The sequence below is a fragment of the Panthera pardus genome, unplaced genomic scaffold, assembly GCF_024362965.1.
Source record: "Panthera pardus isolate Hobbes unplaced genomic scaffold, ASM2436296v1 HiC_scaffold_13, whole genome shotgun sequence".
Classification (NCBI taxonomy): Eukaryota; Metazoa; Chordata; class Mammalia; order Carnivora; family Felidae; genus Panthera; species Panthera pardus.
The window spans coordinates 25986740-26058828 of NW_026526688.1; the positions used below are offsets into that span (position 1 = coordinate 25986740).

At 40.1% G+C, this 72089-nt stretch overlaps 1 protein-coding gene across 1 annotated transcript; it reads left to right on the top strand.

The window, feature by feature from the left end:
- Positions 1-14396: 14396 nt before the first annotated feature.
- Positions 14397-52096, top strand: LONRF1 (LON peptidase N-terminal domain and ring finger 1). The gene is made up of 12 exons (XM_019466785.2): positions 14397-15219; positions 25002-25120; positions 26133-26255; positions 36978-37127; positions 37623-37863; positions 37960-38056; positions 39928-40042; positions 42972-43093; positions 45327-45485; positions 45596-45758; positions 48333-48485; positions 50776-52096. Exons 1-12 carry the CDS (start codon positions 14505-14507, stop codon positions 50932-50934), a joined length of 2316 nt encoding a protein of 771 aa, XP_019322330.1. The 5' UTR covers positions 14397-14504; the 3' UTR covers positions 50935-52096.
- The last annotated feature ends 19993 nt before the right edge of the window (positions 52097-72089 follow it).

Genomic DNA, 72089 nt, shown 5'->3' on the forward strand with positions numbered 1-72089 from the left:
CCCCTCCAGGGGGCGCTGTGAAGGAGCTCTCTCGCAAACATGAGCAGAGGAAGCCCCTCAGCCACAGCGCTGCCTTTGGTAGGTCCAAGGCCGCTTCCCCGTTCTTGCTGGCCTCACCTCCCAGGCCATCCTTTTTTTTTTTTTTTTTTTTTTAAAGTTTATTTATTTATTTTGAGAGAGACAGAGAGGGAGGGGGGAAGGGCAGAGAGAGAGGGAGAGAGAGAATCCCAAGCAGGCTCCACACTGTCAGCACAGAGCCCGACATAGGACTTGAGCCTACAAACCATAAGATCATGACCCGAGCCAAGATCAAGAGTTGGACGCTTAACCAACGGAGCCACCCAGGCGCCCCAGGCCATTCTTCATATAACATAAGCCTGAGTGGACCTTCATTGCTTTGCCACCAGTCACTTACAGGTGGAAACCATCCCTGGGCAGAAATCAAGAAGAGCCCCTGTGCCCCTACTGGGCATGTGCAGCTGGGTCAGAGCACTGACTCAATGACACACACCCCCTCTTCCCTTCTTTCCCACTCACACCTTCTTCTGGAGCCCTGATGTCTGCTGTGCTGCCCGCCCCTTGAGAGCTTAGCTCTTATGTGTGGTTAAGTAAGCAACAGCTGTGAATCATACTCCTAACCTACACATAAATTTGGGGAGGCTTGTTTCTTGTATTTGCTTAGCTTGCTTCCTGAGAAGTGATGTCTCCCTCCTTTATCCCATATTGACTAATTTCTGGGCTGGCTGTGGCCGTGATAACCTGTGGCCCTTGCAGACACTGTATAATTGGCCAGTTCTGTTCTTACTGCCGATCTATCACAAGGACAGTCTATGATGAAAAGAAAGTATCCAAGTTGGTCACTTTTTTTGACCTTGGTCTTGTTGTTGGTGAAAAAAGACTTGAGTTCCAATGCCTTCTAAAATTACTCCCAGGCATATTTTATTTAGACGTATAGAGGTTTGTTTTGTTTTAACAAAGATCCTAGTCAGTGAATGAGCCATGTTTTAATCTACCTCCTACGCCCTAGGGTTATAGGGATGGCCAAACACAGGACATGGGTACTGGGCAGATGAGACCCGCAGAAGAATCGTGAGTCACATATACTCACGGCCTAGAGGAGGACACTGATGTCATGCGGGACCACACCGGAACAGAATGAGTAGCTAAGGGCTGTGGCAGGCGGACTTTGTAGTGTTGAGAGAGTGAGGTGGCACCTGGTTCCCTCGGTGGTTCGTTTGAATAATTCTGCCAGTTGACAGATGACTGAAACCCATTCCTTCCAGATAAGCAGGAACTGCCTCTGGTTTCCTTGATAAGGATGGTTATTTGGCTGGGGACCTTATCCATGAGGTCCACTAGGACAGTCAAGCCCCCTCCCCCAATTTTACCAGATGGCAAGGTGGTCCATGATATAGGGCCTTCATTTTAGGTCTTATACCAGACCTGTCAACATTGTGAACCTCTCATTCTGTCGGTGAAGAACACCAGAGCAAATGGATTTCCCAATGGTGACCATAATTTGCTACAGGACCTTATTTTTTCCTACATGTGACCCAAGACTATGACGAGGTAATATTGTGAGAAAGCAGCAATCGTTTGGTATCTTAAGGCAATAAGGCATATTATTTCATTTCCTTAAATATGTATGTTGTTCTATTTCTTCGATCTAGTTCCCAGTCATTAAGAGGGGAGGAAGAGAAGTTTAGGTTTCCCAATTTGGATGCCTTCTCAAAACAACAGAAAGGTATGTCATTTTCTTTTGTATTGTATATCCTCTGCTTCACAACCTCCCCCCAACCAACCCAGCGCCGATAAACAATTGTCTTTTCTTACATATTTCATGGCATATTTGTATTTCTATTTTTGGCAAAATTAGAAAGCCACGGAGGCTCAGTGCATGCCCTATATTTTGCAAAGGTAATTATCAGAAGGATAAGAACAAGGGGCCATTGTCTCTCTTCTCTGTGCCTTAGGTTATACAGCACTCTCCGTGCAATATAGCCTCTAAAAGAATAAGGTAGACTGTATATAGCATTATAAAAAACATCTTTAAAAAATCAAAAGGTTCGGGGCACCTGAGTGTTTCAGTCAGTTAAATGTCCAACTCTTGATTTTGGCTCAGGTCGTGATCTCACCGTTTGTGAGTTTGAGCCCCACATTGGGCCCCCGGCCTGCTTGGGTTTCTCTCTCTCCCTCTCTCTCTGCCCCTCCCGTTTGTGTGCTCTGTCTCTCAAAAATAAATAAACTTAAAATTAAAAAAAATAGTAAAATTTTTAAAATGCATAAGAAAAAGTTTCAACTGGTAGACACCTAAAACAGTTCCTGGCATACAGTAGCTCTTATTCCAACATTTGTTAATAAGTGAATGTCTACAGTAGGTATGATTTAAATGAACCAGCACAGAGTTCAGAAAGATGAGCGCATCTCCGTGAAAAACCTACAGGGCTTACTTGCTGACTCTCAACGTCAATTCTTTTCATGTTTGTTTGGTTGGTTTTTTTAATTTTTGAAAGAGAGACGGAGCACCAGCGGGGGAGGGGCAGAAGGGGGAGACATAGAATCCGAAGCAGGCTCCAGGCTCCGAGCTGTCAGCACACAGCTCCGTGTGGGGCTCAAACTCACAAGCCATGAGACCATGACACCAGCCGAAGTTGGAGGCTTAGTTAATGGAGTCATCTAAGCTCCTGTAGGTCATTTCTTAAATTGGACCACATGCCTGTGTTCTTCTGAGTGAAGATCGTGAATCATCTCCATCAGAATAACTTAAGATGGTTCTAGCTCAGTTTGTCTAAGGCCAAGAAGCAGCATTTCAAAGAACACCCCTGGGGATTCTTAAGTCCACTGCAGTTTGAGAATCTCTAGGCTACACTAGTAATTAAACATGTGCATCATGGAGAAAAGGAAGGACTGCACTATAGATTTTTTTCTGCTTGTGTCCCTTGCATATTCTTATGTTGAAATCCTACCCTACAAAGTGACGATATTCGGAGATGAGATCTTTGAGAGGTGATGAGGCCCTCATGAATGTATTTAGTGCCCTTATAAAAGACGCCCCAGAGTGACCCCTTGTCCTTTCTGCCATGGGAGGTTCCAATGTGAAGACAGCCATAAATGAGGAAGGGGACTCTCAACAGACACTGAATCTGCTGGTGCCAGTGATCTTGGATTTCTGAGCCTCCAGAACTGTGAAAAATAATGTATATTTATAAGCCAGTCAGTTTATGATATTTTTGTTACAGCAGTCCAAACAGTAAGAAAGGAGGTAAGAGATTCCTCTTCTGACCAGCATAGGCCCACGGAATCACTGTTTCAGTCTCAGTGTGAATATAAGTATTTTCAGATTCTTTCATCACCTACCAGACTCTTCTCACCAACACACATATACATGAATTTCATGATGAAAACAGATGTGCCTTTGAAGTGTGCTTTATGGTGGTGGTGTTTTTCTAATTCTTAGGATTAGAAATTCTCAGGGGGCGCCTGGGTGACTCAGTCGGTTAAGCGTCTGACTCTTAATTGTGGCTCAGCTCGTGATCTCGCGGTTGTGGGACCAAGCCCCGTGTCGGACTCTGCACGGAGTGTGGAGCCTGCTTGGGATTTTCTCTCTGTCCCTCTCTCTGCCCCTCCTCGGCTTGTGCATGCTCTCTCTCAAAAAATAAACATTTTTCTTAAAAACAGAAATTCTTAGAATGTGTCTTATTCACTGTTTTAAGTTATTTACTTAAATCTAAGGCAAGCTAAACTGGAGACACCTAGGTCTCCATGCTCTAACTCATTTGTCTTTTATCATTTGGATACAGATAATTTTTTAATAACACTATACATTTCCTGTTTTCTCAAGTAGTGTGTGCCACATCTAATTTGACTCCCGCTTTGAAAATTCAAATATTGTACAGGACACTAGGTACTGTTGACCTCAAAGCCTTTTGAGGTATTCTTTGCCCCTAGACAAACGGCCCCAGAATGATGAGTATCTGTAGGTCTTACGCCCGTGTCTTGTGCGGTTTAGGCCACTTCTGTTGTCAGACTTTCAGCTCTCACTTTTTCCTGTGGGCCAGTCTCTTATCTCCTCCAAATGTGTCGAAATGAGGAAATGTGTTAGACGCATTAATTCCAGTTTTGTGAAAAGCGAGGATAAAGAGAGGCAGAATTGGGGATGAAAAGGTCCTGCTTCTCACCTGGGCTTTGCAATCTGGCCTTGGGCACTCCTGCTTTTTGTGTTCTTGGTCTCAGATACGGTTGCAGGGGTCCCCAGCCCCTGCCACACTGAGATGGCAGCGGCCGCCGTGCTGTCTCCTCTGCCATGTTGGATTTGGTGTCCACCTCTCTACTCTCTCCAGTAAGGCAGGCTTTGAAGTTCACCAAGAACCATTTCTGCGTGAAGACCCCGAAGTAGTTGGTGGTTCAGCTCCCCCCAGTTTGGGGGATGACCTGGACACCTTTGTGGTAGGGCTGAGACTGGTGTTTTCATGGGGGAGGAACCTCCCGAGCTGTTGGGGCTTTTTCCTTTTCTTCACTCCTACTGTTAGGGAGCTAAAGAGCAGAAGAGGCTGATACTAGGGTTGTCTTGTCCTCCCCTATGGTGCTGAGGCTGACTTCTGGTGGAATTCTGTCCATTTCCTTTCTCTCCCTCCAGGCTTCAGCCCTGGGCTGGGGGACTCCCTGGCTTCTGTCCCATTCATTGCGAAGCCTTTAACTTCTGCCACAGGCTTGCTGGTCGTCTCTGCCCTGTAGTAACCACGCGTGTGCTGCCCGCAGGTGAGGGACCTGCGGCTCTTGGTCACAGGCTGCAATTATGCACGGGGATCAAGCACTTGCTCTACGTGAAGACCTCTGAGGCCACATCAGAAGCACTTGCATTGGCCGTGCAGGTTCCACTTCCTGCTGGATCCATGAAAGCCATTCCTGCTGTATGAATGTGCCCAGCCTGTGCTCAGATGCCCCCCTGTCTACAGCATCGACCATGGTGCCTGTCATGACCACTGCTGCCCCTTTGTCAGGCACTGCAGACGCTCTGATTAGGAAAGACAGTGTGCTTTCATGAACATGGTATGTGCAGGAGGCATGTCGGATTCCTTCCCCCTCCGAATAATGAAAGGAGGTAGCCCCATACACCTCAGGGATGATGGGGGAGGCTCCTGATGTGGACCTGATGGTGACCCTCTTGTCCACGTGGCTCCATAAGCACTGGGCTCTGCCTCAAACACAGGTATGTCCACTGTGACCTCCACTGGCATGGCCTGGGTACAGCTGTAAGCCTCCACTGGTGGTCTTGAGGGGATAAACAAAGTTTTCCTAAGGGGAAAAAAAGAAGAAAAGATCACTTTCACCTGAAGGGGACACAGCTAAAAGTTCAAAACGTAGCCACAATGGCAAGCTCCAGGGGGGCTGTTGTTTGTCATGACTGACTCCAAACGTGGAGGGAAGCTGCCTGGTTAGCTCAAAGGTCTGTGTAGGTCTGTGACCTCTTCCCTGGGTGTCTCCACATCTGGCCTGCTTCTCATAGCTCGCAGCTGCTGGGGCCAGCAGATAGTATCAGGTGTTGCTGGGCTGGTGGATATGAGGCTCAAGGTCACCACTAACACACCGTGTATACATCGATCCCTTCTCTTCTGCTGATCTGGATAAAGTCTCTCTCAAAGATCGGTGGCTACTTGAATGAAGCACATTCTCCCTTGTGTGGTTGTCACCGCAGGGTCCCCGTGGTGGTGATAAAAATCCTCACTGAACACTCTGCTTTGTCATATCGGAGCACAGATTCGCGCCTCCTGGCTATCTTTTATCAAGACAGCGCTCCGTGGCTCCTCCACACCCCCCTCACCACCCTCGCAAGCAGCCCACCCGTGCTCCCCAGGCCTCGATGACAGGTGGCCGGGTCTGGTCTGCACAGATTCCGTTTTGCTCCAGAACACCTCGAGGGGAGCAGCCAGGAAGCTGTGGGGGCGCTTTGCAGCCTGCTGGGGACAAGCCTGACATGCTCTCCCAGAGCAGGAGATGTAGGGCATGCTCAAGAGGGGCCTCCCCCAGCTGGCCCCCCAGGTCACCTCCACTTCTGCTTTGAAGCTGAAACCAAATGCCTGCTTCCTGAACCTCCCATTCAACCAACCCACCTTTAACCTGCTCCTGCCCATTGTGACCTACCACTGTCACGTCTGCCCATTGTGACCTAACACCGTCACACCGCCCTCGCCCTCGGTCCTCCACCTGCAACTGTGGGCCGCTCAGGGTAGGGACTCCACCCCCCAAACTCAGACCCGCCCAGGAGGAAGCACATTGCACATGCGTAGACACCGTCGCCCCAGGAACTGGGAAACCTTAGTGGCGGGGGAGGTTCTAAGTAGAAAATTAAAGATTTCACATGTGGGCCCAAACGGCGTGGTTTTCCACTGGAAAATTATCAAAGGGCAGGAGATGTATTTGTTCAGCAATTACAGCCTCCCTGAGCTGGAAGGGACTTCAGAAACTAGGCATTACAACCGCTCATCGCACACAGAGTTGGAAGAACTTTCCCCGTAGGTACACAGAATCCGGGCGGCTTAGCCTCTGGATGAGATGGGTTTTGGCATCACTGTGTTTATCACCGTGTACAATACAGTGCCCTTCAATTCGCACCGTCCCCGCACTCGCAGACTTTTCTTGTACATATAAGTGACTCTTATATGTCACTTATATGACTCTTATATGTCAGGGAGAAGTGCTGACCCCTGCCTGGTGAAAAATCCGAGTATAACTTTTGACTCCCTCAACGCTTAACTACTGAGAGCCTACTGATAATGCAAACATTCTGTTAACACACATTTTGTATGTTATCTGTATTATATACTGTGTTCTTACAATAAAGTAGAGAAAAAATGTTATTTAAGTTTGTTTTTTGTTTTTGCTTTTGTTTTTTGAGAGCGAGAGACAGAACATGAGCAGGGGAGGGGCAAAGAAAGAGGGAGACAGAATCCGAGGCAGGCTCCAGGCTCTGAGCTGACAGCCTGGAGCCGGATGCCAGGCTCGAACCCACAAACCTTGGGATCATGACTTGAGCTGAAGTCAATACTTAACTGACTGAGCCACCCAGGCGCCCCAGAAAAGAAAATGTTATGAAGAAAATTGTCAGGAAGAGAAAATACGTTTACAATACCGTACTGAATCTGTGGAAAAGAAGCTTCCTGTACGTGGAACTTCACAGTCCAAACCTGTGTTATTCAAGGGTCAACTGTAGATGGGAGCTTAGTAAAAGCAGCTCTTGCTAGCTGCATTGAGCTGTCTAGTTACATTTGGAGCCGAGTAACTTGGCTACATCAAATTTAGGAGAAACAAAAATGGAGCTGTTCTATTACTCAAAATGCCTCTTCTGGTCAGAAAGGTTTGATCTAAATCTGGAGAAGCACTTTCTATGGGTTAGGCCTAATTCTTTTAGGCCTGAGTTGATGTAATAGGGAGAATGATAAAGTGATACCTGGACAAATAAATCCTCTAAAGCCAAAGGCACTTGTAGCAAAGTTACCCTGGTAATAAATGCCTTTTCGGGAAGCTTTGGTTCCCTCCACGCTGGATCAGAAGTGTTGTCACCTAACAAATGAGTCAGAGTCAGAGATCTCACGTTCTGAATTTTGTAGAGATCGGGGTCAGAATCAGATTAAATTAGTGGCAAGAATTCTCAGAGTTCATTTGAGCTAGTCAGTTAGGAATGAGAAGAAATTAACATCAACCAATACATGTGCTGATAAATATGAACATATTCCTGTATTTTACAATCTGCTAACAGCTCAAGTCAAGACATTTTTGATTGCGAGGCATTTTATTTGAAGCTGTTATGTGTTTGTGATTTGGTTTCCTAAGGGAGTTGATGGGACTTATTAGAACAACACATAAGAATGCAGGAACCAGGGGCACCTGGGTGGCTCAGTCGGTGAAGACTCTGACTTCGGCTCAGGTCAGGATCTCATGGTTCATGAGTTCGAACCCCACATAGGGGCTCTGTGCTGACAGCTCAGAGCCTGGAGCGTGTTTTGGATTCTGTGTCTTCCTCTCTCTCTCTGCCCCTCCCCTGTTCATGCTCTGTCTCTCTGTCTCTCAATAATAAATAAATGTTAAAAAAAAAAAAAAAAAGAAAAAGAATGTAGGAACCAACTTACCGGATTAGGTCCTTGGACCCTCCAGCCCAGTATTCTCTTATTGACAAAAGCACCAAAGTGTGCATCATGGGAAAGCATCACTGTCTTTCTTGCTAACCTAAAGCTCCACTTGAGTCTGACTTCCCTCAGTAGTATTTTAATGTATCCATCATTCTTAAATTTGTTCAAAACCCTTTATTTTTGCGACAGTTTTCCATGCTGGATGACAAGAGTCTATGTTGTCATAGACTCAATTTATTTCACTTAGGTTTGAAAGAATGTGACTTCATCTAGCTATTTCAGAATTGGAAAGGGGATAGAAAGAGATCCTTCCCCATTGTCCGAGGCCCCAAGCCAGCCTGGCCTAAAGCATGCACTTCACCCTGAATAAAGATGGTTTGTAATGCACATCCACCTGAGCATTCCATATCTTCCTCTTCCTCTGGTTTTCTCTTAACCCGAACCCTCCAACCTGTTGCTCATTCCACCATTACGTCCTTGCTCTCATTCTCTCATCTGTACATTTTCATCTCCTGGTTGTGAACTCTTCCGTCATCTGAGGTCCTTATCTCTCCTTCTTTGGAGAACGTGTGGACCAAATTGGGACACAGATCATCTGGCCTAATCTAGTCACATGTATTTTCCTACCTAATCTGGCGGATCTCCTTCACCAGCTTAAATGCCCACCCCGCCCAGATAACTTCCTCCAGCATTTCCCTTTATACACATCAGCCATTCTTTTACGAATTACAATCTTGAATTTTTGCAATTTAATAACTCAGATTCTGAAACAGTCACACAGGAGCTGAAAATGAGCCAGGGAAAAGTGCGTTGCACTTCTGGCTACATTCTGAAGGTAGAAGCAAAGGATTTGTGAGCCTAGTGTATGGGAAATATGAAAGAAAGAGCAGAGCTGAGGGTGGCTCCAGGATCTTTTGGCCCATACAGGCTTCCCACCGTGCCTTCTCAAATCTTCAAAGGCTTTCTGCTATTCCCACTTTAGCAAGCATTTCTAAATAACAGTAGTAATAATGCTAGATTCAATCCAGATTATTAGTGCTTTTCAAATTATTAAAGCTTCATTTGCTATGTTAGATGGGTACACAGTTGCCTCCTGAACAATGCAGGGGACAGAGGCACTGACACCCGCCCCCCATGCCGTCCAAAACCCACGTGTAACTTTTGACTCCCCCAAAACGTAATTACTGAGGGCCTACTGTTGACCAGAAGCCTTACCATTAACATAAACATTTGCTTAACATATACACTGTATGTTATATGTATTATATACTATATTATTACAATAAAGTAAGCGAGAGAAAATAGTATGAAGAAAACCATAAGAAAAAACACACTCAGAGTACTGTATTGTATTTATTGGGAAAAAAATCCACGTGGAAATGGATGTGCACAGTTCAAATTTGTGTTGTTCGACTATATATTTCTTTGATTTCTTGATTTGTGTATACGTATATATAGTTGCTGAACATAATTTTCTTTTTATCTGTTTCCATTTGCAAAACTATTTCTCTTATTCTAAAGAATACCACAACTCAGGGCACCTGGGTGACTGAGTCGGTTAAGTGGCCCATTCTTGATTTTGGCTCAGGTCATGATCTCACGGTTTGTGGGGTTGAGCCCTGCGTTGGGCTCTGTGCTGACAGCATAGAGTCTGCTTGGGATTCTCTCTTTTTCCTTTTTTCATCTCCCCTGCTTGCTAGCTCTGCTCTCTCCCTCTTAAACAAACAAACAAACAAACAAACACTTTTTAAAAAATACCCAAACTGGTTATTTTAGGAGGAGAAATGTTGATAGCCTGGGCCAGGGTGACTGCGGGGAGTGTGGAGGGGGGATGGGAGGGAGCAAAAGGTTAGGGGGCAGAGTGAGCAGTGAGGAGGGGTCAGATTGTCAATACAATCTGCAGGCAGAACCCAAAAACTTTTCTGGCAGACCAGGTGGGAGGTATGAGAGAAGGAGAGGAGAAATGAAGAAAATAAATTGTCCTACTGTCTTAATGGTAAATGTGTGTCCATCACTAACAAGAATGAAGAATATTAGGTGGTATCATAATTTGTCGGTGACTCATTCAACAGTGACTAGCTAGGGTCTTTTCAGTGCCCTGGTGTTAGAGACACATCAGTGAACAGGATGGGCAGAAAATCCTAGCTCTTGAGGAGTTTACATTCTCCAGGATAGAGACAAATAATATAGATCTCTATATAAATATAACATGTCAGATGATGGTAAGTGCTAAGTGCGTGGGGGCAGGGTGCGGACAAGGGAGGAGGAGAGAAAGTACCAGAGGAATTCATATGTGGTTAATTCTTAGAACTTGTTGAATAATACATGGCATTTATTCCTGCATCTATTTCTTTTTTAACAGCTTGATACTGGGAAATACATTCATTTTATCAATTTGACTACCATGAAATGGAATATGGGTTACATACTTAGTATTTCTAGATTCTTTTGAGTATTGGAAAGAAGAATTAAGAATGGTGCCCATGGTAAGGGTGGTGCCCCTTTGGCACACTGACAGTGTTCCCCATGAGGATAGCAGAATATTTTAATAATCAGTAGTAAACTGCACTTGGTTAGACAGTAGTCATTGCAGACGATTGGGTTTCGGCATCTACTTAGCATCACCTCTATTTAACCTACTCAGGTTGTCCTCATTAGGGCTTTTCACTTAGAACACCATTATAGCAATCATATACTGTATTTTTAGCATCTTATATAAACTTCCCCACAAATGCCCAAGTTATATAACCACCCCCCTCCCCAGACTTTCCTCCAGCCTCTCACGGAATTACAGTAGGGGCGAGGAAGTGCGTGTGGTGGGGGGATCCCTGTCCTGTGACAAAAAGTGTTCATGTCCCAGAGACTGGTTCCCCCTCCCCTGGACGGGGCTGGGTGTGTATCAACAAAGTGTGCTTCCTGATACCCTCCTTTTCTATTCTCAGCCTTCCCTCTGCTATTACATTTTCATCAGGTGTCACGTTGCTGTGTTCCTGAGCTTGGAAGCCTCTCTGCCTCCTCTCATTGTGTTCAAACAAACCCCTGGGGCTCAGCTCCAGAAGTAGAGGCACCCAAGAGATCGTTCCATTCCCTCATTTTACAGATGGCAAATGAGGCTCTCTCGGGGCAGCCAGACGACTTCCTCCCAGACACAGAGGGACAAATACGGTCAGCACCAGGTCTCTGCATTGCCTCTCCATTATGACTTCCATTAAACCAGGAGCTTCTCAGATCTCCGTGTTCTCATCCACATAAAAATAAGGGGTAGGAGAGGTGATCTCTGAAGACCTTTTCTTCTGTGCATTATGTACAGATATGCTATTAGGTGTATACTGATTATATTGGACTTTAGAGTTTACGGTTTCCAATGCATTGACTAGGATGTAACCAGATGAAATAAATCAGGAAGAGGACATCATTTTGCTTGGCTCTTTAAAGCTCAAATTCAGTCTTTTTTAATGGTAAGAATGTGAAGAAACAAATGGTAAATTCACCCACGGCAAAAAAAAAAAAAAAAAAAAAGGCTCAAATACACATCTTCAGCTGACTCGTGTCCAGGAAAAGCACTATGTTACGTTATTCTTAAATAGGAGTTTACCTAACTATATCAGGAAAAGTCTCCTTCTGGTGTGGCGGGGGGAGGGCAGGGATATGAACGGAATGATGGTGATAAGCATTTTCCAAATTAGGAAACAGATATGCTTTTCTTCTTACTCTCTTACATAACTGATCTATTTTAGAAGACAACACTAAAAAACTGAAATGAAATACAAATCTCATGATTTTACTACTTGGTTAGCTGAGACAGAAGCAAGTAATGCTCGGAGGAAGAGAGAGGAGAGCTTCACCCTTAGTGTTCTCCTCCTGGCCCCCGGGGGGTATTTCACCGGCTCCCTCTTCTCCAACTGCAGCCTGCCGGGTGAGCCAGAGACCAAAGTCCGAATTTTAGAACGTGAATGAAGAAAGGTACTAATTTTCCTCTCCTCTTAATCTAAAAAGCAGTCACATCAAAGTGCATATCCTCTTGTGGTGGCACGGAATGATGGAAGAAGGACCTGTCTCGAGCCGGTGATTGTCTTGCCCCAGACTTCCTGTTTCAGAGGGAAATTGTGCAGCACACAAAGGCCACAGAGGCAGTACAGCCTCTTACATAAATAAGTTACATAAATGAGAACCAGTTATGTAAATGTATAAACCAGCAAACATGAATTATAACCATTCACAAATGCCAAGGAGATCATGGCAAGATTCCTCCCACAGTCCCATTTTTTTTCCCCTCTCACATTATTGTAATTGTACCACTTCATTTCACACCAGAATCAGATGTGGTTATCTGTCACATTTATTAGGGAGAGAAGCTCCAAAGGACAAATGATACTTCACACTATTTTCTGAACCATACATTTTACTTTTGGGGGAAATTCCCTAATAAAACCAGATTTGAACTGTATGTGATAAGAAATATAAGCATATTTATGAATTTGTTATACTTTGTGTATAATCATGAACTTATGTATGAAGTATTTACTATTGTACATTTTGCAAGCTGTTGTTAAGGACCGGAATGTATCACAAAAACTCAATATCCACCTACATATGGATATTTATTTAACCACTTAGGGTTTCAAGTCTTAAATGAGTATGTGAGCATCCGTGTGAAGTCATTCTTCTGCTTATCGAAGGGGGGGTAGTACCATGGTAGGGAGGTTAGCATTAAATTCAAGGTTATGCTTATGAATTAATCCCAATATTCCCCACCTCAAATGATGAGGAGTTGCTCCTGTATCTTGGCCACAATTTGTTTCAGGTGCCATGTGGATGGTACATGAACCTGTTTGCTTCTGTGTCCTGTTGGAACAGAAGCCTCAATTTTTCCTCAGCTAGCTTTTTCCTTGTTCCTTTTAGGGCAATAGATCTACATCTTTTCTGAAGTTACAGGATTTGCTCATTGTGTAGTAAAAACATATGTAACTCAAAGCAGTTTTGAGCCCAACTGCCTGTTCCATATAAAGAAGGATGTTAATTAAACGTTAGCCAATTTCAGGCATAGCATGCTCAGGTTAACATTCCATTTACCAACTTCCTTTATTTTGAAAATCTCATGTAATATATTTCTAAGATCTAACATAGTAACCCAACAGTGAAATGAGAGAAGAGAGCAGGGCCTCTGTATATTATTAGCTGTGTGATTAGAGACAAGTAACCTTCCCTCTCTGGGCCATTGTTTCTAACCATTTGAAAAAGGACTAAAAGTTCTAAGTCACTTCCAGCATTAACACTCTAGTAGCCTATAATTAAATCTGTATTTTCAGCTGAGAGCTTTACACTCGCTGACATCAAGTTTAAAGGAAATATAATCCATTATGCAAAACCCAGATTGTCTTTTTTCTTCTGTTGGCAATACTTGGGTTGTAGTGGTATTGTGACCGCCATATGAAAACTATTCATCCTGGTGTTTTCTCTTTAAAAATGCCAAACATAGGACTTAGCCAGCTGTGGAGCCCCGAATGCGATGTAAAGAGTACGTCTGATACCTTGGGAACCTGTGGGCTTTCTTCCTCGAGGTGGGGGTGGGTTTTAAAGCGGAAAAGCAGCAGTAACTTGCCACCATAGAAAACTGTCTTGCCCTCTGGAGGGAGTCGGCTCAGGAACATGGGTGGGGTTATTTTGTTTCTAAAGTTGACCTAGTCTAGACTTGAGGAGTCACAAAGTCATCAGACTGACTTTGCGCATTCCTAGGCCCTCTGCCTCTACATGTCCATCTGTAACTTGGGCATAAAAAAATGCAGACGTGCACCTGACTACTACTCGGGGAGGCTCCCGCCGGCCAGGAAAAGGGAGCGAGTCGCCACTCAGGAAGCCCGGTGTGTCAAGAGAATGTTGGTGATCTGGGCTTTAGTCCCGGGAGGCCAGACGCCTGGCAGAAAAACCGCCCACCAAGCAAGCATCAGAAGAAAAGCCTTGGCAGGTGAGGGTAGTTGTCCCGCGGATTGGCGACAGGGGCGGAGGCCTGGGTTCCAAGAGGCTTTGTTCAATTACAAGCCAGGCCCCAGTTTCGGGAGAAGCCAATTAGATCCCCGCTGGGGGATCATCTGACCTCGCGTTCCTCCCCAGGAGGGGCTTCGTAGGGGGCGGGGCCAGGCGCGAGGCTCCTCCGGGACCGGGGCGCCGGCCGTGCGGGGGAGTCCCGGGCGCTTTAGCGAAGCCCCGCCCCGCCCCGCGCCCGCCAGGCCCCGCCCCCGGGGCTTCCCGGGCGCGCGCCGCCCCGCTGTGTCCGCGCGCCACGCCCCCCAGCTCGCGGGCCGCGTGCGGAGCCGCGCGCCCCGGAGGCTCCGCGACCGTGGCGGCGGGCGGCGGCGGAGGAGCAGCCCTCCGCGGGCCATGTCTTCTCCGGTCGTGGCGAGGAGCTCCCCCGGAGGGAGCCGGGAGATGGCCCCCACGCCGCGGAGCCGGGGCCGGTTCTGGGAAGTGGGCGGCGGCAGCGGCGACCGGCTGGAGCGCGCGGCGGCGGAGTCGGAGCGCTGGGAGCTGCTGCTCCGCCGCGGCGAGCTGCTGGCGCTGGGCGGCCACCTGAAGGGAGCGCTGGAGGCGTACGCGGCGGCGCTGCGCCGCGGGGCCCCGGTCAGGCCCGAGTGCCTCGGCACCTTGGTGGACTGCCTGGTGCTCAACTACCGGCTTCGCCACGGGCTGGGCTGGAGCGCGACCCTCGGAGCGAGCGCGGACCCGGGCGCAGGCGGGCTGCTCAGCTGCCTGGGCTGCCGGGGCTTCCTGAGCGAGCCGGTGACCGTGCCCTGCGGCCACAGCTACTGCCGTCGCTGCCTGCGGAGAGAGCTCCGCGCCCGCTGCCGCCTCTGCCGGGACCGGCTGCCGCCCGCCGCCGCCACAGATGCTGAGGGCACCACCCCGCGGCCGCCGCCTCTGGCCGCCGCCATCGCCGCCTCGGGCTTCAGAACCAGCGTCGTCCTCAACCACCTGGCCGAGAAGTGGTTCCCGGGCCAGCGGGAGCGAGCCCGCGCGGCCGGCCGGCTCGGGGAGCTGCTGCACCAGGGGCGCTACCGGGAGGCCCTGGCCGCCGCCTGCGAGGCGCTTCGAGCAGGTGACCGAGCGGGGATGCGGCGTGGGCCCGGGCGACCCCACCCTCCTTTCCCCGACGGGCTGGCTGCCCGGCGTCTCTGCCTCCCCGAGGCTGCCTGACTCCCGTGCGTGGGGTTTCGGGGTCCTCGAGGGTGTGGGAGGGGGCGGCGCCCCGGGGTGCTTCGGTCACAATGGGGATCGCCTTTGGAACCGACTGTGACGCGGCGCGGGGAGGGGCGCGCAGGCTCGGGGTTCCCTTGGCCGCGGCCCTGCGGTCTGAAGCGAGCGTCCCGAGCGGAGCGGGTGGCCCGGTGGAGGCCGCCGGAGCGCGGGATGGGGTGGAAGTTGGGCGAGCCCGAGCGGCCGCTCGCTTCCTGCCGCGCTCTTTCCGGTAATTGGCCGGCCGGGCCGGGCCCGCCGCCGGCAAACGACAGCCGGGGCGGGGAGAGGATCTCCCCACCGGAGGATAGGCGTGCAACGTTTACCGTCGTCTCGCACGAAAGTCATTGGGGCAATTGAAGCCGCGGGAGGGCAGAATTGCATAAGCTGGGTGGGGGGGGGGGGGTTGTGTAACGGGTGACGTCCGGTGGGCGTGGCGGGAGCTCGGCGCCCGCACCCAGCTCCGGGAGGCCCCGCCGGCCACTGGGCTTGGGGCGGGTGTCGGAGCTGCCCGGGGGTGTTAGGTCTTACCTGAAACGTCTGCAACCTTGGTTGCTCTTGATGGTTTACCTGCCTATTTCAAATAATACTTATTTCATAAACACACGCGTGCTTACTTTCCGAGCACTCCTAGTTCTCGGTAAAGAAAAAGAGGTAGTCTCATCGAGTTCTTTGACACGCTTTTGTTTGCTTTTCCACTCTTGATCAAGCTGTGGGGAAAAGCCTTTTAGGTCTTTTGTTTGTTTCTTTGCCTCCAAGAAGCAGCATTGGCTTCTTAACCTAGGTTAGCACTCTTAAGGTGGTTTCAGGCTGCCAAAGGGGACCCTGCCGGACTTACCTAGGTGAAATGAAGACTACTTTAAGTCAATCGGTGGTTCTCTACCGGAGGTATTTTAGCAGCCCCCCCGCCCCGGGGGACATTATCTAGAGCAATATCTGGTGATAACTGGAGACACCCCTTGTGGGTGTAGTGCTGGTACATGTGGTGGGTAGAGGCTAGGGATGCTAACATCCTACAGCGCACAGGACAGCCTCCCTCACAGTTGTCAGGCCCAAAATGTCAATAGTGTCACTGTTAAACCTTGTGTTAAGTAAGTATATTGCAAGAGTAGTGTCTTTATTGGCATGGAATAATGCTTGAGGGAATTATCCCCGAGAAAACAGACGTCTAAAATATAAACCGGTATTAGGTAAATTTATAAACTGTGTCACCAAAACGATCTTTTTGCAGGTCTTTTATCCTAAGTGCTTAGTCATTTTGAACTAGTGACAATACATTGAGTTATTTAATACCTTTGGAGTTCAAAGCATAAACTTGGCACATGTTCATAGTCTTTCAGTATCTTTATGGGAAGTGTAGGCAGTTATAAAATGGAATAGAATGATAGAAGGAAAGAGAACAACAGTATTTGGAATACAGAATTCTAATACAGACAGCTCTGCCTCTCTGGGTAAATGGAGCATGAGTAAGGAAGCACAAACCATCTAGGCCATGGGCCTCATTTCAACAATGAAGCAGAAGCTAGGGCAGTGAAATGACTTGTCCAAAGTCACACAGCTAGCTGGTTTTAGAGGCAACATCATATTCTCCATTTCTCCTAAATGTTGCACCAGGGCCCATTCTGCCCTTATAGCTCACCCAGTGAAAGTGTTTGATATAAATTTCCAGGGAAGTTTCTCTTTCTTTCTTTCCTTTTTTCTTTCTTTCTTTCTTTCTTTCTTTCTTTCTTTCTTTCTTTCTTTCTCTTTCTTTCTCTTTTTCTTTCCTTCCTTCCTTCCTGTCACTCGTATAAAACAAAGGATGAAACTTATGGACAGCACTATGCAGTATTAATTACTAATTTGACCTGTTAAATTAGACACTTCATAAAAATTCGTATCCTAATCTATAGAACAGTGAGCACATTTACTAATTAAGGTCTGGCTTAATATTCTCTAACCAGTAATCTTTTAATTAAGGAAGACTCTGGGCCTTGGGTTGAAGACCTTTTTTTTAACAGAAAAAAAAAAAAAAGACCTTTTCTCTCCTTTTTCCAATTTGCATGGACTGCCCACGGGGATTTTGCCTATTTAGCTACTTAAGTCTTACTGTGGCAGAACTAGAACTCAAGTCTCTTGACTTTCACCTCATTAGCTTCTTTTCCCTTATTCTCTGAGGTCTTTCAAAAGTCATGAATTCCATATGGAAAAGTGTGTCTGAATGTTACTAATGAAGAAAAATTTTTTTCATCCCTTAAATTTTTAGTGCAAAGTGGGAAGGAAAAAAAAAGAAACCTTAGAGCTAACAAATTGTAGTTGGTCAACTATAGATACCAAGTGTTTAACAATATATGGGGTAAATAAAAATGTTTAGTAGAGTTATATATCTGTATTATTAGGCTTTAGCTTTTCAGAGTCAGCTAGTTCGCTAGATAGGCATTTGAAATGTGTTTATATAATTGTACAGTTCTGTGGTTACTAATGATAGATACTTTTCATTATTGCTGATGAGAAGAAAGACCACTATAATTTCTTCATAGAATTCTTATGATGAAAGAACTAAATACTATTAACTAGAAAAAGATAATCTAGTCTACAGTTAGCCCACACCCGTCCAAATTTATCCCTGTTGACAAGAAAGGCAAGCTTGAAAACCTTTGCCAAAATCAGAAGTTTCCCATTGAGATTACATAAGTTTCTGTTGAATTGAAATATATTTAGATAACATTTAATCTATTGATCTTTTGGTATTAACTCTCAGATGTTTCATAACTTTCTGTCTCTTTAGTATTCAGGAATATTATGTAAAAGTCTTTTCTACATTGAATCTTTATACATAAGAGCCTATTGAAGTGATCTCACTTTGCTATGCTATTTTCCTTTTATTTTTAATAAATTTGTACACTGGCTTGCCTCTTCCCTGTGTACACCCCTCTCACCCAAAGAACCGTATAAGTAACAGTTTGAACTGATTAAAAGAAAAAAATAAAGGTCATAAGGGGGAGAATAGTGTATTTAAAATACTTGTAAATTTTTGTCTTTAAAATTAATTATGTAGTTCTTACCTGTTAAGCATTTAAAAAATTTTTTTATATCATTTGGTCTTCACAAAGAATCCTCAGAAGGAAACTGAGGCATCTAGAAGTGGAGGTGCAGTGTGGCCTAGTGGTTAAAGCTAGCTGACTGCCTCCGTTTGAACCCCAGGGCAACCTTCCACTTACTCTCTGACCTTGGGCCTGTTGTCTAACCTGTCTGTTTTGGTTTCCTTATCTGAAAAAGTGAGAATGGTATCTGAAAGATAGATACCAGTAGTAACAGCTACCTAGGGCTGTTGGGAGAATAAATGCCTAGTAAATAGTAACAAAAATGTTTTTAAAATATGAAAGTTGTGCTACAGCCAGAAGGCAATTTGGCTAAAATTAAAATCTAAACTTTGTAATGTCAAGTCCTGTTCTTTTCTGTCTACCACATTAATAATATTACCCGAGTGAGGGTTGAATCTTGATTCTAGCCTGTATATGTGAATTAGTAACATTTTTAGCACACATCGATAAAATACAGATACTGCAAGGCTTTAGTTATAAAAAGAATAGATTATAGGTATCTACTGAATACATTTAAAGAAGATATGAAGGTGTTTAATATCTTAACTAGGTTAATGTGAAGAAGTTTCAATTTATTTTATCAGTAAACTTCTGCGTGTCCTAAGTTACTCTGTAAGACACTTGAAACTGTAAACACTTGGACGTTTATGTGATGTTTCCTAGTTGACAAAATATTTTCATTTCCATTATCTTAACTGATCCTTAGGAAGGCTCATGTGATTTAGGAGGGCAGCTTTCGCATTGCTAATTCACAGACTGAAGATGGGAGCTCCAAGACTTTTCAGTGACTTCTTGAGGCAAGTAAATAACCAAGTTGGAACTGAAAGGTAGAAGCAGTGGATATTGCTTCTAAGACTAAAATTGATATAAAAAATTAGCATATAGGGGCCCCTGGGTGGGTCAGTTGGTTGAACATCTAACTCTTGATTTCAGCTCAGGACATGATCCCGGGGCCCTGGGATCCAGCCCTGGGTCGGACACCCTTGGGCTCCGCACTTAGTGTGGAGCCTGCTTAAGATTCTCTCTCCCTCTGTCCCTCTCCCTCTTTCAAAAAAAATTAGCATATAAATCAAATCTCAAGTATCCATACTGTCTTTTCAGTAGATACTTACTGAGTACTTAGTACATAAACGGCATTGTTTTAGGTGCTGGAAATATAGAAGTGAACAGAATAAAATATCTGTCCTTACAGAATGTGTATTTTTCTGTGTGTTTCCTTTAAAATTGCAGCAAATTGGTATTTATTGAAAATCACTACAACAGGGGTTTATATTGCTCAATTGACCTCTAACAAACAGAGCCTATAACGTGGTAGATCTTTGATTCATCCTTTCTTTAAGGATGTTACTTTAACTTCAGTTTGAGGATTTTTGCAGTGCCTCAGCATCACTACAAGGATCAGTTAAATGGCATACTCTTATTGATACAGAAGATGGGAAAAGGGGTTATGTAAATATGATATTTTCTGTTTTAAATAATGCCATTTTTTATCTTTTTTGATTCATCAGACAATGAAAAATTTATCAAAACTCCATTGTCTTAGATTTCTAGTTATTTGTACATTAACCTTTGGTATATTCAGAATTGTTTTTCTGTTTAGTGGAATATTTCTAAGAGGCTTAGATATATTCATGTGAAATTTTAAATGAATTTATATAGTATTCTACCACTCACATTGTAGAGATATTTTTCAAAATTGTACTGTGTTTTACTGTACAAGATGAATGACTTAGACTCTAAAATGCAATACGGAAACTTCTGTTCAGATTTCCCCCACTTTGGTAGAATAGGATCAGTCTTTTTTTTTCTTCTCCTCCCTCTCTTTTTTTTTTTTTCTTCACCTTCCTCTCTCTCTCTCATTTTTTAATGTTTATTTTTGAGAGGGAGAGAGCACGAGTCGGGGAGGGGCAGAGAGAGAGGGTCTCACAGAATATGAAACAGGCCCCAGGCTCTGAGCTGTCAGCACAGAGCCCGACACGGGGCTGGAACTCACCAACCGTGAGATCATGACCTGAGCTGAAGTCGGACTCTTAACCGAGTGGGCTACCCAGGCGTCCCTCTTTTTTTTTAACTTATTTATTTTGAGAGCGTGTGTGTGCGCATGCCACGTACATACATTAGGGTTTGGGGCAGAGAGAGAGACAGAATCCCAAGCAGGTTCCATGCTGCCAGTGCAGAGCCAGATGCGGGCCGAACTCCCAGACCCAGAGATCATGACCTGAGCCAAGATCAAGGGTCTGGCGCTTAACTGACCGAGCCACCCAGGTGCCCCTCTTCTCCTTTTGTTCAGTCTGCACTACTGATCCCTAAAGATGTTGCTCACTGGCAAAGATCTATTTGGATAAAAGCAAGTACTTTTCCTAATGCCTTGTATCAAGAGCAAATCTCACTGCTATCCAACTTATTTAGAAATGTTTTGTAATACTAACGTTTATTGAGCATTTGTGTGGCAGGCATTGTGTTGTCAACATGCGTGGTCTTACGTAGTCTTCACGACAGTCAGAAGATGTGTCACCAGCATTCTCTAGGTCCTCAAGGAGACTGAGGTTTAAAGAGTAAGATAGACTGTCCAAAGTGGATCTCAACCAGATGTTCTGAATCCAGTGGTTATGATCTTAAGTATGCCAGTTACTATTCCTGGACTTTATTAATCACTCCCTAATAACTTGTCAATTGGCAGCTTTTAGTTTATGATAACAAAGTCCTACCATACTGAACTTGAAAAAGTAATCGAAGCAAAGAAATTTGGCATTTTGGTTAGCTGCTGAAATTGTTGAAATAGCTCAATACAGAAATCCAAGAAAAAAACACTCCGAAGAACAAGTAAAAGATTATGAACATGGAATGTTTATTCTTATGCATACACAATCTAAGTAATCAATAAACATATATTGTAAAGGTCAAACTTATTAAAGTTTAAGCACATTAAAATAAATTTTTTTGTATTTTTCTAGGAAACAAAAATACATAGCTTGTGGGAATATAAAATTAGTTTTTATAAAAGGAGGGTTAGCAGAATGTATTGAAAACTTTGCCATTCATCTTTGTAGACCGTGACTAAGGAAATAAGCAGATAATGTAAAGGCATACAGATAGATGTTCATGATAGTACTTTTTATATTAGCAAACATTGGAAGTAAATGCTGAGTTGGACATTTTTAAATTGTGAGCATGGTAGAATACTTTGCGACCATTAAAAATCATGTGAATTTAATGACATTGGCAAAAAAGCAGGTTATAAACTGTATATATGGTAGATTTCATAAAACTATAAAATTACAAATATAATCTACACACAGAGGAGAAATGTATGTTTTATGCCAATACTAGTTATTTCTTTATGATGGGGAGAAAGGTTTTTATTTCTTAATATTGTATATTTTTCAAATTTTTATAAGTAAACATTTTATAACTTTTATAATCTGAAACAAAGTTTCTTGAAGATGAACTAAGGAAACGACCCATAGACCCGTTACTGACCATTTACCCCTAAGGATTAGAACAAAGATGAGGAATTGGAACTCCGGAGAAAGTTCCTCAGCCCATGAAATTCCTCAGATTGCTAAAGACCTGATTTCCTCAGATGTGTAGCAGAATTTTATTTCATTTTTTTAATTTGCCTGATGACTCACGATATTACTAGGTCTAAGAGAAAATGGGAGCATGAATTAAGGAGCATAAGGGGACAGATTTTAATGAATTTCCCCTTGTTCAGCAAACATTTAGCAAAGCCGGGATTTGAGAACACAAAGACAGGAAATAATGGAGGGAGCTCAAAAATGGATTTTAAAATGAATGCAGTGGACATAGAGTGAAGGAACATGATCGTACAGTGAAACTTACAAGGTACCAAGCCTGTTGTGTTTTGCATACGTTAACTTGCACTGGAGTAGTCCTGGGAGGTAAATGCTGTTATCTGCATAGAAGTGCAAGCGAGTACCCTGGAGCCGGACTGCCTGAGAGAATCTTGAATCCTCCACTTCTCAGTTTTTGTATCATGGGCCAGGTACTTAAGTTCTGTGCTTGGTTTCCTTATCTATGAGAATATGGATAATGCTAGACCCAAATAGGATTGTTCTGAAGGTGTAAGTCGTCTAGAATAGTATACACCAAGTGGTGTTTCTTAAACACAAATGATTTTTTTAAAAAATCCTCAATTTTAGGGGCGCCTGGGTGGCCCAGTTGGTTGAGCATCCGACTTCAGCTCAGGTCACGATCTCGCGGTCCGTGAGTTCGAGCCCCGCGTAGGGCTCTGGGCTGATGGCTCGGAGCCTGGAGCCTGCTTCCGATTCTGTGTCTCCCTCTCTCTCTGCCCCTCCCCCGTTCATGCTCTGTCTCTCTCTGTCTCAAAAATAAATAAACGTTAAAAAAAAAAATTAAAAAATCCTCAATTTTATAGCTGAGGAAACAGTACAGAGGTGTTTGGCAGTTTGTCCCAGTCATGCCGAGCAAGTGGAGGAGCCTGAGTTGAACCCAGGCGGTGTGACCTCAGGGCTGCTGCTCCTGATCCTTGCGATGTGCCAAGTGAAGGCAGGCTCAGGATAAAGCATCTTGAGAAGAGACTGCTGAGCGGAGTCGTGCTGGATGAGAAACCGTTCCCCAGACCATGGGGCAGCAGGGCGGCACTGAAGCAGAGCTGTGACAAGGAGGGACTTCTGTGAGCAAAGGAAGGAGGCATGAAATAGAATGGCACGTGTGGGGCAGGGTGAGCTTAGGTATTACTGGAGCCCAAAGGGGGAGGTTGACCATGCAGGAAGAAAGGCTGAAGGGATGGGCAGATGCCGGGTGTGTAGGGATTGGTCTGTTGTACTAAATACCCATCTGATCTTGTGGATGGTGAGGATATAGTAGGGTAAAACCGGATGGAGGCAGTGAGAGCAGTTAGCAAGCTGTTGCAAAAATCATAGAGATGTGGGTCTGGACCCTTAACAAAAGCTGTTAGCAGTAAGACTAGAAAAGACCAGGGTCAGATTGAAGAATTGAAGGATGTAAAGTTGGCAAAGTCAAGGATTTGCATCAGTGAACTCCCTCTCTCTGAGGTGCTGGAGCAGAGGAGGGGGTCTTAAGGAGGCTACTGGAAGCACCCCAGCTCTGGGTGAGCAGTCCTTTACGGCTCGGGGTTTTAGATGCTTTTGCGTTGACTACTCATTCTTGGACTATTTTGGCACGCTGCTCTCCGTTTTCTGAACTCCAGTTGTGTTTGTCAAATGAGGATTACATGATCCCATTTCACAATAAAATAAACATTTCTAATTAGATTGTAAGCTCTTCAAGGGATAAAATGGGGATAAAACAAAATCTTTTGAACACCTACAGGGTCAAGCTTTGTGCCAGGACTCTTCATTCTTGCCTGATGATGAATCATACTGAGCTTTCACTTTCCATGTGCTTTTGTTCAGAGATAATGATTTCCAATTATATTACTTTAAGAAACAAAAGACAAAATATTCTAGACATGTCTTTTTTATTTGGGAAGCATGAAATATTTTCCTGAGATACTTAGTTCCAATTCTTAAGCATCAGCTGAAAAAGGCCAATTTCATTGTTGAGACTTACCTGTAGGAAAGCAGTCCTTTAAAAACTAGAGTAAACCAAGGAGCTCTTGGGGAGTTTTATTAGTGGGTTTTTTTTTTCTTTTTAATGAGGCATTATGGGTCTTTATGCCCTTTTCATGATGAAAGCTTTAGTTGGTAAGCATACATTTTTGAAGGCTTCAAAGATGAATAGCTTTAAAAGAAAAGTCAGATTAATTTTGTCTAGATGCACTGAAAATTAGTTTCTGGCTCAGACTTCAGTTTTACAATCTGTGTACCTACAGTAATTGATTATAGTATCATAGGTGAACCAGCTAACCAAAATTCTGAATACTACTTTGGTTTCTCAGGTAAAGATGTAGAGGGTAGTAGTGAAATTATCGACAAAGCTTTTTTCCTCAGAAATACTTGAAATTAAATCTGTTTTGGGATGATCCAATACCAGTTTTTGCAAATGGCAGGAATTCAAATTTTGACCTCTTAAATTCTCACCCCATTTCCTCCAGAATCAGGGCCATTGTATACCCTCATAAGTTTGAGCCTTGGTTGGTCTTTGTTACTAGTTTGAGCCTAAGACAGTCTTGGTCAGTCCTTGTACAGTGTGAACTAGTTACATATATGGTTGTTTATAAGTAAGGACTTAGAATTTAAGGTATAAAAAATTAAGATTTATCCTAGCATAAGGTTTATCATTGAAAGATGATAAATCTTTAAACATCTAAGACCTGTTTTTCAAATTTGTATAGAATGCCCTATTTTAAGAAAACATTCATTTTCTTTAAGGTGATTATTCATATTAGAAAATATTTCCAGTACTTAAAAACCATCATTCCCTGTGCTCACATTATCTACTTAATAGTCATGTGATGAAACTTCTAGATAAAACTCACCATGTAAGTGGGTTGCACCTGTATTGTACTTTTGTGGTTATTGGCTGGAATCACTAAGTCAGTTCTTAATCTGGTATGTATTTTGTAGATTATACAATAATATTTTTAAAATAAACCTTTATAAAATGTGTGTTTCAGAGCCCAGCGATGTGACTCTCAAAATTTACCGAGCGGAATCATATGCTGGTCTCCAAGAGTTTAAAGCAGCCATAGAAGATTTAAATGCAGTTCTCTTGGAACTGCCAAATTGGCCTGAGGTAAAGTTACTGTTTCACATTTGCATACGTTTCAAGTTTAACCTGTAGGCAGCATGCATTAAGTTATGGTTATAAGTTTTAACAGAATAGATTGATTGACTCTTAAAGTATACGGAGCTCTAGAAATCTAGGGTTAATATTTTGAGTGGATGGCTATCTAACAATTTTTTTAATTATAAGAGACCTCTATTTCCTAACTAAAGAACAGCCTGAATTCAGGCACAGAGGGAAAAATAAAATAAAATAAGAGATCTTATTATACAGAATTTCGTCACGTAAAACTGGTCACGTTGTAAAGGTGGAGCCAAACTGAAAACTGATGAAGGAAGTTTATTGATGGAAAGAGAAGAGGTTCTTCAGGCTGTAAATTGAGGCATAACGATGGGGATCCGATTAGGCAGTGATTTAATGCAGTAAATGGGAACAATGGAGGTTGCCTTGCCCATATGGTTTTAAAAAAGACTTGAGGCAAGTATATTATAAGTAATCAGTTTACTAATTCTCCTTTGTATTAAATTGCCAAGGCAAATCAGTTCATGTCTCATATATGTCCTTTAAGCCAGAAGTTACTATTTTATATGAATTTCTTCCCGTTCAAAACCATGCTTTTGAGGACACAATAGTAAGGATGTTGTAAAAATTATAAATTAATAAGGAAACTGATACAGAATCCCATGATGCCCAAGGCAAATATATATTAACAAGGGAAATAATCTGTATGCACAACTTTAAAACTGTTAAAAAAAAAAAAAAAACAGAATCTCTAGATTTATTACTGAAGTGATATAATTAGAAATTTGATTTTGAAGTCATTTTCCCAGAAGTGCTTCTCCAGGGAAGTGTGTAAATATACCTTTGAAATGCTTCGGACTCTCAGAGTCATTCAGAGTTTCAAAATGCACATTTCCAAGCAGACCATTTTTATTTTCCTTGATACTTCTAAGAAATAATTCTTAGATTTCTAAGAAATAATTCTGTTAGTAAAGGTTGTGTATGTGTGCTTTCATTGAAGGTCTACTTCAGGAAAGGAAAAGTACTCCATGATGCTGGTTTTTTAGGTGATGCCTTACAACTCTTTCTTCAATGCTTAGCCCTTGATGAAGATTTTGCACCTGCAAAGCTAGAAGTAGAAAAGGTAACTGGTTTACCAACTATAATAGTTCAAAGCACGTCTAAGACATAGGTCTTTTTAAAAATGCTTTTTTGGAATCTTGGGAAAGAGCATAAGGAGTCCATGAGTCAACTTTAGTAGCAGTTTGACAAGTGGTTTTAAGGTTCATATACTTAGTATATTGAGTTTTTACTGAAATCAAAATATTTCATTCACAGATATTTAAAAGCATTATTTTTGCTTAAATTTGGTGTTTTTAATAGTTTGTTTGCAGCCAGACTAACCATCCTTAATTAAATATTGTTATCATGATATATCTGCTCAGAAATTTTTTTTAATTGAAACAAAATGGGTATATAACATATATAAGTTTCAGTGTACAGCATTATAATCCAACATTAGTATACACTACAAAGAGATCACCACTAAAAGTCTATTTACCATTCATCACCATACAGTGCCTCCTTCCCTCATTTTATCCAGATCCCTTCCTCTGTGGTAACCACCAATCTGTTCTCCATATGTGGAAATTTGTTTTTGTTTTGTTTTGTGTGTTCATGTCTATCTGTTTTTTGTTTTTTGTTTTTTGTTTTTTGTTTTTTTAAGATTCCACATTTGAGTGAAGTCATACAATGTTTGCATTTCTCCATCTGACTTATTTCACTTACCATAATACCTTCATGGTCCATTGATGTCACAAATGGCAAGATATCATTTTTTTTTGGCTAAGTGGTAGTCCATCGCATATGTGTACTGTATCTTCATTCATCTATTAATGGACATTTAAGTTGTTTCCGTTTCTCAGCTATTGTAAATAATGCTACATGTACATAGGAACGCATAACAATGTACATAGGAATGCAAATCTTTTCAAATCAGTGTTTTTGCATTCTAAAGATACATACCCAGAAGTAGAATAGCTGCATGATGTGGTATTCTGTTCTTAATTTGTCAAGGAATCTCCATACTGTTTTCCATAGTGGCTTTACCACCAACAGTTCACTTTTCTTTACATCCTCTCTAACCCTTGTTATTTCGTGTCTTTTTGATAGTAGCCATTCTAACCATTGTGAGATGATACCTCATTGTGGTTTTGATTTATATCTCCCTGATTAGTGATACTGAGCACCTTTTTATGTTCCTGTTGGCCATCTGTAGGTCTTTGGAAAAATGTCTATTCAGATCCTCTGCCCATTTTCTAATTAGGTTTTTTTGTTGTTGAGTTGTAGAAGTTCTTTATATATCTTGGATATTAATCCCTTGTCAGATACATGATTTGCAAAAATCTCCCATTCGGTAGGTTGCCTTTTTATTTTGATGATTCCTTATACTGTGCAGAAGCTCTTTAAAGTTTGATGCAATCCCATTTGTTTATTATTGCTCTTTTTCTTGCTTTTGGAGTCAGATCCACAAAAATACTGCTAAAACCCGTGTTGAGGAGTTAACCATCTATGTTTTCTTTTAGGAATTTGTGATTTCAGGTCTTAAATTCACATTTTTAATCCATTTTGAGTTAATTTCTATGTATGGTGAAAGATACTGGTCTAGTTTCGTTCTTTTGCCTGTGTCTATCCAGCTTTCCCAGCACCATTTATTAAAGAGACTCATTCATTCTCCATTGCATGTTCTTGGCTCCTTTGTTGTAAATTAATTGTCCGTATATGTATGGGTTTGATTCATTTCTGGTCCATCAGTGTGTGTGTGTCCGTTTTTATGCCGCCATTGTACTGTTTTGAATACAGTACTGTATTCAGTACTGTAGTTTTGTCTTATAGTTTGAAATCAGGGAGCATGCTCCAGCATTTTTCTCCTTTCTTAAGATTGCTTTGGCTATTTGGGATCTTTTGTGGTTTTCTACAATTTTAGGATTACTTGGTCTAATTGGATGGAAAAATGCCATTGGGATTTTGATAGGGATTACAATGAATCTGTAGATTGCTTTGGGGAGTATGGATATTTTAATAATATTATTCTTCCAATCCATGATCATGGTATATCTTCCCATTTATTTGTTTCTTTCTTTTATCAGGGTCTTAGAGTGTATAGATCTTTCACCTCCTTGGTTAAGTTTATTCCCCAGTATTTTATTTTTGATGCAATTGTAAATTGGATTATTTTCTTATTTTCTCTTTCTGATAAATCCTAATTAATTTATAGAAATGCCACAAATTTCTGTATGTTGGTTTTGTATCTTGCTAAGTTACTGAATTCTTTTATTAGTTCTAACAGGTCTTTTGTGGAATCTTTAGTTTTTTGTATGTAGTACCATATCATCTACAAATAGTGACATTTTCTTTCTTTCCAATTTGGATGCCTTTTATTTCTTTTTCTTGCCTAATTGCTGTGACTAGGATTTCCAGTACTATGATCAGTAAAGTGGTGAGAATGGGCATCCTTATCTTATTCCTGATCATAGAGGAAATGCTCTCAGGTTTTTGCCACTGAGTATGATGCTAGCTACAGGTCTGTCATATGTGGCCTCTTTATGTTTAAGTGCATTCCCTCCGTATCTACTTTAACAGTTTTTGTCATACATGGATGTTGACTTTTGTCAAACCCATATCTAATGAGATTATCATATGATTTTTATCCTGTTTTGTTAATGTGGTGTATCATGTTGATTGGATTGATTGGTTGTTTCATCATCCCTGCATCCCTGGAATAAATCCCATTTGATCATCATGCATGAACCTTTTACTGTATTGTTGAATTCAGTTAAATAATATTTTGTTGAGGATTTTTGCATTAATTTTAATCACTGATAATGGCCTGTAATTTTCTTTTTCTGTGGTGTTCTTGTCAGCTTGGTGGCATCATAAAATTATTTTGGAAGTGTTCCTTCTTCAAGTTTTTGGAAGAGTTGAGAAGGATAAGTATTAAATCTTCTTTAAATGTTTAGTAGAATTCACCAGTAAGCCATCTGGTCCTAGACTTTTGTTTGTTGGGAGGTTCTGATTACTGATTCCATCTTCTTACTAGTGATTGATCTATTCAAATTTTCTGTTTCTTCATGACTCAGTCTTGGAGGAGTGTATATGTCTAAAAAGTTATTCATTTCTTCTAGGTTGTCCAATTTGTTGGCATATAATTGTTTGTAGTAGTGTCTTATAATTTGGTGTGTCATTTGTAACGTCTCATTTCTCATTTTGTTGATCTGAGCCCTCTTTTTTTGGATTTGACAGATTTTTTTTTTTTTTTTACTATTTTTTATTCTAGTAAAATTGACATACAGTTATATTAGTTTCATGTGTACACTATAGAGATTTAACAATTCTGTACATTATTTAGAGCTCATCATGATAATGTATTCTTAACCCCTTTATCTGTTTCACCTCCACCCCACCAACCTCCCCTCTGGCAATCCCCAGTTCTCTATATTTAAGAATCTGTGTTTTGTTTCTTTTTTTCTTTGTTCATTTGTTTTGTTTCTTAAATTCCACGTATGAGTGAAATCATATGGTATTTGTCTTTCTGTGACTGATTTATTTCCCTTAGCATTATAACTTGTAGATCCATGTTGTTGCAAATGGCACGATATCATTCTTTTTTATGGCCAAGTGATATTCCATTATATATGTGTGTGTATACACACATCTTTATCCACTCATCTGTTGTTTCCATAGCTTGCCTATTACGAATACTGCAGTAAACATAGGGGTGCATCTGTCTTTTCAAATTACTGTTTTCATTTTGGGTAAATAACCAGTAGTGGAATTACTAGATCATATGGTATTTCTATTTTAATTTTTTGAGTGACCTACACAGTTTTCACAGTAGTTGCACCGGCTTGTATTCCTACCAACAATGCCTAAGGGTTCTTTTTTTCTCCACATCCTTGCCAACACCTGTTATTTCTTGTGTTTTTTATTTAGCCATTTGACAGGTGTGAGGCAATATCTGATTATGGTTTTGATTTTCATTTCCCTGATGATTAGTGATGTTGAGCATCTTTTCTTGTATCTGTTGGCCAGGTTTATGTCTTCTTTGGAAAAATGTCTATTCATGTACTTGCTCATTTTTAATTGGATTACTTTTTAGGGGGTGGTGAACTGTAGAAATTCTTTATATGTTTTGAATATTAACCCCTTATTGGATATGTTATTTGCAAATATCTTCTCTCATTCAGGAGGTTTTCTTTTTGTTTTGTTGATGGCTTCCTTCGCTGTGCAGAAGCTTCTTATTTAGATGTAGTTTCAATAGTTTATTTTTGCTTGTGTTTCCCTTACCTCAGGAGACATATCTAGAAAAATGTTGCTATGACCAGTGTCAGAGATGTTATTGCCTGTGCTGTCTTCTAGGATTTTTATGGCTTCAGGTCTCACATTTAGGTCTTGAATCCATTTGGAATTTATTTTTGTGTATGGTGTAAGAAAGTGGTCCAGTTTTCCCAACACCATTTGTTGAAAAGACTGTCTTTTTTCCAACTGGATATTCTTTCCTGCTTTGTCGAAGATTAATTGACCAAGTAATCATGTATTTATTTTTGAGTATTCTATTGTGCTCCATTAATCTGTTGTCTGTTTTTGTGCCAGTACCATACTGCTTTGATTACTACAGCTTTGTAATAGATCTTGAAGTCTGGAATTGTGATTCCTCTAGCTTGCTTTTCTTTTTCAAAATTGCTTTGGCTGTTCGAGGTCTTTTGTGGTTGCTTACAAATTTTTGAATTGTTTGTCCCAGTTCTGTGAAAATAGCTGTTGGTATTTTCATAAGGATTGTATTAAATCTGTAGATTGCTTTGAGTAGTATAGACATTTTAACAATACTTGTTCGTCAGCCTATGAGCATGGAATGTCTTTCCGTTTGTTTGTGTTGTCTTCAGTTTCTTTCCTCCATGTTTTATAGTTTATAGAGTACAGGTCTTTCACCTCTTTGGTTAGGTTTATCCCTGGTATCTTATTATTTTAATAAGATTATCAATTATCAATAAATAATTTATTTGTAAGTGGGATTGTTTTCCTGATTTCTTTCTGCTGCTTATTAGTATAGAAGTGCAACAGATTTCTGCACATTGATTTTGTATCCTATGACTCTACTGAATTCATTTGTCTGTTCTAGTAGTTTTTTGGTGGAGTCTTTAGGGTTTTCTATATAGAGTATCATGTCATCTGCAAATAGTGAAAGTTTTACTTCTTCCTTACCAATTTGGATACTTTTTATTCCTTTTTCTTGTCGGTTACATGGCTAGGAATTCCAATACTATGTCAAAAGTGTTGAGAGTGGATATCCTTGCCTATCCCCTGACCTTAGGGGAAAAGCTCTCAATTTTTCATTACTGAGTATGTTGTTAGCTCTGGTTTCATATATGGTCTTTATTATGTTGAAGTATATTTCCTCTAAACCTACTTTTTTGAGGGTTTTTCATCATGAATGGATGTTATACCTTGTCAATTGTTTTTACTGCTTCTATTGAAATGATTCTGTGGCTTTTATCCTTTCTCTTATTGATGTGATGTATCACGTTGATTGATTTGTGAATATTGAACCACCCTTGTATCCCAGGAATAAATCCCACATGATTGTGATGAATGATTTTTTTTAATGTGCTATTGGATTCTGTTTGCTAATATTTTATTGAGGATTTGTGCATCTGTATTCATCAGAGATATTTGCCTATAGTTTTCTTTTTTTGTATTGTCTTCATCTGGTTTTGGTATCAGAATAATGTTGGCCTCATAGAATGAATTTGGAATCTTTCCTTCCTTTTGATTTTTTGGAATAGTTTGAGAATAGACGTTAACTCTTATTTAAATATTTGGTTAGAATTCCTCTATGTAGCCATCTGCTCCGGGACTTTTGTTTGTTGGGACGTTTTTGTTTACTAATTCAATTTTTTAAACAACTTATACAATGTTTTATTTATTTTTAAAAGTTTATTTATTTTCAGAGAACGTGCACAAGTAGGGGAGAGGCAGAGAGAGAGAGGGAGAGAGAATTCCAAGCAGGCTCTGCACTGATAGATGTGGGGCTCTAACTCAGGAACCATGAGATCATGACCTGAACCAAAATCAGGAGTTGGACACTTAACTAACTGAGCCCCCCAGGCACTCCTACTGATTTAATTTCATTGCCAGGAATTGGGCTGTCCAAATTTTCTATTTCTTTCTAAGTCAAGAGCCCTCTCTCTCTCTTTTTTTTTTTTTTTTTTTTGGTTAGTCTAGCTAAACATTTGTCCATCTTATTTATTTGTTCAAAGATCCAGCTCTTAATTTTTTGACCTTCCCTCTTTTTGTCTCTATTTCATTTATTTCTGCTATGATCTTTATTATTTCCTTTCTTCTATGACTTTGGGCTTTGTTCCTCTTTTTTAGCTTCTTTAGATATAAAATTAGATTGTTTATTTGAGATTTTTCTTGTTTCTTGAGGTATACTTCTTAGAACATCTTTTCCTGCATCCCAAAGATTTCAGTACGTTGTATTTCTATTTTCATTTGTCTCTAGCTGTTTTTTTTTTATTTGATTTCTTTGATGAGTAATTTGTTGTTTAGTAGCATGATGTTTAATCTCCACATTTTGGGTTGTTTTTATTCAGTTTTATTTCCCCCTTGTAATGGCTACTTTAATACCATTGTGGTTCTAGAAGATGCTTGATAGGATTTCAGTATTCTTGAATTTGAGACTTGTTTCAACATGATCTGTTCTGCAAATGTTTCATGTGCTCTTGAGAAGAATGTGTATTCTGCTGCTTTGGGATGCAACGTTCTGTATATACCTGTTAAGTCCATCTGGTCTAATGTGTCATTTGAGACCAATCGTTCCTTATTAGTTTTCTATCAGGATGATCTATCCATTGATGTAAATGGGGTGTTAAAGTCCCTCATTATTATTGCTGTCAGTTTCTCCCTTTAGGTTCATTTTATTTGCTGCATATTTTGGTATTCCTGTGTTGCATGTACATATGCTTATAAATGTTTCCTTGTTGAATCTTGTTTATTATTATGTGCTGCCCTTCTTTTAAAGTCTTCGTTTTAAAGTCTCTTGTCTGCTATGAGTACAGCGTGTAACTTTCTTTTCATTTCCATGTGCCTGGAACGTCTATCCTTTCACTTTCACAATGTGTGTATCCTGAAGTAAGTGTCTCGTAGGCAGCATGTAGATGGATCTGGGTTTTTTATCTGTTTAGCCACCCTTTGTCTTTAGATTAGAAAGTATAGTCTGTTTTCACTTAAATATTGATAGTTATGTGCCTGTTGCCATTTTGTTAATTATTGTTTGCCTGTTTTCATCATTCCTCTCTCTCCTCCTTTTTCTCTCCTCATAGTTTGATGATTTCCTTTAGTGTATGCTTCGATTCTTTTCTCATTTTCTTTTGCATATTTACTGTCAGTTTTTGTGTGGTCACTGTAAGGCTCACACATAACTTACTTTGTAATGGTCTGTTTTGAGTTGATGGCAACTTAAGTTTGAACACATTCCAAAACTACATTTTTCTCCCCCTTCACCTTTTATATTTTTGATGTCACCTTATACATCTCTTTATTTTAGACATCTCTTAACCAATTATTGTAATTTCAGTTAATTTTACTATTTGTCTTTTAACCTTCATATTTGCTTTGTTTATAAGTGATTGCTCTACTCACCTTTACTGTATATTTATGTTTCCCCCTGAGATTTTTCCTTTGATATGTTTTCTTGTTAATATTAGTGCCACTTCTCTTCAGTTTAGAGAAGTCCCTTTAACATGTCTTGTAGGGCCAGTTTAGTGGTGATGAATTCCATTAGCTTTTGCTTGTCTGGAACACTCTTAATCTTTTTTTTTTTTTTTTTTTTCCTAATTCTGAATGATAATCTTTCTGGGTAGAGAACTCTTGGTGGACGTTTTTTCCTTTCAGCATTTTGAATATGTCATGCCATTTTCCTTCTGGCCTGCAAAGGTTCTGGTAATAAATCTGCTAATGGCCATATGGGGTTTCCCTTTTGTGTAATAAGTTTTTTCTTTTGCTGCTCTTAGGATTCTCTCTTTAAACTGTCCCGTTTGAGCTATAATGTGTCTTGGCTTGGATCTCTTTAGGTTCATCTGATTTGCAACTCTGTGCTTCCTGAATCTGGAAATTCTGTTTTCTTCCCCAGGTTAGAGAAGTTTTCAGCCATTACTTCTTCAAATAAGTTTTCCTACTCTTTCTTTTCTCACTTTGGGACTCCTATTCAGGAATTTTTGTTGACTTGCTTTTTTCGTTTAATTTCCAGTGTAAGTTTTGCTTGTTTTCCATGGTTGCCCGTAGTATTGCCCCGGTTCGTTCTTCCTTAATTTTTTCAGTAATCCATCCATCACTTTCCAGAGTTTGTTTTGTGGTGTGTTAGTTGGTGTTAAGAAAAAAGGGAGGAGGTTCGCTGACTAAATGACTTTGGGAAACATTGGGTTAAATCAGGTTAAACAGGTTTGTTCAGAAATTCTCACAGTTTTTGCTGTACTAATATGACGGTAGCATTCAACTTTTGTCAAACTTATTTAGAGTATCTGGAAAGACTAGAGTCTTTGGAAAGTGTTTTTGGAAAATCTACCCTGATACAATTGCAGTGCCCAATCACGATGTTCTCCTCAATATCTTTAAAACATGCCGTTTTATCACCTCTATAGTGTTTTTTACATTGTGGCTTTATTTAGAATCACCTTAGGGGCATGGTAAGTATAAAGATTCCTGGACTTCACCACAGACCTTTGGAATTAGAATCTCTGGAATTCCGGCATAGTTTTACAAACACCTAGGAAAATTCTTGTGCACTTTGAAGTATGAGAATGTTGAAAATTTTCTCAGGTCCCGGATCCCTCATACATACAGCTAACCTCTGCATATCTTCTCTGAGGCTTGCTTGCATATACCTTCCAGCCCATCGATTTAACAAAAAATCGTTTACTCTCATGTGTTTTCCAACTGTTTTATATTTGTTAGTGGTATCTCCCTGGGGACACTGCAGACCTTTTTAAGGGCTTATAATTTTGCATCTTCTATGCTACTAGATATCCTTATATTTCTGTAAACGTTTGTTGTTTAATAAGGTCAGGTAAATGCAAAACAAGTGATACTTTGAAATACTTGGTTTTCTCGCAGTACGCTTTTTGTAAATTGTGGTTTGATTTACATATAATAAACTGCATGGATTTTACAGTCTGGTGAGTTTTGAGAAATTAAACATCCATGTAACAGCACGATATAGACTATTGTCACCGTGCTGGAAAGTCCAGTCATCCCCTTTTCAGCAAATTGCCTCTATCCCTGCTCCCAGAGACAACTACTGTTTAGATCTTTATTACCACAGAGTAGTTTTGCCTATTTTAGAACTTCGTACAAGTGAAACCACACAGTGTGTGCTCTTTTGTGGCTGGCTTTTTTTGCAGAACATCATAGTTTTGGGATCTATCCAGCAATTTTTTCTTGTTCACTAAGTATTCCATCGTAGGAACATACCACAATTTGTGGTATTCACAGTTAATAGTGATTTTCATTTGGATTGTTACCAGCTGCTGCTATGAATTAACATTCTTGAACAAGTCGTTTTGTGAACATAAGTTTTTATATCTCTTTGGTAAATACTTAGTGGAGTTGCTGGGTTCTAGAGTAGTTGAGTGTTTAATGCATTTTTTTAAGCCAGGAGAAAAGTAAAAACATACAAATTTTAAAGGGAATATTGTTTGTTCATTAAAGGGGATATTGCCTGAGCTCCTACCAGATAAGCACTTTTATGTACATTGAATATATCTCCTATTTATTTACCTCATAGCAATGATTCAGGAGTAATCTGATTTTTGTGAGTTTGAGAGGTAATGCAACTGAAAAACTAAAACATCCACGTTTAGACTTTAAGAAATGCTCTGCTGTTCATTTAATATAGTTTATTCGACAATAACAATCATTTGGGTCCTACTCATTTCCTTCTAGCCAGGTTCTTCCCTCGCTTAACCTACCATGGTTTTGTTTAAGATGTATTCCCGATAGCAGCACCCAGAAATTCTGATGGGACAGCTGCCTCCCAGGTTAACTCACAGCTGTTAAGGGACAGCTGCCATATGGTGCTCCCAACCGAGAGAGCTGGGCAATGGTGGCTACCCGTGTAGGTTACTCAGTGAGAAGCTAAATTCAGGGTAAATAAGTGGAATTTTAAGAGTTTTGTAATTAGAATTACAAGTTCTTTAATTCACTTAAACACTCTAAGTCCAGTCTTAAAGTATACTTTGGGGTGAACTGTGAACTTGCTAGGCTGGGACTCACTAATGTTGAGAGGTAAATATTTTCTACTTCTCTTGAGATCTCTTCTTTTTACAGGGCACCTGGGTGGCTCAGTCGGTTAAGTGTCTGACTCTTGGTTTCAGCTCAGGTCACGATCTCATGGTTCATGAGTTCAAGCTTGTGCTGGGCTCTGCTCTGACAGCGCGGAGGCTGCTTGGGATTCTCTCTCTCCCTCTGTCTGCCCCTCCCATAGTCCTTCTCTCTCTCTCATTCAAAAATCTCTTTATAATCCTCCATTAAAAAGTCAGTTTTAATATTGGGTAACTTCTAGGCTGGTAGTCTAGCCACTCCAATGCTTTTCTTTTGAATTATTTCTTTGACGTGATCTGACCCCATTCAGGCACACCTTGGCTTTACAAGCCTTTTGAATGGTTTGGCATTTCTGTTTATTGCTTAATCTCTTCCTCCTCTGCTCATTAAAAACAATGTCTGCTGTGAATTTTCTAAAATTTCTTAGATGGCTTTATATTAAATTATCCCTAATCATACATTTTCCATTACCTTTACATTTCTCTTACAGATTTTATGTGATTTATTGTCACCTGAAAACTTAAAAGAAGGCCTGAAGGACTCTTCCTGGAGTTCATTGCCATGTATTAAAAACAAACCTTTTGGTTTTCCTGTAGTAATGGAAGAGTCTCACTCTGCCACAGAGCTTAGCCCAGAGCAGGTAAGGGGTGAGAAAAGATTTTCATGGGTTGAGTGCATCTGGTTTTTTACAGGTTAAGATTTTCACTTTCTGGGTTTCAAGAAATAGAATCTATTAAGCATGATCTGAATTAGATTTTTTTGTCTGTAGCCTTTTATTTTACACTAAACTTTTATGTAAAATATGTGTTCATTAACCACAATTTTAGGTCACCTGAATATCAGAAAACTTTAGTCTCGTGGGAAATGTAGAACATGGTACTTATTTTAGTTTCTTCAGGGTTGTAACAACTATATTAGCATAACTGCATCGACCTCATTATAACATGTCAGCTTGATGTCTAAGGCTATATTATAATTACTAGTAAAATGATTTATTTATCAGGGTTTTAGAATTAAAAGTTGGTGCTTTTAAATGAATGGTAAAAAGAACATTCTGAGACAGTGGAATTTCATTTCAGTTTGGTTCGTGGTGAGAGCCGCAATACAGTTACCCTTGTTTGTTGTACTTTTGTAGAACGAAGAAATACCAGAGGTCACTTCAGAGCTTATCAAAGGAAGCTTAAACCGTACATGGTCAGCACAGGCTATAAATTCAACAGAAATGCCTGCCAGAGAGGACTGTTTAAAAAGAGTGTCCTCGGAACCTCTACTCTCTGTTCAAGAAAAAGGTGCTCTGCTGAAAAGAAAGTTGTCTCTTTTAGACCAGGATGTGATTGTAGATGAAGACGGAAGAAATAAGCTTAAAAAACAAGGAGGTAAAAATGTCACTACACTCATTTAGAACACATCTATTTATTTAGAATGGTCTTTAAACTTTTTCCTAAAGATGATAACCCTCTTTGTTTTAATAGAAACTCGCAATGAAGTCTGTACGTTTTCATTAACTTACGGTGACATCCCAGAAGAATTAATAGATGTTGCAGATTTTGAGTGTTCTCTCTGCATGAGGTAAGTGTATAAAATTTTATAAAGATGCATATTTTATATTACCAAATAAAATACAAAGTACATAAAGGTAATCTACTCTAAAGTGACAGAATACTGGACTAAAAATCAAAAGATATGAATTTTAGTTCTCGGCTTACCTTTCACAACTTGGGCAGGTAATCTCTGAACGTTATTTGGATTTTCGTTACTTACACAGTGGGGTATTTCCATAGCCTATATTGCAGGCGTTGTAAGAATCTAATGACTTACATATTGTAAAGGACTATAAAAGTTATACATATTATTGAAACTTAGACACATACATGGTTTTAGATTTGGGTAAAAATGCTAACGTGTTGTATATATATGATTCTGTCTTGTTTTAACTATAAAGTCCTTTTTAAGTAAAGTTGGATAAAGGTTTCCGTTGTGTGGGAATGCAAGCTGGCGCAGCCACTCTGGCAAACAGTTATGGAGGTTCCTCAAAAAACTAAAAATAGAACCACCCTACCACCCAGCAATTGCACTACTAGGCATTTATCCAGGGGATACAGGTGTGCTGTTTCGAAGGGACACACGCACCCCCATGTTTATAGCAGCACTATCAGCAATAGCCAAAGTATGGAAAGAGCCCAAATGTCCATCGATGGATGAATGGATAAAGAAGATGTGGTGTGTATATATATATATATATATATACACATACAATGGAGTATTACTCGACAATCAAAAAGAATGAAATCTTGCCATTTGCAACTACTTGGATGGAGCTGGAGGGTATTATGCTGAGTGAAATTAGTCAGAAAGACAAAAGTCATCTGACTTCACTCACATGAGGACTTTAAGAGACCAAAGAGATGAACATAAGGGAAGGGAAACAAAAAGAATATAAAAACAGGGAAGGGGACAAAACAGAAGAGACTCCTAAATATGGAGAACAAACTGAGGGTTACTGGAGGGGTTGTGGGAGGGGGGATGGGCTAAATGCATAAGGGGCACTAAGGAATCTACTCCTGAAATCATTGCTGCACTAGATGCTAACTAATTTGGATGTAAATTTAAAACAAATTAAAAAAATAAAAATAAAAGATTTCCATTGTGTAGAATGCTTGTAATTCTAGAAGACTAATAGTTTTGAAAGATATGTTCCATTTACTTGAGTTGTGGTGGAGTCAGAGGAACAGTACCCGGAGACCTGGTGGCTGGCCACATCAGGCTGGTAAGAACTAGCTGTGTTCTGAGCAGGTCCCTTATCTCTGAGCCTAGACTGCTTCATCCATCTGTGAGGTGAGGGCATTAGGCCAGATGATTTCTCAAGTGCCTTTTTATCTAGGAAATTCCGAAGTATCATGTTTCAGGAAATAATTATCATGTAAGTAAAATTAGTATTTCTATATTGTTCATTAATTCTGGTATTAAGCCTAATATTTCTTTACGAATTAACTGTAAAGTTTATTGGGTTATTCTTTTTCATGGATTTTATATTGTAAGGCTTTTATAGGCTTGTTAAGAAATAATCTAGTCAACAACTAATAATTATATATTTCATATTGTTTATTTTACACACCAAGTCTCAGAGACTATGTGCATTTTACATTTATTGCACTTCTCAGTTTGGACCAGCTGGATTTCAGATGTTTAGTAGCTCCCATGTGGGCTGTTCCATTGGTCAGTATAGCTTTCACCCCTTGGCAGAGTAGTACCCCTGTTGATGGAGAACTTTTAAAAGGTTCAGGAGGGGATAATTGTATGTATCACTGCCCCTTCCTTCCTCTCCTGCCCACTAGACCCTCCTTCTTCCTCAAATAGAGATTAGTCTTATGGTTCCATTATTTCTTCACTTTTTCCCATGGATAGTTTAATGTGAAAACATGTATTTTGGTTGATTTCAGGTTGTTTTTTGAGCCAGTAACAACCCCTTGTGGACACTCCTTCTGTAAGAATTGCCTTGAGCGCTGTTTAGATCATACACCGTATTGTCCTCTCTGCAAAGAAAGCTTAAAAGAGGTAAACATTTGCATATTTATCTGTTTATTGATCTTAAGCTTGGCAATACTGATTTGTATTTAGCCCATAGAAATAGAGTGATTCTCATGTTCAGAATAAATTACATTATATATGCTGACTGACCAAGAAGGAAAACATTACATTACCCTAAATGCTAGTGCTGGAGAAAGGTGAATTTGGAGAGCATAGGGGAAAGGAGGGCCATTCTGGAGGCCAAGCCCCATGTATTTTTTTTTTTTAAACAAAGGGGGCTATGGTCAAGTACCTGGCCTAGACTTGGTTCAGTTTTAATGATGACAGACAGTATTGGGAAAACCCAACTGCCTTGCCTTCCACCCTCAATAATACCCTGGATTTCAGCCCTAGTCCTGCCTCCTTAACATATGGAACAACTAAGAGAATTTTTTGCATTGATGGAAATTCTCCATAACTATGCTGTCCAACATGGTAGTCACACGTGGCAATTGAGCACTTGAAATGTGGCTAGTGTGGCTGAAGACCTGTATTTTAAATTTTCATTTTCATTTAAGTGGACACATGTGACTGGTGGCTACCACTTGGGCAGCACAGCTCTAGAAAGTGGTGTACTTACTGGAGGCACAGCTTCCCACACCCCTTGTACAGTCAGTGATCAATGCTGTTAATAACCTGTGTTAGGGAAATAGCTGGATCTCAGGTACATATCTTTTGTAACCAATGGGAAGACAGCATTTTCCCAATCCTGCTTGGGTGTCCTTAGCCATAATGTGAGGCCCCAGTGTTATAATTCTAGGTCCCAATTACAACCGTAGCATTGATCACGAGAATGATCCTATCTCTGGGGGGTGACAGCATTGCTTAAAAAAGAGTCTTCCAAATATGAATAAAAAATTAATAAGCCATTTTGCATTTGAACGTAGTTAATTCCTATGCAGAAAAAACTCTGTACAGATATTATAATAGCCTATGTGTATTAAATACATGGATAGGAGTCTTACATAACAAGCCAATATGTCAAACATAAAACCATATATAGAATTTTCACAAAGTCCAAAAACCTAAGACAAACTCGTTCTTAAAAAGTTTATTAATTACATTTCTGCCTATATACTTCATGTTTTCAGGTGAAGTACTCTAATCATGTTTTTTTTCTGTGTTTCCAGAGTTTTTAAATATTCTGTAGTATATAGTGTTTTTTTTTTCAAATTAACAATTAGATATGTGGCTTTAAATTTAGAGCTACCTCACCTTAAGAAATGTCTGGAGTTTGAAGGAAAACAAGCATTATTTAAAAAAACAGCCAGCATACTGTTTGAAAATAACTTTATCCTGTGTCCTAAAGGTATCCTGTATAATAGGTAAAATCTAAGTATATATTTAAAAAAACAAATTGATACGCTCTATCATTTTATGCTTTTGTCATTTTCTTTTGTTCTTCTTTCATCGGAATGTATTTAAGATTTTTTTATAGCAGAATAATCCATTGATTTAACATTTCCCTGTTGTTGGGTATGTAAGTTGTTTTGTTCTTTGTTTTATATACCATGATTTGCGTCTTGACTATTTCCTTAGGATAAATTTCTGGAAGGTGAATGGCTGATCCAAAACCATGTATTTATAAGACTCTTAAAACCAAATGCTGGGTTACCTACATCCCCCCAGAAATATTGTACAATTTAGATTCCTATTCCCCCCAAATTAATACACGAGTATCATATATACTATTTAGCCCATTGGTTTTCAAAATGTGTTCCCCTGATGAGCAGCATCTGTATTACCTGAGAACTTGTTACAAATTCTCAGACCCCACCTCAGAGCCACGACATCACAAACTCTGGGGTGGGGCTCAGCCCTCTGCTTTTCAACAAGCCTGATTTCATGCTAAAGTTTGAAAACCACTCCTGGTACCCTTTCCCAACCTCTCCCCCTTCCTACTCCTCCATTCTTCCTTGGATAATGACAAACCCTTATTTTTGCTGCAACGGCAGATTAAAAGTATGTGGCTTCTCTTTATCTTCTGATTGTCTCCCAAGAGTCGTTCCTCACCAACTTTATTATATGGGTTATTGTTCCAAAATTCTGTACCCACGTCCTGGCCTGGTCCCAGCCTTATGCAGTTTTTTAACTTACCTACAGAAACATGTCTTTTTGTCCATGGAATACAGTGTGGTGTGTGGTAACTGCCTTTTATGGGATAAAGGCAGTAAAATTGGGTTTCTCGGGCAACAGAAAAATTAAGGCAGACTTCATGAAAAAGGTAAAGTTGGAGCCAGACCTTGCAGGCTAGGCAGGCTTACAGGCTGGAAGGAGAGGGATGGCTTTTAGCAGTTGGAATAATGACGTGGAAATGCGAGTGGCGGTTTTCCGGAGTGTTAAGGGAGTGGTACAAATGTACCATTTTATATAGAGTTGGGGGGTGGATCGTGTAGGAAAAGCAACCTCTTGATAAGGGTCTGAGTGACAGTGGGTGACACGGGAAGGAAAACCGTCAAGAAAAATGATCTGGAGACTCGGCCACCAAAACTGGGACAAAAAGAATAGTTTCACTTTTCCTAAATAAGGCAAGTGTATTATTTTCTTTATTCCTTAGCTTATTTTTTTGGTTCTCAGTTAAAATGCTAGTCTGAAGTACCCACGAGCTGTCAGATAGAAATTGGCCTTTGGTGTGGGAGAGGGCAGGGCCTCCTGCTGCCCAGAAAGGATTTGAGGTCGTAGCAGGACAAGGGTCTTCTGGACGGTGGTAGTCTCCACCGCAGCCACGTGTCTTCAGTGCTTTGGGGCAAAGCCTGCGCAGATTGACCTGTGTGGCATCATCACTTGTCACGTTCTTCCTCACAAATTAATTCAGAATCGACTGTATAAATATGTAATAAAGGCTTTACTATGAACTGTTTTGCCTGTTTTCTGCTGTAGGAAAAGTACTGGAGTGTGAAATAACACTGTCTTTTAGTATCTAGCAGATAGGAGGTACTGTGTGACACAGCTGTTGGAAGAATTGATAGTGAAGTATCTGCCTGATGAGCTGTCTGAGAGAAAACAAATATATGATGAAGAAACTGCTGAGCTGTCACAGTAAGTTTCTTCTCATAAAGTTAATGTGATCAAGCCCCAGCCACCACCCTTTAACACAGTAAGGAGAGACCTTCTCGCAGCCAGCTGGATCCTGTCTCGAGTTCAACCTAGTGTAGCCCCAGGCTATTTTCAACAAACACGGGTCAGGTTCCCCTCTCCTCAACAGACAGAAGTTTTTAAAAGTTCATTTGGTAACTTCCAGATGTTCCACTGGGGGTTGTTGACTCAAGCCCTTTGCACCGTAGTGGTAGTTTCGGTGGAGGAGGAATTTCCTACGGGACCTCAGGCAGTGGAGTTGGGAACAGAACCCTCAGGTACCAGGCAGGGTTAGCAGGAAGGTGGAGCGTAAACGGCCTGGACTGGCAGCTGCTTTAGCCAATGAGAGGTCGGGAAGTGGGTGGGACCTTGAGGCCTGAGGCTGAAGTTGGTAGGAGTGGCGTAGGGGCCAAAGTGTTAATTAGCCAAGATTACCGGTAGCAGATTAAGTTAGTGTCGGGAGGTAATTTAGGGATAGAGTGGTACAGACCACTACTGAGAGCGAGCACGAACTGGCTAGTTGGGGCTGGGTAGGTTGGACCTGGTTTTGGTGCTCTGTATCCTTTCTTCCTTGTCCTTTTCTGACGTTCTTTTCCCTTCCTGTCTTTCCCTCTTGCTCGAGTCACAGGAGTCTCTTTAAATTTCTTTCCTGCGTAATTTCTTAACTTGCTTTCTCTTTCACTGGACACACCAAAGAAACAGAACTGCACATTTTACATGCCGTGTTTATGTAATAGATTTTGGAAAATAATGGAAACAAAAAGTTATTTTTTTCTTACTTTCTAAGAAAAAATTGTGCTTGCAGACTTAGTATGTGTCCACCAAATGTCTTCACTGGGCCAGTGCCCTTTGATAGAAGAACGGTGTCCATTCTTCTAAGTTGGTACTGATTCGTCTTCCATGATATTGATATTTCATTGTGATTTTGATAGAAAATGTCCTGATATGAGGATTATGAACTTTCTTGATCAACACTGCCAAAAGCTAGTTACAGGAAAGCCGCAGATATGCTTTTGAAATCTTAAGTATAGTGACTGCAACCAGACTCCCGGCAGAAGAGTGGAATCGGCAAATGACAGATGAAGTCCTCACTTGAGGGGGGCTGAGTGTGATGCAGAGAAGCTTGAGGGAGTCTTTGTTACTTACTACCAGGGCTGGTTTTTTTTTTTATGGGGTGCGCATCTTAAGTACTCATCCCCTGGTACTTCAGAGTTTTGCTGCTTAATATTTGTCAGAAGAACTGAAAAAGACCAAATGGAATGCTTAGTCATGGTAGATTACACATTTTTTAAAAGAGGAGCTAATACTTGTATTCCTTGCACATAATTATGTCATTTTGAAGAAAAGCTAGAAGATCCTGTAAATAAGCAGGGGTGGCAAAGGTCATCTATAACCCAAAAGGAATCACCGTTGGCATTTCGGCACGTATCCTTCCAGATTTTAAGATGTATAAATACATTTTCAACAAAAGTGGGATCTTTTTTTCCAAGTCAACGTGTGTATGTGCACACACACACACACGTATATCTTCATTTTATGGTTATGTCAGTTTATTTTACTAGTCCCCTCTTCTAAGTTTTGATTATTATACACAATGTTACAGTGAGCTTTCCTTTCAAGCACTTGTACAAGTTTTTCTAGGAGTTTAAAGGATATGAACTTTTTAAAGTGTCGGCCAGATTCTTCTTCAGTTTGGTTGTACTGTTTGAAACTGCCCTCAGCCCTGCCAGTTTTTCCCATGCCCGTGCCAGAACTGGGCGGTACTGTTGTCCTCCTTCTTTCCTGCCAATCTGGCAGTGAAAAATATTCTATAATTTTAATTACCTAGAAAAAATGTTACTGAGTTATGTTTTTGATCGTGAATTTGAAAATATTTTAATGCACTAGGAATTTTAATGATTTGCCTTTTGTGGACTGTGGGAGCCCATTTTTTTCTTATTATCTATAAGGAAGAGTATTTGATGGATAAAAGACTAACTGTTCTAAACATTTTAAACAGATTAATACAAAATACAAACAAAAGTTTGTATTAATACTAACTGTACTCTTGATTCATAAAGATACTTAGTTCTGTATGACAACCTGGTATCTTAAATTCAGATTTAGTTTTATAAATAGATGCTGATGAGGGTTGCAAGCTTCAGTCATTTTTGTGGTACGTTCTGATGGATGATAATGAGACTTTTTTCCTCTTCAGCTTGACCAAGAATGTTCCAATATTTGTTTGCACTATGGCCTACCCTACTGTGCCTTGCCCTCTTCATGTATTTGAGCCAAGATACAGACTGATGATTCGAAGAAGTATACAAACTGGAACTAAACAGTTTGGGATGTGTGTTAGTGATACCCAGAATAGGTATGTTTTTGTACAGAAATATTTTTGTTTACATTGGAACTTGCTTTGAATATTGAGAATTTGCATTCTTGTTACTTGAACTTTGATATTAATCCGAAGTTTTCTTTTAGTTTTGCAGATTATGGGTGTATGCTACAAATTCGGAATGTACATTTCTTACCTGACGGGAGGTCTGTGGTTGACACAGTTGGAGGAAAGCGGTTTAGGGTCTTAAAGAGAGGAATGAAAGATGGATATTGCACTGCAGACATTGAATATCTGGAAGATGTTAAGGTATTAAATGCTTCTTGAGCACACCTCGGGGTACTCTGTCCTTGGCGTTGCACGGGCTGATAGTCTAGGCGCATACAACAGTTCTTTGTCCCAGGGACTCTGGTCGATACTTACTCAAGTTAGCTCCCAGTTAGCTTTTGCTTATCTTGCTCTTACTCACGGTGTGTCAACTTGGAAGAGTCTCATTTCTGCAGGCTCCCCAACCAACGTGGTGCCTAGAGTGTACGTGGGCATGGTGGGCACTTAGCACCAGCGATGGATTGAATTGAACTTAGAACCCATCTAGGTTATGAAAGCTGCTAATCCCTGCCCTTTTTAATCGAATTTATTAGTAGGCAGACACATTAAAGCCTTTAAAAACTGGTCTGTATGTATCTGACATAGCCTTAATGACAACATGGACACGGTGAGAGGACAGGTGTTCAAACTCTAGGGCATCATAGAGAAAGTACTGTCACCAGCCTTACTGGTGAGATCTTTCCTGCAGTGCATTATTGTGATAACCTTCTTGCAAAGGGTTAATGTGGGCCTTTTGATGATTCCAGTAATTCACCATCTGCAGTTAGTTTAGGTACCAAAAAAATGATTTGTGATGCTATGATTATCAGATGAAAGGCAGGTTCTTTTGGAAGGGCATTATAAAACCATTGACCATATGCTCTCCCTGTTCATTGATCTGGGCCCTTCATTTTAATCGTTTATTGAACGCTGGCATTACAAACATTAGCTCTTTGAATTTTCGGAACTCTGAGATCCTTAGATGAGGAAAGTCAGATCCAAAAGTGGTAATAAATATGCCTAAGATCCTCTAGGTAGAGTCATAGAAATGATTTAAAGCTAGCTCTCTGGCCCCAAGTGCTGTGCTTCAGCATTATGCCATATTGCCTCTCTGATCAACTTGATTGGGCTGATATTTCCTGTCCTGTCTTATGATTAAGATGCTATGGGGAGACTTCTTTTTTTGTGCAGTAGGCCAAAAGTGTTGTGGAAGTTTGATAGTTTCTGTGCCTTAGGCATGCTTAGTTAATGGAGTCATTTGCTAAAGGCAACATTCTTTGTAAGTTTACATCTTCACATTTGGATTTGATGACACAATCCCTTGAGTATATATGGCCAACCATATGCCTAGATAGAAATATAGGACAATAGAATAGCATCTTGAAAGCATTATGAGTTTGGTGTTTAGAAACTGTTTGCTGTCTTTGCAGTCTTAGGAATGTCTAATAATTTTTCCTCATCTTAATGTCTCATCTTTGTAATGATTTCTTGTCCCTTCCTTCTGGAAAAGCTTCTCAAATTTACTTTATAAGCAGTCTTTTTTTTCCCTTAAAGTTCTGCCTGCTTTTTAGCCAGCTCCTTTTTCCACGTCAGACACTTGTCATTTGTGTCGTTCCTTGTTTTCTACAGCCCCTGGTTTGTTTCCTTGAATTTTGTAAGGGTGCCACGTAGAGGTTTTCTTTAATAGTTTTAACAAGTCACAAGTTTATTTCCAGCTCATGTCAAGACCAACGTGTGTTAGCAGGGGACTGAATCTTGTATAGTCATTGCAAGAGCAGAAGTCTTCAACTGGCTCCTCTACCTTTTCATTAACCCAACTTACCAGTTTAATCATAGCTAAGTATATAGCTCAGTGGTATTAAGCACATTCACAGTATTGTGCAAAAGGCAGGTGCTTTTTAGTTTTTTCATTTCACATCTTTCAGAAATAAAAAGTATGTGTTCAGAGTCCCTTTTATAGTGAGTCATTCTTGAAGTATGAAAGGCTGAGTCAGGCCTGGTATTTGTTCAGATGAGTTAATGTATGTGAACTAGAGCCCTCCCCGGCACATAGCGAGTGGGCTAGAAGAGCGTGCTACAGAAATCAATAGAAGATGGAGGAGTTAATGCTCTATTTCATCTCCTGTGTCCTGTGAGACTACTTCTTCTGGATCTGAGGCTGCAGAGCTGATGCATTTAATTTTATGTTTGCAGTTTGGTGATCTGAAGGGTGCAAGGAGGAATGATGGAGGTAGCCACAGCCTTGCCTTTATAGAACTTCCTCCTTGCATAATTTCTTCTCTTGTCTTTTGATATACTGGTTTTCTATGCTAAGATTCTTGTTGTGTTTTGACTCAGTTCCCTGGTAAAAGTGTACTTACGCTTATTGTCCCTCCTGTTACCTGCTTTCTGCCATGTTCTCTCTGCCTGAAACCTCTCCCAATCTTCCCTCTTATTGTAGTGACGATATTCCTTTCTTGTCCCACTGCTTTCAAAAACCATCAATGCAGAGAGACAAAAAGGAATTCCCAACTCACTGTCAGTTGTACCCCTCCCAGCTGGAGGCCGGCAGTAGGGTTCCGCAGTATTGCATTGCTTCGGTGACGAGGCCAGGTGGCCGTCACACCTTGTGGCATCTCTTTAGTCTGGCCATTGCGCTTTGTGAGGCAGAAGCACAGGATATATATTGCGTAAGAATACTCTGATCCAGCACTGAAATTGGGATTGCCTCTTTTTACATTTTTATTTTTGCATTTCTGTTGGGTTAGTGATCTGGACCAGGGGGACTAGATGCAAGTCTTACTGTTTTGTTTCTAGGTTGAGAATGACGAGGAGATCGAGAATCTCAGACAGCTTCATGACTTGGTATACTCACAAGCCTGCAGCTGGTTTCAGAATTTAAGAGACAGATTTCGAAGCCAAATTCTTCAGCACTTTGGCTCAATGCCCGGGAGGGAGGAAAACCTTCAGGTATGATGGCTTTGATGTTGTTTCCAAAAGTCTCACTTTTTTTTTAGCAAGGGGTTTTTAAGTTTTTTTGTTTTCCTTTTTGCACAGCCTTTCCGTTGTCCCCACTGTCTTTACAGTGATGACCGTATTTCCAGAGCAGTGCTGTCCGCTGCTATCTGTAGGGGATGGACAGAGCTGGCAGCTGAGGGGTCCGTAGCTGTGACTGCACAGAAGGAGAAAGCCCTTCACTGAGGATTTGCTCAAAGGCGGGATAAGGAAATTAACAATGGGACATTACAGTAAATTATTGGGAGATCTTTTTTTCACCTCTCCTTTTCTCTCCAGCTTTTTCCCTTGTGTCTCTTCATGTTTAATGCTTCACTCCTCATGAAATTATTGTTCTGATGGTCTTGTTCAAGTGCTTAGGGGTGACACTTAACTTTCTGTGCAAGCAGATCGGTGTGGTAGGCTCTGTAAGATGCACAGAAAGACGACTCTGGAAAATCTGATAGACTGATCAAAGCGCTAACTTTTAGACAAGCATTTTGAATTGAATAAAATGGTTATGGTCAGAAGGTAGATTACATAATGGTACGGAGATGGAGAGAAAACAGCCCACTGTGATGGACACTGCCTCTCATTCTGGTTTTCAAAGGTTGGCCTCAGTCTGTCTGAATCCCAATTGAGTCCTTCACCTGAACTTGAAATTATAACATCAGATCATCTCTAAACTGAGCACTCATTCGGTGTCATACATATTGTCAGTTGCTCATGTGTGTTTTATTCTGGCTTCCTAAATCTGATTACACTTGATAGAAATAGCCTTTGCTAAGCATAAAATTGAGTAAGTACATCTTAAATGTAAAAACTTTCACCACTCTTGCCTTTTATGATTCAGCCCTCTACCACTGCTTTGTTGGTAGTATTGTGAGTCAGGACTTGGTCAGTGAAACAAAAGCAGCCACTCTTGCATAATCCAGGCACGGAGGGTGTGCTGTGGGATGGAGGGCTGACGCAGCTGTCTGCAGAGCTGGAGGAGTGAAGATGAGGGTCATCACGGAAGGAGGATGGGGTACCTGACACAGGGGAGCACTGTGCTTTTCAAGAACTTGCAGGGAAACTTTTGTATTTCTTAGGAGTACGAGGGAGGTACCCACCAGTATCTCAGTCTGGAGCAGTGTAGCAGGTGGTTAAGAATTCTCTGGAAGGCTCCTGCAAATCTGCTGACACTTGGCAACAGTCTCCAGCGAACAATGGCTTCTTCTCTTCCAGCTTCCACATTTCACGGGATTATGCCTCTCCTAGGCCAAGTCTAACCCAGAACCATGTGAGGGAGAGGATTCTGGGAAATGTTTTTGACCTCTCTGAAATGCAAGAAGGATGGCATAGTGATGCTGAGTGGACAACAGATAGTACACAACTACAGAAATCTAGTGTGGTTCTAGAGGGAGCTTACTGAGATCAGGAGCTCCTTCTGTCATTCTGAAACTTCAGGTTTCAGGTTCAATAAAAAGCAATTCGGTGTGCAACAGAGATGGCTTAAAAATTCTTTTGTATAAATTCCAAGTTCTTTCAATGGCCACTAGTCAGCCTTTGCAACATCAGAAGGACTTCTTTGCTGGAAATGTTTATTTTTCAAACAAAACTAGAGGCTGAGACCTTTTCTTATGTCTTGCCTAGGATCTTATGTCTTGCCATGGTTCCTTGGAGACATTTTTAAATATTAATTAACTTAATGCTTTAAATATGTGTTTTCAGAAAGTAGTTCTGAATTAGGGCAGTTTTGCCCCCCTGGCATATTTGGCAGTGTCTTGTTCTTTGACAGTTGGGAGATGCATCATTTCCTATGCTTTTAGCAAGTCTTTTCTAACTTTTTTTCCCTTGCTGCTTCAATTTATTTGTGGCTCTATCAGTGTTTCACTCCTCATGAAATTGAAGATATTTTGCACTGTCACAACTGGGAGGTGCCATTGGCATCTTATTGGATAGAGGTCAGAGATACTGCTCAACATGCTTCAGGAGCACAGGACAGTTCCCGCATCGAAGAATTATCCAGCCCCAAATGTGAGCAGCCTGAAGTCGAGAAACCCAGCATTCAGGCAGTGCAGGGGACAGAGTGTTAGTCATGGAAGTCAGGTCTGGATTTCAGTCTTGGACAATTCACAGTTCTGGTCTTTAGTTTCCCCATTTTATAGGGACATAATAGCCTTCCTTCCATGATCGCTAAGAGTTTGAGATAGGATCGGATATATGAGCACTGTTTTTGTTACATCGATGTGTATTAATACTGTAAACTGTTGTTTATTTTTAGGCGACCCCTAATGGGCCCGCGTGGTGTTGGTGGCTTCTTGCAGTTCTTCCCGTAGATCCCCGATACCAGCTATCGGTTTTGTCAATGAAGTCTTTGAAAGAACGGTTGACAAAGATACAGCATATACTGACCTATTTTTCTAGAGACCAATCTAAGTAACTAACTGCTTGGATCTTCCTTTAAAGTTACCCTAATCTGGCTGCGTTGACAGCCAGATTGTCTGCTGCCTTTTGCACATCCAGTGCTGGTTTGAGAAATGTAACGAAACTTTTTTTTCCTTCAACCTCCTGAATCATGTGGTTCTGCAAATGATTACCTTCAACTAGGACTTAGACCACTAAGAACTTGCACAGAAAAACACGCACTGAATGTGTGTTAAACCTCTACATTGTGATGAAGTTGCACTATGTACCATATTCTAAAACGAAATGAGAACTGTGTGTATGTGGGGTGTGTGTGTGTGCGCGCGCGTGTGTGCATTTTCTCTGGCTTTAAAATTTTAAAAGAAAAAAAAAAAGCCATAGAGAGCAGAACTTGCTGAGGGTTTTTACTGCCCAAGTTTACAACAATAGCGATACAAGTTTTTGCAAGTTGAATTTGCCTCAGATTTATCTGTCCTAATGCTTATATTTGCACAAGTATGTAAACTATGGTATTGAGTATCACTCTTTGTTGGAAATACTGCTCTTGCTGAACTGTCTTGACCATTGACTATGACACAGTTTCTTATTTATGTAAATACTTGCATCCTAGTGGCCAACAGGCTTTGGATGCAGAACCTAGAGCCAGTTTTCAGGAACAATTGCAAACCTGCCATGGTACTGTGCATCTATTCATAAAACACTTAAAACTGTGAAAATATGGTTTACATTTAATTGTACATAAAGGTAAATGGAGAACTCAATTCAGTACCAGTTAGTTTGTGCATTTTAGGGGGCTTTTCACATCAACTGCCCATCAATATAATTTATAGTTTGACATGATGTGTTTAAAAAAATATATATTACATAGTATAAACCCATTAAGGATCTGGGGGAAGAGAAGAAGCTTAATGTAGAAGTAAGCTTTTAAAGTATGTTTTATTTTTTAATTCTAGTCTTGGTGCAGATGTTAGTTATGCCTTATTCATATCACAATTAGATCACCATGCTGTGACATGGTTTATATTCATGCTGCCCTAGATACTTTTGTAATTATTTGTTGCAAACTTGTGACTGTCCCGATTAACTTTCTTTTATGTAAGTACTTTGTAAAAGTTTCTTAAACTTTTGCTTTTGCTTATTTAATTTTGAATAAAAGCTAAATTCATAATAATTTTTTTCTTAAATTTTAGGTCAGTATGAAAGATGAGTTTTGCTTACTGTTTACTTTTTTTTCTTGGCAGTATCTTAAGGAGACTTCAGGCCCTAGAACAATCCTTTAAAGTACTATTGTTCAACATTTAGAAAAAAGCCATGTCCCTTTAGGATAAAGATGACATTTTTCATGTTACCCTTATTTGACACCATTAAACAGAACTGACCATTTCAGGCCCCATTTTCCCAGCTAGGATTTTCCAGATATAAAGAAATCCTTTTTTAATAGTGAATATTTTTATAAAAATATATTAAGAAATGACTACCTGGAAGACCACCCTTTGCCCCCACAATTACACTATTGAAAAATCTCCAGAAAACGTGGTCTCAAGAGTGGGCCATTCCCCCCAAAGTTACCTTACCCATAGTCCTGCTGAAGTGTTCAACATTCTTATAACCAACTATTAAATGCCTGTTAAGTAGTGTTTGGGTAGTAGCATACATGCAAAGTTTACCTATAGTTCTCAAAGCATGTATGAGAAGCAAGTAGGATTTACCTGGTGCCCAATCTACATCTGTCGTATGTGCGTGCACCCACAAATGGGCATTAAATGATCTCTCTCTGTAGAGAGGATACATACACTACTAATGGCAATTCATGACTTTTATCATTTGACCCTAATTTTGTGATGAATGTTCTGTTATTCTGTGTATAGACTTCCTGTTAGAGGTCCAGTTCTGATGCCTTCACTCAGCTAGAACTCCGAACTCCACAGCTTCCTTGTACTTTGCTCGTGGCACTTACAGGAGATAAATGAATCATGCATGAGCCAACCCTCTTGTGAATATTATGACTGGTGTCTAGCACTTTAGACAGATTTAATAGGCTGACCACTGAACAGAACCGAAATAAATGCCAATTAAGAAGGGAGACTGGATAAAGATAGTTAGACTGAGAAATAACCTTTGCCTTCTCTTCCTCCCCCAAATCCAACAAAAATGACAGTGAAGTGAATGAAGTCTAATGACATTGTGAAGACAAAAACCCACCCATTGACAAATGCTTATGAGGAATTCTCTGAGATCTGTGTCAAATCCTGTTCCCACAAGACTGAGGAGACCACAGCTTTGCGGAAGTGGAGGAATATACCCCACGCTAGGGGAAGGCCTTGGAAAACCCCAGAGGATTTCTTGGGGAGACTATACCTGACCTAGGTGGATCATCTGGCTTCTTCCCTATTTCGGCCAAGCAGTAGATAGAAACAGCAATTGTTCTCAGACCAAATCACAGAATGTGGACATTGGGCCAGAGAAGACCCTGAACCAATAGCTACAGATGCCCAATAGGATGGAGAACCCTCAAAGGACCACAAACTACTGACCTACCTCATGCGGCAGTGTGTTCCAGTGTTCTCCCACAATCAACAGAGGCAGACTACCTGTGATTAAAACAGCAACCCCAAAAGAATGAACAGGGATCCCAAATGACAAAGAGAAGTAGACAACCAAGTCCTAGAAATCTGAGGAGAAACAAAACAAGACAAACTCAGTATCCTTAGAATTGAGGATGTGCAATCCCAAAAAAGATCTAGAGATCTAAAAAATGTCCCAGTCTCTGGTACCACAAGCAGTCAATACAAGTTTGTCAGATTGGTGAATGACTCATAAGAATAAGTAGATGAAATAAGTAGAAGAATGAATGCCAAGAATGAGTTAATAAGGTAGAAGGTTGAATTACGGCCCTTTCCAGAACACAGAGACCAGTTAAGCCAAAGTATGAGAAAAACTGAGACATGGAAGGTATATTCAAAATTTTGACATCTATCTAATAAAAGTTTCTTTTTTTTTAATTTTTTTTTTAACGTTTATTCATTTTTGAGACAGAGACAGAGCATGAATGGGGGAAGGTCAGAGAGAGAGGGAGACACAGAATCTGAAACAGGCTCCAGGCTCTGAGCTGTCAGCACAGAGCCCGACACGGGGCTCGAACTCACGGACCGCGAGACCATGACCTGAGCCGAAGTCAGACACCCAACCGACTGAGCCATCCAGGCGCCCCTCTAATAGAAGTTTCTTAAGGAAAGTGGAAAAGAATATCATTGTCTCCAACCTGAAGACAATAACCTACTTGCTTTCCCAGGGACCAAATTCATCCATTTAAAGGGAAACAAGGCAAACTTAGGGGACAAACACAGGTAGAGGACAAACAACAGTAATAACTCAGCTGTCTGGCATTGATCTACAATACAAGGAATGGCCCAATGATACGAGTTTGATATGATTTTTCTTCATAAACCAATGTTTAAATGCCAGCATTTTAAAAATGTTAACATTTCTTATAGATAAAACATTTATAATTCAGCTTAATAAATGAGCTCTTTTGCCGACCTGCCTCCAAATAGCTTTTGGCTGTTCACCAAAATTAAATATATCCTTAAAGATTTGGGGAGGGGGGGGTGTGTGTCACAATTTAGGGTACGGAAAAGAATATAGGCTTACTTTCAAAATGTAAGAGTTAAGCCACGGGGTGGGGAAAAAACTGAAGCAGGCAGTCTCCTTGTACAGAAGAGAAAACGGGAAAGACTGATTTGTCAAAGGATTTACACTGCTAATGTGTGGTGAAACTGCCATGTCAAGTTACAGAAAACAGATCTAAGAAGGTCACTGTGTAAAGAAGAGAAGAGTCTGGAAATGAGTCACTTGACTTTCTGACATAGCAGACTTTACAAGTGGCAGTGGGTGCATTTTACACCTCTGGAATTAGAACTAGTTTGTTAGCACCTCCCCGAGATCTTGAGATGGCCAAACCAGGTTTAGCCATGTGCTTTGTGGCTAACAAATGGCTAACAATCATTTTAGTAAGTTATGTTGCAATGTATGTATCAAGGATTATTAAAATGGTCATATTCTTTGAACGAATCTTATGTTAGAGTAAGTAACTTCATAATTCAAGAAAACAGAATCCACATGAATGAGGATATTCTTTTAATGCCTCTAGAACAGCAAAAACTCAAAAACCGGTGCCTACGACTGGCAACAAATGGACTGTGTGAAAATGTACAATTCAACAAAAGTATAAATTATACCACCATTACCATGTATATTAAGAAGTAGAAGATATTATGTAAAAATGAAATCAGTAAGATCAGCAGGTAATATATTTTTCTTTGGAAATCCTTGATGTCCTTCTTGTAGGGATGGCCAGCCATCTAGTTCAACCCACAACTACATTACTCTTGGGTTTTACTATTTGAGATTGTGACCACGTGAACCTTTATGAACATCATGATTATACTAATCAACTTTTGTTTCAAGTACACGAAAGTTTGAAGGCCTGAAACTAGAAACAGTAATAGTAAAGAATGATTATATAGGCATGCACCTTTTAAAAAAAACTCAGGGTACTTGGCATTGTTCTTTCACTGTTCAGTATTAGGAAATACAAAGAGAAGTAAATGTGGAAAACTATTTTAGTAGTAAAACTGTTAAGCCATGGTAGCCAGAGGACTTCCAGGGAAGATGGTGGAGTAGGAGGATGTTAAAGTCACTTTGTCCCATGAATATACCTAGACAACACCCAATCAGGGCAAATAATCCAGAAAATGACCCAAAGGCTGGCAGAACAAACTCCAAAGCTCAACATGAAGATGCCACATTGGAAGCAGTAGTAAGGGCAGAGACCAGGTCGGGAAACAAGCTGACCTGTGAGACTGTCCACAGGAGGGAGGGCCACTGCAAGCACAGGAAAGGGAGCAGCACAGACCCCATACCAAGCACCCTAGGCATGGGGGACCCACACTGGGAGGAGGAATCCCCCTAACACTGGTCTTTGAAAACCAGAGGGGCCTAACATGACAAGTTCATATGATCAGTGAGGTGACACCTGGAAAGTCAAAAATCAGTGGGCTCTACTCTGGGAGGGCAGGAGTACAACAGGAAACTGAGTCCCCACCCTTAAAGAGACAGCACAGCACATATCCACACAGAGATACAACCTAGAAGCAGCAGTTTGAAAGAAGACTGGTATATACAGGAAGAAGGTTGATTTACTCATCTCAGAACACGCACTCTAGGGGCAGGGATCTTTAAGAGACTTCTCCAAGAACAAAAGAGCTGGAGGGTACCCTTTCCTTCCCCTGCCCCCCAGCCTAGACAGACACCTGCCGAAACCTGTGCAGCTCTAACACTCTCTGCCTAGTTTGCTCACAGTGAAACCAGCCCCCATGTTCTCCTACAGACCCACCTCCTCTAACCCACCCTCAGCAGATCACCCAAAATGGTGCCACAAGCCTGGCAATGTGCAAATGGCCCAACAGGACCAAAACCACTCCAAAGTGACTGGAGTCACATGGAGAGAGGAAAATAACCACACATCAGTTTGACATTGGTCAAATGGGTTGGGGGCAGACATCTGGTTTGACTGCAGGCCCCACCCACCTAAAGCCTCTGGGTACAACACAGGGAGAGCGCTCTGCAGTTTAGTGCTGCCACAGCTCTGGCAAACATCTGTTCTGACTCAAATTAAGCCCAGGGCAGCCCAATACTGGCACATGAACAACACAGGCACCAAACCCTGCCCACAACAGACAAAGCCATTGCAGACGACTAAAGTCAAATGCAGCTCAGGCACAACAGTAGGGCACATGCAACACACACAGACACCCAAGAAGCACCAACTTCTAGCAAACGGGACACGGCACTGCAGGCCACCGTTTGCAAGAGCCTGGCACATAGCAGACTTTCTTAAAACGCAGAGACACACAGACAAAATGAGTAGACAGAAGAAGATGTCCCGAAATAAAGAACAGGACAAAATCACAAGACCTGAAATGGAGATAATATGACTGATAGAGAATTTAAACTAATAGTCATAAAGATAACTCACTGAACTTGAGGAAAGAGTGGAAGACCTCAGTGAGACCCTCAACAAAGAGAGAAAACATAAAAAAGAACCAATCAGAGATGAATAACTCAATAATTGAAATTAAAAATACACTAGACAAAAAAAATATACTAGAGGAAGCAGAACAGATCAGCGACCTGGAGAATCAAGTAATGGGGAGCAATCAAACTGAACAGGAGAAGAAAAAATTTTTAATTAAAAAAAAATGACAGGGGTGTCTGGGTGGCTCAGTCAGTTGAGTGTTCAACTCTTGATTTTGGCTCAGGTCATGATCCCAGGGTCATGGAATTAAGCCCCATGTCAGGTTTCATGGAGCCTAAGTCTCACTCTCTCTCCCTTTGCCCCTCTCCCCCACTCACACACACACACTATAAAAATAATAAAATAAAATAAAAAATGAAAGAAGATTCTCTTTCTCCCTCTTCCTCTGCCCCTCCCCTGCTAGGGTGTCTAGGGTGTGTGAGTGCTCTCTCAGAAAACAAACAAAAAGAATAGAATAGAATAAGGGAACTCAGTGACTCATCAAGCCTAAAAGCATTCCCATTGTAGGGATCCCAGAAGGAGAAGACAGAGTAAAAAGGGGGCAGAAAATTTATTTGAAAAAATAGTAGCTGAAAACTTCCCTAATCTGGGGAAGGAAATAGATTTATGGATCCAGAAAGCACAGAAAGCCCCCAATAAAATCAAAGAGGTCACACCAAGACACATAGTAATTAAAATGGCAAAAACTTGTGATAAAGACAGAATTGTAAAAGAATTTTAAAAGAAAACTATTACAAAGAAGGGAAACCCCATAAAGTTATCAGTGGCTTTTTCAGTAGAAACTACAAGCCAGAAGGGAGTGGTATATTCAAAGTACTAAAAGAGAAAAACCTGCAACAAAGAATAGTCCATCCAGCAGGGCTATCATTCAGAATAGAAAGAGAGATAAATAGTTTCCCAGGGGAGGAGTGAAAAAGCCACAGAAAAACTTAAAGGAATTCATCACCACTAAACCAGCCTTACAAAAAAATATTAAAAAGGCACTCTTTGAGTATAAAGGAAAATCAATAACCAAGAATAAGGAAAGTAGGAAACATGAAAACAATAAAAAGTATATTGATAAAAATCAAAGATTTCACATAATAAAGGATGTGAGGTATGTCTCTGTATATAAAATGGAGGGGTGGGAGGAAAGGAGTAAAGGTTTAGTGCTTCTAGAATGCGTTCAAACTTAAATGACCATTAACATAGACTGCTATATGCACGAGATGTTGTATAGAAACCTAATGATAACCATTAAAAAAGAAAATGGTAATAGGCATGCAAGAAAATTAAGAAAAGGAACAGAAGCATATCACTAAAGAAAGCCAACAAACTATGAAAGAAAAAAAAGAGAATAAAGGGACAGAGAAGAAAATAATCATAAAACAAGGAACAAAATGGCAACAAGAGACCTATCAATAATTGCCTTGAATGTAAATGGACTAAATGTTCCATCACAAGACACATGGTGATGGAATGGATAAAAAAGCAAAACTAATCTATATGCTGCCTACAAGAAACTCCTTTCAGACCTAAAGACACGTGCACATTGAAAGTGAAGGGTTGGAATAGCAGTTATCATGCAAACGGCAGTGAAAAGAAAGCCAAGGTAGCAATATTTATATGGGTCAAAATCTACCTTAACACAAAGACCATAACAAGAAACAAAGAAGAACACTACATAATCATGAAGGGAACAATCCAAGAAGACAGAACTATTATAAATATTTGTGCACTCAAAATGGGAGCATCTAAATACATAAAGCACCTATTAACAAAGTAATTGATAGTAATAAAATAATAGTAAAGCACTTTAATGCCCCACCTACATCAATGGATAGATCCTCCAAACAGAAAAACGAGGTAACAGTGACTTCAAATGATACATTGGACCAGACATATCTAATAGATATATTCAGTACATTCCAGCCTCAAAGAGGGGAATACACATTCTTTTCAAGTGCACATGGGACATTCTCCACAAAACAAATATAAACAAATTCAGCAAGATTGAAGACATACCATGCATCTTTCCCCGACCACGATGATATAAGCAACTAGAACTAAACCACAAGAAAAACTTGAGTGAACACAACTACATGTAGGTTCAATACCATGCTACTCAACAATACATGGGTCAACCAAGAAATCAAAGAGTATTTCAAAAAATACTTGGAGACAAATGAAAACGAAAACACAATGGTCCAAAATTTGGGGGATGCAGCAAAAGTTATTCTAAGAGGGAAGTTGATAGTGATACAGGCCTGACTCAAAAGCAAGAAACATCTCAATCAACCTAACCTTACACCTAAAGGAACTAGAAGAAGGATAACAAAACCCAAAGGCAGCAGAAGGAAGGAAATAATAAAGATTAGAGCAGAAATAAGTGAAATAGAAACTAAAAAAAAACAAAAAACCAATAGATCAAATTAATGAAGCCAGGAGCTGATTCATTAAAAGATAAACAGAATAGACACTTCTCTAAAGAAGACATCCGGATGGCCAACAGGCACATGAAAAGATGCTCAACGTCACTCCTTATCAGGGAAATACAAATCAAAACCACACTCAGATATCACCTCATGCCAGTCAGAGTGGCCAAAATGAACAAATCAGGAGACTATAGATGCTGGAGAGGATGTGGAGAAACGGGAACCCTCTTGCACTGTTGGTGGGAATGCAAATTGGTGCAGCCGCTCTGGAAAGCAGTGTGGAGGTTCCTCAGAAAATTAAAAATAGACCTACCCTATGACCCAGCAATAGCACTGCTAGGAATTTACCCAAGGGATACAGGAGTACTGATGCATAGGGGCACTTGTACCCCAATGTTTATAGCAGCACTCTCAACAATAGCCAAATTATGGAAAGAGCCAAAATGTCCATCAACTGATGAATGGATAAAGAAATTGTGGTTTATATACACAATGGAGTACTACATGGCAATGAGAAAGAATGAAATATGGCCCTTTGTAGCAACGTGGATGGAACTGGAGAGTGTGATGCTAAGTGAAATAAGCCATACAGAGAAAGATAGATACCATATGGTTTCACTCTTATGTGGATCCTGAGAAACTTAACAGAAACCCATGGGGGAGGGGAAGGAAAAAAAAAAAAATAAAGAGGTTAGAGTGGGAGAGAGCCAAAGCATAAGAGACTCTTAAAAACTGAGAACAAACTGAGGGTTGATGGGGGGTGGGGGATGGGTATTGAGGAGGGCACCTTTTGGGATGAGCACTGGGTGTTGTATGGAAACCAATTTGACAATAAATTTCATATATTGAAAAAAAAATAAAGACATAAAAAAAAAAGAAATTCAGTCAGAGAAAGACAGATACCATATGACTTCACTCATATGTGGAATTTAAGAAACAAAACAAATCAGCAAAGGGAAAAAGGAGAGAGAGGGGGAGAAATCAAGAAACAGATTCTTAATTATAGAGAACTGATGGTTACCAGAGGGGAGGTGGTTGGGGGTATGGGCTAAATAGATGATGGGAATTAAGGAGTGCACTTGTCATGATGAGCACTGAGTGATGTATGGAATTGTTGAATCACTATATTGTACACCTGAAACTAATATAACACTGTATGTTAACTAACTAGAATTAAAATAAAAAGTTAAAAAAAAAGATAAACAAAATTGATAAGAGAAAGGATTTGAAATAAATCAAAGAGAAATAAGTACCAACACCACAGAAGGACAAAGAATTATAAGAGAATATTATGAAAAATTATGTAACAAAATGGGCAATCTTGAAGAAATGGATAAATTCCTATAAACCTATAACCTCCCAAAACTGAAGCAGGAACAAATAGGAAACATGAGCAGACCAATTACTGGCAATTAAATTAAATTAAAAAAACAAAGAAAAGTTCAGGACCACAAGGCTTCACAGGCAAATTCTGCCAGATATTTAATGAAGAGTTCATCCCTATTATATTCAAACTATTCCAAAAAACAAAAAAAAAAAACAAAAAAAAAAAATAGAAGACAGAAAGCTTTCAAATTCATTTGAAGATGTCACAATTGTCCTCATACCAAAAGCAAATGAAGATACTACAAAAAAAGGAAAACTACAGGCCAATATCTCTGTTGAACATGGATGTCAAAATCTTCAGAAAAGTATTAGTAAACCAAATCCAACAATACATTTAAAAAAATCATTCACCATGACCAATGGGATTTATTCCCGGGATGTATGTGTGGTTTAATATTCACAAATCAACATGATGCATCATATCAATAGGGAAAGGATTAAAAACATATGATCATTTTAACAGACACAGAAGAAGCATTTGACAGAATATAACATTCACTCATGATACCTCAGCATAATAAAGGCCATATATGAAAAACCCACAGCTTAACATCATACTCAGCAGTAAAAACCTGAGAGCTTTTCCCCTAAGATTGGAAACAAGAATGTCCACTCTCACCACTTTTATTCAAAACAATACTGGAAGTCCTAGGCACGGCAATCAGGAAAGGGAATAAAAGGTATCTAAATTGGTAACGAAGAAGTAATACTTTCACTATTTGCAGAGGACATGATACTATATATGGAATACCTTAAAGATTCCACCAAAACCCGGGGCGCCTGGGTGGCTCCGTCGGTTGAGCGTCCGACTTCAGCTCAGGTCACGATCTCACGGTTCGTGAGTGCGAGCCCCGCGTCAGGCTCTGGGCTGATGGCTCAGAGCCTGGAGCCTGCTTCCGATTCTGTGTCTCCCTCTCTCTCTGCCCCTCCCCCATTCATGCTCTGTCTCTGTCTCAAAAATAAACATTAAAAAAAAAAATTAAAAAAAAAAAAGATTCCACCAAAACCCTACTAGAACTGATAAATGAATTCAGTAAGATTGCAGGTTACATAACATATAGCAATCTATACACTATACACTAATAATGTATTAATCCAATAATGTAAATAATCTATTTCTATACACTAATAATGAAGCAGCAGAAACAGAAATTAAGAAAACACTCCCAACTGCAAAAAGAATAAAATATCTAATAAACTTCACCAAGAGGTGAAAGACCTATACTGTGAAAACTGTAAAACGCGGATGAAAGAAATTAAAGAGGACACAAATGGGAAGATATTTCATGTTCATGGATTAGAAAAACAAATATTGTTAAAATGTCCATACTACCAAAAGCAATCTATAGATTTAATGCAATCCTTATCAAAATACCAGCAGCATTTTTCAAAGAATAATCCTAAAATTTGTATGGAACCAGAAAAAAAAAAAAAAAAAACCCTTGAGTAGCCAAAACAGTCTTGAAATAGAAAAACACAACTGAAGGTATCACAATCCCAGATTTCAAGTTATACTACAAGTCTGTGGTAATCAAAACAGTATGATACTGGTGCAAAAACAGACACATAGATCAGAATTGAAAGCATGGAAATAGGCACATGCTTTATGGTCAATGAATCCACGACAAAGGAGTCAGGCATATCCAATGGGGAAAAGACAGTCTCTTAGATAAATGTTGGGAAAATTTGACACCTACATGCGATAGAATGTAACTAGACCACTTTCTTACACCACACACAAAAATAAACTCCAAATGGGTTAAAGAGCTAAATGTGAAACTGAAACCACAACAATGCTACAAGACATCACAGGTAGTAGTATCTCTGATTGGTCATAGCAACATTTTTCTAAATATGTCTCCTGAGGCAAGGGAAAGAGAAGCAAAATGAAACTATTGGGAATACATCAAAATAAAAAGCCTTTGCACAGCAAAGAAAACAATCAACAAAACTGAAAAACAACCTCCTGAATGGGAGAAGATATTTGCAAATAACATATCCAATAAGGGGTTAGTATCCAAAACATATAAAGAATGTACACAACTCGACACTCACACACACCAAAAGAAGATATGAACAGCCATTTCTCCAAATAAGACATTCAGATAGCCAACAGACTCATGAAAAGATGTTTACCATCACTTATTATCAGGGAAATGCAAATCAAAACTATGATGAGACATCACCTCACACCTGTCAGAATGGCTAAAATACACGGTTGGGTAAGATGTGAAGAAAAAAGAAACCCCCATGTACTGTTGATGGGAATACAAACTGGTGTCGTCACTATGGAAAACAGTATGGAGATTCCCCAAAAAGAAAAAACAGGATTGTCATATGATGCAGTAATTCCACTACTGGGTATTTATCCAAAGGATAAAAAACACTAATTTGAAAAGATAGGTGCACTCTTTTGTTTATTGCTGTATTTACAATAGCTAAAATATGGAAGCAACCCTATTGTCTTTTGATTGATAAATGGATAAAAAGCTGTGTATTGTATTGTATATACGTATGTATGTACACAGACACACATACACACACACACACACACAGACACACACACAAAATGGAGTATTGCTCAGCCATGAAGAAGAATGAAATCTGAGCATTTGCAAAAATGTTATACTCTCTGGATGGGTGGAACTAGGGAGTATCATGCTAAGTGAAATAAGTCAGTCAGAGAAAGGCAAAATACCTTATGATTTCACTCCTATGTGGAATTTAAGAAACAAAAGGTGAAAATAGAGACAGAGAAATCAAGAAGCAAATTGATGGTTACCAGAGGAGAAGTGGGTAGAGGGGTGGGCCTCTGGGTATTATATGTAAGTGATGAATCACTAAATTCTACTCCTGAAACCATGGTTATACTATATGTTAACTAAGTTGGATTTAAGTAAAAAAAAAAAAAAAAAAACAAAACAAAACTATTTCAAAGAGATAGCTCAATTTTTAACTTCCAGCTTCAAGGGATTTGGGTCTAGCATGTCTATATGTATATAGACATGCATATATACATATACACACACCTGTGTTTTGTTGCAAAAAATATATATCATGATTAATGAAAGACTTTCAATTATAAAATGTTATATAACCATAACATTCTTAGAGGGTTAGTGGAATGGAAATATAAGCTAAAGGACAAAAGGATTAAAGAAATTGTATATGTAAAAGAAAAATGGTTATCAGTAAAAATCATATATTTACTCCATTAGATACATTTAAAAATAATCTTAGGGAGCCTGGGTGGCTCAGTGGGTGAAGCGTCCGACTTCAGCTCAGGTCATGATCTCACAGCTCGTGAGTTCAAGTCCCACGTCAGCACAGAGCCTGGAGCCTCCTTTGGATTCTGTCTCTCTCTCTCTCTCTCTCTCTCTCTCTCTCTCTCTCTGCCCCTCCCCCACTTAGGCTTTCCCCTCCCCCCCAAAAAATAAATAAAAACATTAAAAAAATTAAAGTCTTAAACTATTTTATTTTAAAATATTGTTATAATAAGCTGAAAATTGCACTTTGTCATTATTCAAATTTATGATAATGTATACTTCAAGTTAAAATATGTGAAGAGGAACATCGTTTTTCAAATTTTTTTTAGGGACTTCATGAGCAAAAATGTTTCAGGACTACTTGTGTAGATCACCTCCTTTCATGAACTATTCTGATAGTCTCTCCATCATTTACCTCCTTCATCGCTTCAAGGAAAATATTTCTAAAATTCCGATCCCCTAGCTTTAAAACCTTTGATGGTCCCTTTTGGAGGAAGGAGAAACCTAATTAGCCTCTTTCACTCTGGCTTCAGCCTGTGAAGCCTCTGCTTCCCAGCCTCTTATTGAATTTGTGTCACATCTGTCCTAAAACAGAGTCTCAAAGAACTCTCCACTAATACCCCTGTACATTGGTTCCTGGCCTTAGAAGCCACATTCCTTTATACTATATACTGAAATTCTACTTATCTTCCGAGGCTAAACTAAAAAAAAGCACCTTCCTGTCAAATGCCCAACCTCTCAAGCAGCATGAATTGTCTTTCTGCTTTGCCCCATGTTACTTGCTGCCTGTTCGGATTAGAACATCCATCAGGCATTGTACTTTTTACATGTTTTGTATTGTTTACTCGGATTTCATGCAGGATATTCTTATCCCTTCATGTAGTTTCAACTAGCAGAGATCCAAATGAAAACAAAATGAAAATAGAACAATGCTATGTAACATTTAAATCAGGAAAATCTTGTATGCTTTTGTGCCCCATACTTAAAATAGCTTCTGTATTCTTTTAAATGCCTTTATTGCTGAATACTCAGTGAATAATTACCAAACTTTGATCCACTTGATTTCTTTATAAACCAATGCCACTGAAATTAGTCAAGATACTCCAAGGAAGCAACAATAGATCAGATACTTCCAAAAGGCAAAGAAAGGAGGATGAGAGGGAGGGAAGAAGGGAGGGAAGGAAAAAGGTGTGTGTATGTGGGGTTATGGAATGAACTTTACGGTCACCAACAACCGGTCACCAACAACTTGTGTCTGTGGTAAAGAAACAATGATGCGCCAGCACACAGAATAAATCATTGTTGGACAGTAGAACATGCTAGAACATGTCTAAGCAAGGACAAAAGGAAACAAAATGGCAAGGTGAAAGGTTTTAAGAACTCCTTATGCAATACGGGGAGTGGAAGAAAAACATACCTTTAGTTCCAAGAATATTTCCACATCAGTGGAATTAGAACAGACCTGTGGTTTACCTCTTGTACTCAAATGCTCAACTCCTAGACTCCGCAGGAAGTGGCAAGTGAAATAGTTGCAATAGTTACTATTAGAGCAAGCGCGCGAGCGCTACTCAAAGTATCACACCACACTGATTTCTGTTCTTTTGTTAAATGATCTAGATTTTTACCTGGAGCCTCCAACTTAAAAAATCATTCAAGTCTAATAGTTTGTTAAGGCTAGGACTCAAACTTGAACACTGTAAGTGCAGTTTTCTTAGGTACATGGTGGACTCTTAATGTGTAGATTCAGACCTTTTATAAAAAGTTCTCCTGAATATAATTAAAAAATAATTTGCTGGTTTTCTTCATTGACTGCTCTTTCCCTATCTTCTATCTCTCTTACTCTCTCCTTTCCTTCTTACCTCTTTGTTTCCAATTCTCTAGGCTGTTTTCATTACCCTCTTCAAAGTCAGTTAAGACCCTCACTTACATCTTTTCTTATTTGATCACCATGTAACTAAGTCTTCATTTCTAAGGTAATTTTCTTTTACTTTTTATCATAATTCAGGTTAACTCAAAATTTTAATATCTTGATTTGAAATGTTCTCTCATCTTTTCAAATACTACTTTAACGATACAAAATTCACTCTTGAGTATTGTGTTACAGTTTGTTTCATAGGTTTCTTAAAAATCAGCTTTATTCCTGGCTACGACAAAGATACAAGAAAACTATAGAACAACATTCCTTATGCATAGAGATGCCTTTGTTTTGCAGAACTGAACCAATCCTAAAATTAATGGAAACGCTAAGTCATACAAAAAAAGTTAAAGGACTCACACTTCCTGATTTCAAGCTTTACTACAAAGCTGTAATAAGTAAGGTGGTGCACTTAGCTATGGCAGCCTCAGGACAATACAACCTTCATTTCAGATTGACAAGGATTATGATGCAAATGCCATGAGAGAGCCGGGCTGCAACTGGTTGAAAATTTCCCTTCTCAGATTATAACTCAGTCTAGTAACTGGAGGTAGAGAATTTGTACATAGAGATAAAAATGCCAAACATGAGTAAAGGAAGGGACCTAGAGACAAATTAGCAGACCAGACTCACAGACTCACAATAAGCATCCCTTTGGATCCAGAAACCTCTATTTATAAATCCACTCAGACTAGCAGGTATATGTGAGACACATGGACAGGAAAATCCACCCTTCCATCCTAAGTCAAATTATCTGGATGGTTCTAGCACCTTGTATATATACTACTTAATAAATGTGTACCGAATGACCATATATCTGGATATACATGAACAAATGATTTCATGTTACCATCAACTTGATGTGATTTTCAAATTAAGATGGGGAAGATGGCAGAGGAGGAGGATTCTAGGCTCACCTCATCACTTGGATACACCTAGATAATAGTCAGTGTAAATGATTACCCAAGGATTGGCATAACAGATCCTCCAAAGCAAAATGTAGAGAAGAGGCCACATCGAGCAGGGTGGAAGGGCAGGGACGTGGTCAGGAGCCAAACTGACCTGCAGGAAGGTCCCTGTGAGGAAAGGGTGCTACAGGCACACAGAAGAGAGAGGCACAGACTCAACACCGGGCATCCCAGGCACAGGGGATCCACACTGAGAAGACAAATCCCTGATAACATTTGGCGTTGAAAACCAAAGGGGGCTAAACTTCATGAGTTCTTACAATCAGTGGGGCTTACCGCCTGGAACTTTAAAAACCAGCAGGCTTGGTTCTGGAGAGCCAGGAGGGCAATAGGAAACTGAGTCCCTGCCATTAAAGACACAGCACAACAAACAGATTCTCTGAGATACAGCATCGAAGCAGCAATTTGAAAGATGCCTGGAGTATATGGAGAGATTTATTTACTCATCTCATAGTGTGTGCTGGAAGGGCAGGGAACTTTGGAAGACTTCTCTAAGAACAAAAGAGCTGGTGGGCACCCTTTCCCTCACCTGCCCCCTGGCCTACATACAGGGATACCCGTGGGAACGAGCGCAGTTCCAATACTCTCCACCTAGCTTGCTAATGGCATGCCTCACCCCAAGTTCTCCTGCGGACTCACCCCCTCCAACACACCTTCCAGAGGAGTACATCCAAACTGGCACCACCGGCGTGGCCTTGTGCAAGCAGCTGTGACAGGGGCCAGCACCACCCCAAAGTGGCTTGGGCCCCAGGGAGAGGGGAAAGACAACCACACACACCAGTTCAACTACTGTCCCAGCAGTGGGCTGGGAGTGGTCAAATGGTGTGACTACGGGCCCCACCCACCAGCAAAAGCTTCTCCAGGGACAACACAGGGAAAGACCTGTAGTTGGGTACTATTGCATCTGTGGCAAACACGTGATATGACTCAACTCAAGCCCAAAGCAGCCCAGACTGGCCAAACCAAACAGGCACCTGAGCCTGCCCACAGCAGGCAAAGAGAGCCATTGCAGATGACTGAAGCTCGGCCACAACAGTATGGCATAAGCAACACACACAGGAGACACCCCTGAAGTGCCAGGTTATGGTGGACAGGGGACACTGCACTGCCGGGCACCACAGGATCTTTTCTTCATACGGCCACTATTTTTAAGAGCAGGAGACTTGGCTGGCTTTCCCAACACACAGAATGGACACAGAGGGTTAGACAAAAATGAGTTGACAGAAGATGCCCCAAATCAAAGAACAGGACAAAAATCACAGTAAGAGAGCTAAATAGAATAGAGATAATATGTCTGATAGAGAATTTAAAGTAATGGTCTTAAAGATACTCAATGGAATTAAGAGTGGAGGACCTCAGTGAGTCCCTCAACAAAGATACAGAAAACATAAAGACCCATCAGAGAGGAAGAACTCAGTAACTGAAATTAAAAACTACACTAGAGGAAATAAATAGTACACTAGAAGAAGCAGAATAATGGATCAGTGACCTGGAGCACAGAGTAATGAAAGCAATCAAGCTGAACAGAACAGAGAACAAAAGTAAAAAATGAGAAAGACTAAGGGAACACAGCAACACCATCAAGTGTAGCAATATTCACATTATAGGATCCCAGAAGGAGAAGAGAGAATAAAGGGGCAGAAAATTTACTTGATGAAATAATAGCTGAAAACTTTCTGAACTTGGAAAAGGAAACAGAAATCTAGATCCAGGAGACACACAGACCCCCAATAAAATCAACCCAAGAGAGTTCACACCAAGATATATAGTAATTAAAATGGCAAAAAGTAGTGATAGAGACAGTTTTAAGAGCAGCTGGGGGTGAAGGGGCGGGGGGGGGGGGGGGGGGACAACATTTACATACAAGGGAAACCGCATAAGGTTATCAGTAGACTTTTCAGCAAAAACTCTGAAGACAAAAAGGAAGTGACACGGTATTTTCAAAGTACTGAAAGAGAAAAATCTGCAACCAAGAATACTCTATCCAGCCAGGCTATCATTCAGTATAGAAAGAGAGATAAAGAGTTTCCCAGTCAAACAAAAGTTAAAGGAATTCATGACCACTAAACCAGCCCTACAAGTAATGTTAAAGGGGATTCTTTAAGTGGAATGGCAAGACCATAAGCAGGAGTAAGAAAAGTAGGAAACACAAAATCAGTGAAATTAAGTGTATTTATAAAAATCAGTCAAGAGATTCACAAAATAAAAGGATGTAAACTATGATACTACATACGTACATACACACACACACGTGTGTGTGGATATATATATGTATATATAATAACAATATGGGGGAGTAGAGAGTAAAAATTTAATGCTCTTAGAATGGGTTTAAACATAAGCGACCATGGAGGCACATGAGTGGCTCAGTCAGTTGAGCATCCAACTAAATTTCTATTCAGGTCATGATCCTAGGGTTGTGAGATTGAGCCCCACATCAGGCATGGAGCCTGCTTAAGATATTTTCTTTTTCTCTCTCTCCCTTTTCCCCAACTCATGCTCTCTCTCTAAAATTTTTTTTAAATAAAAACATAAGTAATGATCAACTTAATATAGATGGCTATATGCATAAAATGTTATATATAAATCTAATGGTAACCACAAATGAAAAACCAGTGATATGCAAAAAAATGAAGACAAGTACAAGTGTATCACTAAAGAAGGCAGCAAACCATGGGAAAAGAGAGCAAGAGAAGAAAAGTATTATCAGAAAAGAACTACAAAAACAACTGTAAAACAATTAACAAATGGTAATACGTATCTACCAATAATTACCTTTGCATATAAATGTACTGAATGCTCCAATCAAGACATAAGGTGACAGAATTGATAAAAAAGGAAGACCCATTTATATTCTTCCTACAAGAGACTCATTCAACACTAAAGACAACTGCAGATTGAAAGTGAATGGAATGGAAAAGTAGTTATTATGCAAATGGAAGTGAAAAGAAAGCCAGGGTAGCAATACTTATATTAGACAAAATAGAATTTAGAACAAAGACTGTAACAAGAGACAAAGAATATCCCCACATAATCATAAAAGGAACAATCCTACAGAAGATAGAACAACTGTAAGTATTTATGTACCCAACATGAGAGTACCCAAAACAAAGCAGCTAATAACAAACATAAAGTAATCAATAGTAATACAATAAGAGAAGGGGACTTTAACACACCACTTACATCAATGGATACATTACCCAAATAGAAAATCAACAAGGAAGCAGTGGCTTTGAATGAACATTGCACCAGATGGATCTGATATATTCAGAACATTCCACCCTAAAACAACAGAATACACATTCTTTTCAAGTGTACATGGAACATTCTCCAGAACAGATCACATGTTAGACTACAAAAGAAGTGTCAACTAATTCAAAAAGTTTGATATCCTACCAAGCCTTTATTTCAACCATGCTATGAATGTAGAAATTAACCCCAAGGAAAAAAAATCTAGAAAAAAACACAAGTATATGGAGGTTAAATAATATGCCACTAAACAATGACTGGGGCAACCAAGGAATCAAAAAAGAAATAAAAAATACATGTAGACAGATGAAAATGAAAACATAATAGCCCTAAATCTTTGGGGTATAGCAAAAGCTGTTCTAAAAAGGGACGTTTAGGGGCACCTGGGTGGCTCAGTTGGTTAGGCGTTTGACTCTTGATTTCAGCTCAGGTCATGATCTCACGGTTCATGAGTTTGAGCCCCACATTGGGCTTTGCGCTGACAGTGTAGAGCCTGCTTAGGATGCTCTCTCCCCGTCTCTCTGTGCCCCTCCCCCATTCGCTCTCTCTCAAAAATAAACATTTTAAAAAAATAAATAAAAGGAAAGTTTATAGCAATACAGGTCTGCCTCAAGAAGCAAGAAAAATCTCGAATAAACAACCTAATCTTACACCTTAAAGGAGCTGGAAAAAGAACAAATAAAACCCAAAACCAGTACAAGGAAGGAAAGGATAGTGATTAGAGCAGAAATACATGATATGGCAACGAAAAATCCCAACAGAAGAATGAAACCAGGAGTTGGTTCTTTGAAAATATAAGAAAATAGATAAAACTTTAGCCAGACTCATTGAGAGATAGAGATAGAGACAGAGAGAGAAAGAGAACTCAAACAAGATGAGAAAGGAAAGAGGAGAAATGACAACCAGCATCACAGAAAGACAAAGGGTTATAAGAGAATATGAGAAATTACATGCTAACAAACTGGGTAACTTAGGAGAATAGATAAATTCTGAGAAACATATAAAGCTCCCAAAACTGAATCAGGAAAAAAATAGAAAATTTGAAAAGCTCAATTACCAGTAATGAAATTGTATCAGTAATCAGAAAACTCCCAACAAACAGAAGTCCAGGACCAGATGGCTTCACAGGTAACTCTAACAAACACTTAAAAAACAGTTAATACCTATTCTTCTGAAGCTATTTCAAAAAAATAGAGGAAATAAAGCTTCCATATTCATCCTATGAGGCCAGGATTACCCTGTTACCAAAACTAGATAAGACACTACAAAAGAAAAAAGGAGAACTTCAGGCCCAGATCTCTGATAACCATAGATGACAAAATTACCAAAGGAGTATTAGCAAACCGAATCCAACAACACATGACCAAAAACAAAAAAAAGAAAATCTTTCACCATGATCAAGTGGGATTTATCCCTGGGATGCAAGGGTGATTCAATATTCGCAAATCAATCAGCATGATACATCACATAAACAAGAGACAGGATAAAAAAGAAAGATCATTTTAATAGATGCAGAGAAAGCATTTGACAAGGCACAACATCCATTCATGATAAAAACCCTCAACAAAGTAGGTCTAGAGGGAACATACCTAAACATAATAAAGGCCATATATGAAAAACCCATAGCTAACATCACACACAGTAGAGAAAAACGGAGAACTTTCCCCCTAAGATCAGGAAAAAGATAAGGACGTTCATGGTCAACATTTTTATTCAACATAGTACTGAAAATCCTAGCCATGTCAATCAGACAAGAAATAAAAGGCATACCAATTGGTAAGGAAGTAGTAAAACTTTTGCTACTACATACAGAAAACTCTGAAGACTCCACCAAAAACCTACTAGAACTGATAAGTAAATTCAGCAAGTTTACAAA

Bases quoted from the DNA above. Each gene is read 5' to 3' on its own strand.
- LONRF1 (XM_019466785.2), top strand. From the start codon at position 14,505: ATGTCTTCTCCGGTCGTGGCGAGGAGCTCCCCCGGAGGGAGCCGGGAG. The intron at 40,043-42,971 runs GTAAACATTTGC...ACTGTCTTTTAG, and splicing joins GCAAAGAAAGCTTAAAAGAG to TATCTAGCAGATAGGAGGTA. The intron at 48,486-50,775 runs GTATGATGGCTT...GTTTATTTTTAG, and splicing joins GGAGGGAGGAAAACCTTCAG to GCGACCCCTAATGGGCCCGC.